Here is a 72,089-nt window from a genome sequence, read left to right as displayed (position 1 = left end):
TCTCCGACATGCTGCCTGTACAGACGCCAGCAGTTGTTTCCCTCACTCTGCTTAGATGCAGTCTCGAGTCCAAGTCCCCGTTGTCCCTCACTGCTGATCACTTCCCCATCTCTGCCACCCCTTCTCTGCCTGCAGGGCAGGCAGGCCCAACATGGACTCTCTTTGTATATTGAGGTGAGCTGTGGTGAAGCAGCCACTATCAGAGCTCTGGGATGCTTCTTATACGACACTTGAGCAGGCGCCAACAATGGCTATTGCCGCCCCATACAGGCTCTGCCCTGGGACCAGGTCACCTCTGCATCCCACAGCTGAGTTTTCTCCCTGGTTGTGGCAGCCCTCGATCCCATGCCACACTGCAACATAGAGTAAGCGAGGCTGGAGCATGCAACAAGGTGGTTGTGGGAAACCTGGCAGCCACTGGAGCAGTCCTCTAACTGTCCCCTCTGTCCTGCCCCAGGGGCATGCCAGTGCCCAAGCATTTGTGTGCATGCATGCTCCTTAGGAACAGACTCCAGGCTTCCCATAGTCCCCCTGTTAGTCCCATTGGTCCTCCAACCAGCCAAGGGGGCTCATCTCCCCTATGTAGGATACCAGGACTGGGGCTTCCAATCTGTGGCTCTCACCGCTCACTCCCCAAGGCGGGGTGTCTGTATATTCTCCCTGTGCCTCTGGGTCCATTTCCAGGGGTGCAGGTCCCAACCTGATTGCTTCTCTTCCCTTCCTACTCAATTCCATATGTATTTTTTCTTACAGCCTTGGTTGTACAGGAGTCCTTCTGCTAGTTTCCAGTTAGTTTTCAGGGAGAATTGTTCCATATGTAGATGTATTTTTGATGTGTTCATAGGGGGGATGTGAATTCCCCATCCTCCTACTCTACCACCTTGATCGATCTCCTTTTTAGCAAGTTTTGACCATCGATGTAGAATTACAATAGCTAGTAAGAATGAATAACAAATTTATAAAACCGCAGGCTCTCATTTTGAAAATAAGTGACTACTCTTCTCATCGCAATGAATGGTTGGAGGCTAAATGTCTTATATTTTGACATTATCTACTTGCAGTTTGCCACAATAATTTAGCTATCTATTAAATTGTGAAATATATTTGTGTATCCTAGGGTTTAATGGCGTGGCATGCAGTGATGGCAATAACTAATAAATAACAAGAAATAAGCAAATGAAGATGTTTGAGAGGAGGCACAGAGTGTATTAGAATTTCTATTAGGTTGTATTGATTTGTTATTATGTACCTGAAAAAAAGCTGTTAGTATTTCTGATATCTTTATTCCAATAGAAATATGATGCAAGTATTTTGTGCCATTTTCTATTCTGGAAAGTAAAAAAAAGTATCAGAGACAGATCTATTCCTTTCTCTATTAGCATAAAAAATCTAATATTTATATTTAGAGGCATGGAACTTGGAAAATTGTATAACTATTTTCCCACTATTCAGCCCAGTTCCATTATATCCACAGAACTCCTCCATATGTCATCCTTTGTTCCAACATAGAAGATAATGTGGGACATGATCTAACATTTCTCATCATGTCAGTTGTAACACAACTGAACATAAGCCCAAGCCAGCAAAGATAGGGGATTACATCTCATTTATTTTCTGGAACTGGATTTTGGAGAGACTCCTAAACCAGTAGGAGACAATATATATTGAATACTAAATTGAACTCACACTCCTGGGAAATTGAGGCTAATAGCTCAAGGTGATCAGTGAAAGGGGAAGATGCGCATAGGCACATCCTGGGCTGCTGGGGCGTTCCACAAGCAGGACATTTATCATTATTTGCTTAAGCAATATTTACAAATGCAGAGGGCCTGTCTTGCATAAAAATAGATTATACAGCCATTATGATTTATTATTCAAGGTCCTACAAAATGTCTGTCCCTGATATCCACTCTGCAGTTCTTTGTCAATCTGCCACAGAATTTTCGCCGTCTTGGATGCTTTTACTGTTCTTCTCTAGGTACCTATGTCACTCCAAATAGTATTGTTATCAGCCATTAAGGTAATTTAAGGCAGAGCAAAGATCCATGTATCTGATATGCTGCACCCTAATATTGTACCTTCATTTCTTATATACACTCATTGCATGTGGCTGTTTTTGGGTAAATTTATAGGAACTTAATTCAGACTTTTATTACTATAAATGACTGCACTGAACATATGAATCACAATAGCCTCACCAATAAATATGTCACAGTATGATGTAAGTTGCATCAGTCTTACCCCAATTCCTACAAACTTCATGCCTTATAAACAACATGAGGTCAAAAGTACTCAAGGGCTTCGTAGAATTCCTGAGACATGTTTCTGCCTCTGCTCATTCCTCTTTTCTCTCAACCCTTATTCCTCTTTCCCTTAATTGATCTGACTATGAAGGTGCCCCATGTCCTCAGAGCTCCAATTCTCTCAAACTCAGCTTTTCGTTCTCTTATTGCATTTGCACCTCCAGCAGTGCCGCAGGATGGCAAACGTTTCTGTATTCACAGAATTCTCTAGCCTGTAAGACCTTTGGCAAACCTCTCGGGTCACTTGTCAAGTGAGGAGATTTCTTACCTTTGGCAGAGATGCCCTGGAGCCTGAACTCTGGGTGGTCATCGTTAAGACTGTGGTGATGCCCAGTGCAACCCTGGCAGGGGCTGCATCCATGTTTATCCAAAAGGAGACCCAGGATAAAATGACTATCAACAGACTGGGGATGTACATCTGGATCAAATAATATCCCATCTGACGTTCCAGGTGAAACTTAACCTCGATGCAGGTAAACTTTCCTGGAAGTAGGAAAGTATGATTTAAAATCCAGTTTGAATTTATCTTTCCCACTACAACCTCCCATTTTTTTTAAAGAACATTACAGATGGATTTGAAAGATTACACAAAATGCTGACCTTACGTACCCTTTTCAACTCTTTTCCAACTCAGCCAGTCATGAAAATGACATTGTGAGAATGAGTGATCTAAAGAGTCACCGGACCAAAACCATGTGGCATATTTAATTTTCAAATCTGTGCTTGTTACAGCCTGATTATTTAGACAGAGCTCCAGAATTTTCTAGACTTCCCAGTGGAAAGAAAATATTCAGATTTTGTGGGAGTTATATTATATGTATATAGCATATAATATATAATCTACAGCATTTATGTATAGTGTATACTAGATGACATGTAATACATAACATATAATATGTAATATTTGAAAGTGTTCCTTCCCAAGTAGTAAAGTTCACATAGGACTCCTAAAGGATTTACATAATTGTTTACCTATCTTTGTGTTATCAACAGCAAGAGAAAAATATACATTTGTATGAGCCTTGCATATAATCTGGTCTTCGTAAAAATTTCATAAACCCCTGGATAGTTGCTTGAGGACATTTAGAATATTCCTGGAATCTGTTTACAGTGTTACATTGCCTTTAAAATACAGTGCATATAACGATATTAAAACTTACACTATTAAGAGACAGGTGTTCCTGCCCCTTGCCACTTTTCTTTCTCCTTAATTGGCTTGGAGTTAGAAACCCAGAAGGTAATTTGGCTTAGTCCACACAAATTATAAGAGGTAGGGTTGGGTTCTTCTTGGTTAGGAAGAACACCTTGGAATCAGGTTTTAGTTATTTCATAGGAAGCACTGTTGACTTCTGGAACAGCTATTCATGGACCATTCTACTCAGGAGTAACTCTTGGAGCAGTCACTGAACAAACCACCATGTCTCAGTTGCCTCTCCATGATCACCTTGGATGGTGTGAAAGACCAGAACATTCGTAGGAGAAGCCATCAACTTTCCTGGGCAGGCATACTCTTCCAGATAGCAACACATGCCCACTGGTTGCTACTATCTCAGATTCTCCCCGCCACTTGTGTCTGTCAGCACTACTGACAATACATGACTTTAGAGCCAGCTGAATTCCCGCCAGCTGATTTTCATGCAAACTGTCCAGGCCTGGAGAGTTCAGCAGCTGTATATCTGGGTGTGCAAAGACCTGTGCTAGTTTTCCTCTCTTCCTCTAAGGCAGAGAGTGCAAATTGACCTGAGGAGCCAATGTCAAGAGTAGATGCCAGGAATGGGCCAGAACTTGTCACTTCCTGCTATTTCCTTACAAGATCTCATATACCTTTCCTCAGACCTTTTTGACAGCAGCTGATCAGCAAGAGAACAGCAGAAGATTCCCAAACCTCTTTCCTTCTCTCTGTTTTGGAAGAATTATCTGTTGTGCTCACTGACCTATTCCAAAGGGTATGTGTATGTATGTATGTGTTGTTGGGTATCTTATGTGTTGAGAGGATTTTGAGCTAAGCTCAGGACAGTGCCTTGTAGCTCCATTTTCTTGATAAGTATGTGGCAATTAAGGTGATGGGATATATACCCCAAGCTGCAGATGGAGCCCACTTGGCTTTAGCAGCCGAAGGAAAACTTACCCGTGTTGTAGTGCTTTGTGCAATAGCCAAGTTCCTTTTCTTCTTTCAAAATAAACTGAGGCAGGGTCAATCCTTCAGCAACTTGAACTGGACCATCGCTTAACCACTCAAATATCAGGTCGTTCATCGTATACCCAACTAGAGTAAACAAATCATAGTGAAAAATTGAATGCATCTTTCCAGGAAACCTTGAAAGTCTAGCCATGTAAAGAAACAAGGAAATCATCTAAAGCAGACACGCTCAATCAATTTAAGAGCATTTTTAATACAAGAACTGCAATCATCATGACAACTACATGTCATTGGAGCCAAAGAAATTGAAGACAGCAAGCTATTGCTGAATGATTTTTTTCTGTGGAAGGAGAGAATGGAATCTATAAAGTCCATTTTCTTCTACCCTCTTGTTTCACTAAATCTTTCTGAAGGATGGACAAGTAAACAAACAATAATCCTTTGAAAATTGTCTTTGCTTGAAAGAGCTGTGTCTGTGGATCTCTAAGACAATGCAGTTCATGGCACCAATCTTAGTATTTCAAATGAGAAGCATTCTTTTTTTTAATGAGAATGAATTGTCACAGGCCTGCCTAAAATATTCCCATTGCAAACTTGGCCCCTCTCCTAGGGTTTATTAGCTTTGTTTTCAGAAAGTTTATGTTAAAGTCTTTATGATCAGTCCTCAGTTACTTTTAGCAAGCAGGGAAGGCAGGTAACCTAAGGGGAAGTTGTGGAACATGCAAATCAAGCATATTCGTTTGTGCTAGTGTCTTGCTAAATGGGCCCCCTCATCACAATGATTAATATGAAGTAAAACAGATACTCTCTTATATGAAGTCATAGTGTCACATGACTCTTGAACTGTCCAAAGTAAGATTGTTATCAGTTTAGTAAACCAAAGTTAGCTCTTAGTCTCCAAGCTCCTGCTAACTTGGTCCTCATTTCAAGTGCTTCTGGATCTTTTTTCACCCTAGAAATGAAGGCTGCTCTTTATTCAGGCATCATGTCTCTCCCCTCTTCCTTTGTTTGTGAGTTTCGAACGCTAAAATGAGAGTGAGGCGCATGAGGGTTATTATGTGCGGTTTTGGCTGGCCAATAACCTCAGCATGTTTATCAAGTTGATAGGTTCTTATTCTTGTTTACTGCAAGGCAGTGACTCACCAAAGCTACCCAGAAATCAATGGCAACGTTAATTGGAACCTACTTTCCTCTTTCTTTTTTTCATTCAAAGCCAAAAACTCAAAACAAGCAAGGAATCACAAAGAGGACAGTATACAAGCATTGACAGTCCACAGAGAGAATGGCCAACCCTGTCTCTTCCAGTCAATGCTGTATGTGGATTTCTTGGGTATCTCCAACAAATACTAGAAGCTCACCAAACACCCCACATTCTTGTCTTGGGAAACTTTTTACTGACCAACACAATCATAGTCCTTGTCAGTCTTCCTGAAACCCCAGCCTGGGGCAAACCGAAGAGGTAAAGATGTGGGGAAGGAGGAGGTAATTGAAGGTAGAAAAGTAGAAAAGTAAAGAGCAATTCCCACCCTTCACAGTGAAAGTTAGTGGCAAACACATCACTGCTTCTTTGATTTCATTACTCCTAGGTCTTGCAAGGACCAAGCATATTTACTAACTGGAGTTTTTAAGCCTTAGAAGAGCCTCAGATGACAGCTATAGTTGTTGTTCTACAGAGAAACTAAGTGTTGGGTTGAGGCAGGGGAAAGTTTGGAGCAGTAGCGAAGACACCAAGAAGGAAACCTTATATAAGAAAATGTTTTTCTCAACTTTCTTCTCAAGAAGAGGGGCGAGATGGAAAAAACGAACACATAAAGCCTATTATAAATCATAAATTCTCATTTTATCCCTGACAGCTTCTTAAAACAAAGATGTTTCATTATTTTGTTTATTCTCTAGGAAGTTTCAAGGGAAATCTACAGTGATTTTAAATGATCAGAAGGAAACCCTGTCACCGCCTATTTTTTTAAAATAATAGTTGATGTGTCTTTTTACATTTACTATTTTTTTAAACCAAGAAGCTTAAAGTATGTTCTTGCCCCTGCCTCATTAAATCTCCTAACATCCCTGGAGGTCAGTAGCGCTTATTATTCTCTGCCTTTTACAAACAGAGGAACTGGCAGAACAAGCTAGAAAAAATTTCATGTCTCTTGCCTGAAAATCCCATTACCTTGGAGGCATCAGCACCTTATGGTACATGTCAAAGATTTCAGTGGCATCGGGGCTAGGGGACATAAAGGGGACAGAGTCATTGCATTTCTCAATTTCCTTTGCCATGCCTTTGTGTATCTATTGCCCATCTAAGGGAGATGCCTCTTATTCCATACCATCTCCTGCCCCTCGTTTTTGCATCCTCTTCTGGCTAAGGCCCCTTTGTCTTGCTGTCAAATCAATTATCCCTTCCTGCCCAAATTCCTTTGGGGCGAAGGTCTATATGAGCATCAGATGGAAGGAAACACAATTTTCTGCCTAGAGAGTGATTCACTGTAGAGGTTAAATGACTCCTAATCTTAATTGTCCCAGGCAATAATCTTCATTTTGAAGAAAGCCATACTAAATCAGGCTTGCTTTTTTTGAGGAAGGGCTAGTTATTTGGCATTTTACTTTGAAAAATTATCTTCACTCTATTGGGTATAAGACAGGCCCACATACTGTTGCTTGTCCTTCCATTCAGACCTTGGGAGTTGTTAAGTAGGTAGAGAATGAGTCTTAGGGGTTTTTTTTCCCCCTTACTGACACCCTGAAGGAACCAGGTCATTGGTTAAAACAAGCAGGCAGTCATTTCAACAGTACTGACTTACAGCTCTCCAGCTGCATCGTGCAAGTCTGGACATCCATTGGAAAATTCTTCAAGTCCATGGGACAGGATAAGGTTAAGGTGAGCCTTAGCAAAGACAAAATAATTGAAAAGAAGTTTTTAATTTGTGAGGTCTGATTTTTGAGAAACAAACCAAAGACACATTTGGCATTAAGCAAAGTGATGTTGATTCAAATAATGAAATCTAGGCTGTCACTCTGGACATTGCCTTCTGATTTTCAAATGAACAGTGGTCACTGGTAAATTTTTTAAATATTATAGAATTTTGCTGTAACCCCTCACTCTCTATTTCCCATCTTCCAGTCTCTGACTCTCACCTCTGCAGTGGCACTGGTCTCAAGTTTATTCTAGAATCAAGAAGAACATTGAGAAATAGTGTGACAAGAACAGTGGGCTCTTACACACATTACTGTCCAAAGGATATGAAGTTTATTCTTCTTTAGAAATATATTTTGGACACTTGGGCTTTGCTTCAACGACAAGAAATGATGTGATAAGCATAATTGGCTGTGATAAGTATTGGTTCTCCTTCCATCAAATGGGCAAATACTTCACTATCTTTTCATTTGCTGACTACATGGATAGGTTAACAGTATATTGTAGTGTTCATTCTAGAATTTTGACAAATCTAGAGCAAATAATCCTGATCTAAAGAAAAACTATTTGAGGATGGTGGCTTGTACATAGTCTTCACCTCTCTGCACCCTGGAGGTGCTACTATGCTCCCCCTTCAACTTTTCCAAGCTCCAGCCAGCATTGACCAAGCCTTCTGTCAGACTATTGACTGAGCCACCATCTCTTTCCCACCATTTCCTTTCTTCAGTCCTCAAGGAGAGGATACATATCTCTTGTTCTTCAATTTTTCTATGTCTCCGAGATTCAAGGAAGTAAATTAAGATTGAGAATTAGCATATCTGTGTTCTCTTTCCAGTATTGCCTCAAACTGTCTCTGTCCCCTAATCAAGACCTTAAACTCAATAAACAGTCATCCTCATCAAATGATGGGGTAGGATAAATGATGCTTGTTACCATTTAGCCCTATTACTAGAATCCCTGTTATTCTGAAGTTCACTGCTCCAGATTCTGTTCATTTTCTCTCAAACCTTTTTTATATCCATAGACCCCTCTGACTTGCCCCGTGACCTAACTCTCTTGGGCTGTCATGCGCATTTTTGCCCTCCCCTCCTGCCTGTCTTCTCTTTTCTGTCTCAGCTTATTTTATACTTCCTATACAAACCAAGACAGAACAAAAAAGGAGTGGCATAGTTATTTTAAAGAAAGAAAATGTTTGAGATTCGAAGTGAGATTAGACAAAGAATCCATGCTGACAATCTTCAGAATCACTAAAATACAACAGTAATTGGGAAAAGCAAGACACGAAACCATGCAGTATAATCTCAATTATGTAAAAATGTTTTCAATATTGTAAGTAAACCCAACACTATCTTAAGAGTAGATATTTCTGGTTGGTGGGATGATTCATAAATTTTTTTTACTCTATTCATTCTGCATTATCTATATTGACAAGTGTAGACTTTTTGAAGATGTTAGTCTTTATGCAATTAAACGTGCCTTTCTTCAATCAACAGCTTAAAGATAAAATTATAACATTCTGTTTGATTCAGTAATGTTTTGCTATTATAATTATTATTATTAAAATTTTGCCATAAATATACAGCATTTCACCTTCATTGCTAAATAAATTAACCTAGTTTTTGTGGGCTATTCTAAGAATACAAATACCACATCTCTAAAGGAAAAACAGTAGTTTTGAGTTCTAAATAACTGACATAACATTTGAGACAGGAAAAATAATTTTTGTCAATTGTGGAGTTCATTTAGTGCCATAGATATATAGTTAAACATATTTAAATTTCTTCCCAGCATGAAGACTCTAATTTTTGAGATTTTATTTTATTGAAATCAATGCCATGAACTCTTTAAAGTAAGGGAAGAGTAAAAGGATCAAACTTAAAATCCCTAGTAATCAGAAAAATTTTTTTAATTTGATACTTTATCAAGGGGGAAAAAACCCCCAAAAGAATCTGTGGATCTAAAATTGTTATTAACACAGTAAGAATCTATTTATTCTTTCCTACTTTTTAAAGAGGAAATATTTTCATCAGACAAAAATATGTTCATCATACGAAAATAATCAGAGGGCATGTGCATAGTTTAAGTGAATCAACACCAGAAAACCTGGCAGATACTAACTACTATATATAGAACAGATAAACAACAAGGGCCTACTGTATAGCACAGGGAGCTATATTCAATACCTTGTAATAACCTATAAAGAAAAAGACTATATAAATATGTATAACTGAATCACTATGCGGTACACCAGAAACTAACACATTGCAGATCAGCTGTATCTTAACAAGAACAAAACAAACAAACAAACAAAAAGCCCAGAAAACCTGAAAATTTCATTTCATTATGATTTTAAAAACTTTACTTTTGAGAAATTAGAAGACAATAATAATGGGAATGAATACAGCTTAAAAACAGGCAGCAAAGAATTCAGCTGTACTTTGCTATTGGAAACAACTCAATTTTAATATTCTTAATCATAGGTTTGCTGAATGTGATTCTTTTGCAAAGTGAACTTCTCACATTTATTAGGAAAAAGAGGCGTCAGACATATTTCTGCCTTTGTGGCAGATCTAACAATGCTACCAGGACCCAGAATTCTCGGGGTCAAAACTATTAACAGCATAGAAAACTCCATGGAGAGAAATTCCCAGTGAGCATGAAACTTCCTCTGAATTTTGCCTCCGCTGAGAACTCAGTGGGTATTTCCTTTCTCCCTGTGTGGTTTTCTAATTTCCTCTCTAGGTGTGTTTTACAGTGGAACCCGGTGGGTGCCAGTCACCAGGAGGCAAGGGAACAGCTCCCCAGGTGCTAAATCATGTCATCGGCTGAACACGTGGGAAATGATTGTAAAGATCTCATCAGTCGCTTCAAGCGCCCCAGGGCCCATCATTTTTGATACCTGGTTGATCACACATCTGCAGGCCTCAAACTCAGACTTGCTCTTTACTTATTTTTTCCTTTTTCACTGACTTCTATATTAAACATAGTAAAAATATCCAAATCTGAAGTTACAGTGTGATAACTTTTTACATCTATACCTACCTTTGACCAAGCACCCAGATCCACACTGAGAATATTCCCATTACCCGAGAACATTCTTTTGTGCTCTCTTCTCAGTTCAGAACCTTCAAGGGTAACCACCACTGCTTTTTTTAAAGGTATTTTTTTGATTTAAAAATATGAGTTTGGGGGGAAAAACGAGCTTGATATTATTTTTTACAGAGATGCTGAAATTGCACCAAATAAGACTGACACATACAACATGACGCTACGATGTGAACAGTTTTTCTGTCTTTTACTCTGGCTCTCCATCTGTTTTTGGTGGGGTTCACAAAATTAAGTATTTTGATTGAATCTCAGACTTTTTACTGGCAAACACTGCCTACAGCATGTCAGATTTGCTCTCTTTCTCACAATCTAAAATATTAAGGCACCTGAAGGCAGTGAGCTAAGGTCGCCGCCCGTCTTCCATTTGATTTTTCTTAAAGAACTCATTTCCTGAAGCATTATCACACATCCCCCCACTGTCATTGTGACATGCATACATTCAGGGCGCCCCTGCTCCTGTGTGCACAAGGGAAGGAACAAAGTTCCCTTACAGAGGCCCTGCTGCTTTATTGAGAATAAGAAGGCTGAGCAAACATTTCGATTTTCAAGGCAAAAGAATGAGACAAAGCACAGGAAGTCAGTTTCTCAAAATCTCACTTCCCTTCCTTCCTACTCTCCTCTTCAGTTCTCCATAGGCATCAAGCCACTTCTTGGGGTGGTAGCTCACTTAAACTGATAGCTGCAGACATTGCCAGCTATTTCAGGTAATATTATAGTTTTTAAAATCAAATATAACTTCTATGGTATTTTAAAATTTTAATTTTCATACAGTTTTTGAAGGTTACACTCCATTTACAGTTATTGAAAAATATTGGCTGTATTCCCTGTGTTGTGCGATACATCCCTGTGGCCTGTCTTACACCCAACAGTTTGTACTTCTAGCTCCCCTAATCCTATCGTACCCCTCCCCACCTCTCCCCACCGGTAACCACTAGTTTGCTCTCTATATCTGTGAATGTGCTTGTTTTTTGTTATGTTCACCAGTTTGTTGTATTTTTTAGATTCCACATATAAGCAATAACATGCAGTATTTATCTTTCTCTGTCTGACTTATTTCAGTTAGCATAATGCCCTCCAAGTCCATTCATGTTCCTGCAAATGGCAAAATTTTCTTCTTTTCTGTGGCTGAGTAGTAGTCCATTGTGTGTGTGTGTGTGTGTGTGTGTGTATTACATCTTCTGTATCCATTCATCTGTTGATGAACATTTAGGTTGCTTCCATATCTTAGCAATTGTAAATAATGTTGCTATGATCATTGGTGTGCATGTATCTTTTAGAATTAGTGTTTTTGGCTTTTTTGGATATATACCCAGAAGTGGAATTGCTGGGTCATATGCTAGTTAATTTACTCATTTCTCCCCTAAGCAAGGGTCTTCCCTTATGCAAGAACCATGAAGGCAAGAATGTTCTCTATTTTACAGACCAAGATAATGCCTGGCTGGTACAGAGTAGGTATCCAATAAATCTTTGTTGAACAAATGAATGAATCAACATCCTAAAGCTCTATGAGAGAACTTAAAGCTTTTATTCTGCAGAAATGGGAAAAGACAAAGGATTTAGAAGAGAAAGAGGGTCATCAGAGCCCACGTGGTGTTGCCAAATTACATGACTGGCAAAAGAAGCCAGATAGCTTGCCTGGCCCTTTCTGTAAGTTGCTAGCATTTCTAGTGGGAACTAGAAATAAGGCAAATCAGGCTGAAAGAAACCCAGGAAGCCCTGCCCACCTGATCTCAAGCCTTGGTCGGGTAGCTGGGTCCACAGCCAGGACTGTTCTCATTTTGCTAGAAGGATGCAAATTAGTCATTTAACTCCTTGTTCATAAGGAACTCAGTATTAGAAATAGAAGTCCACTCGCAGTGAAAGATTCTTGAGGGGAAAAAAGCCATTTGAAGAGAAAACGAATTTTCAGATAGAACTACAAACTGTCATGAGTGATCTGTTTGCCGAAAGCAAAGGTTGCCAACCTCCTATTTGGGGAGCATTAATTCTAATGGTTAAGTAGTCTGTCATGTTTGGAAAAGAAGGGTAAGGGGATGCTTCTGTACTTTTCTGTGTTTTAGGAAAAGCAAGAGCATCTCAAGGATACTGCTGCTTTCCGTCTTTTAGGGACCATGCTTCACACACTTGGTGCAGCACGCTGCGGACTCTCAGCAGCCTGCCCGGATGTCAGAGGGGATGGGACCTATGGTGTCTTTTAGGATTAAAACAGTTAATAAGGAAGAATAAAAAATCAAGTGATGTTGATAGTATTAATAATCACTCTCTGAGCACCTGTGGTAGGTCAACCACTCTCATTATTTTACAGTCACAGGGACCATCGCAAGAGGCAGGCAACTTTCTCTCTGTTTTTGAGATGAGCAAATTGGGGCTCAGAGAGGTTAAACTATTTTCCCAAAGTCACAAAACCAGGAAGCAACCAAAGTTAGATTTGAACCCAACTTTAATTGATGTCAAAGTTTATTATTTTCCACTCTACCACGTCTCCTCTTTAGAAAAAGGATCTGTTGCTAATTTATCGTGCTCGTTCATCTATGAAGCCAGCAGAATAGGTGCTAGAGACCTTAGTTGCCTTGTACCTGCTCAGGGACACACCTTTCATGTTTTTCTGCAGGCATCTGGGCTTCCCATGACTTGCCCTTTTCAGAACTCTTCCAGCCTCCCCTGGCAGCCTCACAGAGTAGAAGCATCATTGACTGGGGATCCAGGGACCTGGGTGGTAGACCAGGCTTACAGAGAAAGAGCGATTTAACCTTAAGTAAATCTCTGAGCCTCTTTCCTCACTCACAACCCCATCCTGCTCAAAATGTCTATGATTCTGAACTGTAAGTGAAGGTGACCAACTTAAAAGATTTCTTCTTACAGGTGAATTTGCACTCTTGAATATAATGAAAGCTTTAAGTGCAAGGAGTAATGCTTCTTAAAATAGGAACTTTCTAGCAGTCTGGGGAAATAGGTGAGATATTTGTTTCCCGCATAGGGCTTTGCCATCCAGCATCCTAGAAGGCAGTCTAGTCTTTCTCCAAGAAGCTAAGGACAGCCTTCCAATAGTGTAGGTCTGTTGACTCTATCCTCTCAGGTGTACTGGGAAATGTCTGAACCACGTGACATTCTAATGCCGTGAAGATTTGATAGGATACATCATGTGTTGAACAAGATTGTTATCTTAACCCACCTAGACCTGAAGTAAAATTAGCCCGGGGCAAGTTAGAAGTCAAGTTAAACGTACATGATGAATCCAACCCACATGTCAGGAGAGGGAGGGAAGAGTTAGGGGTCTGTGGATTAAAAGACACCCCCTGGCTGGTTGTCTGACCAAGACAGCCTTTAGCACAGTGGGTTTCAGACTCAGGTGGGCACAGCGTCGTCTGAGGGGCTTGGTAGGGATGCAGAGTCTCAGGCTCTCTTGAAAAGCAGCTCAGGTGATACTGAGCCTGGTGCTGTGAAGCAGCTTACGGAGCTGTACTTCATGTCTCAAGGGATGACTTTGCTTACTGACCACGTGATAGACTACAAGGAGGAAATTTTGAAAGGGAACTAGGAGGGGATGGAGAAAGGGGTTCACAGTTTTTCAGTAGCACTGGCACTCTCTTTGGAAAACACTACTTTCTACTCGAAACTAGGGCAGGACAGTTAGGCCCGAGTAGGCCTTCAAGTGATTGTACTAGGGGGTTCATCACCAGCCTCAGTCATGATGGAGAGGCATGCTGGTGAGGTCAAGGAAGTGGGAAGGTTAATTCATTGGCAACCAAGAATATGGTGGATGTGGCTAGAAAGCTGCAGTAACTGCTAAGAGGAGTAGAAGGTGCCCCAGAGAGAACACCAAACCAGCATGCTTATTAATGCACGCGCACGCGCACGCGCACGCACGGAGGCGGAACTCTGTTCCGGGGGTAGCAGTGCGTCCGGGAGCTGCCTCTGGTCTCTGACTGGAACATCAGCCACTGAAAAGTTTCAAAGGAAGTTGGGGTGGTGACTGCAGCATGCACTGGATGAACCCCAACTAAAAATTTACAAAAGTTCATGGTACTGGTCAGGGAGGAGGACAGGGCACAGAGGAAGACCAGCTCCAGGTCGTCAGTGCTGGGGGATTAGTGTTAACTGAAACTCACCTAGGCGGTCATCTAGTACATCCATTCAGCAGTTTTTGGCAAACATGTATTGGGCATCATGCTTATCAGACACTTGAAATAACAGTTTCTCTCTTAAAGGAGATCGCAGTTTAATATTAGTATATATGTGTATGTGTGTGTATGTATATACATATACATATATATTCTTTTAATGATGTATATCCCAATCGTTGTGCATTCATCATTCAGCTTTTTGAAGTTGTTCCAATACTCATTTAAAGAATCCTTCCAGATTATGTAAATCAGACATGCCGGAACAAAATCAAGTGAAGGCTTTTAATTACTCCCTTGGGGCCTGGGTAGGTGCTGGTACTGATTGGGTAGAGCAGATAACCTACCCTTATAGACCTAGAACCTGAGAGGGCCCTTTGGGTCTGTCCAGGAAGTGTGACTTGCAATAATCATCTGATGATCCTGAATCAAAACCCACAAAAGGTACCCACAAAAGGATCTTTGTCCACAGAGAGCAAAAATAATTGGTCCAAGTTTGGCTAGGCAGGCAAGGAATCAAAAATTTTAAACTCATCTTCTCAAAGCTCTGTAATTAAATGGCTGCTTTGAACTCACTGATCATATAAAGCATAGACACAGTCCTGCCCACTCCAGCTCTAAGCTGTTCACCTGGTCCATGGGCAGGCACAGATGTGGCTGTGCCTGGGAAGGCTTTTTATAGAAGTGAAGGTTGAAAATTCATGGTGTGCAAGTTATTAGGAATTACGGAAAGATCCCAGTGCCTGCCCTTGCTCAGACCCCTTCCAACTCAGCTGCTGCATTTAATCAACTAACAGACATTTAGGTGAAGGCTCCCATGACCATTAAGGAGCAAATCTAGGGAGAGAAGAGTGTTTCCTGACTGTTAGTCATTTCCTCCTTTGTGTATATGAGTTGACAGATTGTCAGGTTCCCTCCCAATATCCCCAGGAGCAGACTGTGATACTGAGAGTATCAAATGGAAGGATGAAACTAGATGGAAAACTGGGCTCAGAACAGTGTAGCCGGGACACCAGAGAGAAATCAGTTTGTCAATATTGTCTAGGGCTGAAATGAAACCCTAGGCTGGTCATAGGCTGTACATGGCTGGACTCTATCCTCTTAGTTAATTCCATATAAGTATAAGACCTATTTTTCCACGTTGACCTTGGAATTTGGAGGAGATGAATGGCAACACTGCTGGCTCATCAGCTGTTCTACTCCTCTCCCCTGACTGAGATGCCAGTGACTGACGAGGAAGGTCCATGTTTACCAAACATTATAAAGGCATCACAGAAAATACCCATATGCATTGAGCAGTACTAGCTGGGAAGGACAAAAATACAATATCTGCTCCCATCTGTGCCTGGTCCCTTCAGAAAATGTTCACACATATGGTTGGCCCATGTTAATTAATTCCAAATGTGGATTGGATTCAACTTGGAGAGCAACTGATAAATCTGCAGCTACGACTTTTCCAAATGCTTTGATATTTCCTAAATGAAAATGTTTAGAAGGTGTTGAATGGGAGAGGGCTAAACTGCACACCATCAGAAAGATTTACCAAATTACCAAAGATTCAAATAACCAGTTCTGCCCACATTTTAGTTACACTTTAAATTTCAGGCATTTCACAGCTAGTATTTATGTATATACCCAAATAGTCACAAGAAGAAAAAGGTTATTAGCCTGCACGTTAAAATAATGAGAACTGACTTGTTCGTGATCATTGTGTTGTGTAAGTTCACAGCTATTTCGTGGCCGCATTGAAGTGAAGAAAGAGAGAAAAGCCCTGTCTAGCAATTTTTTTAATGTTTTATTTGGGATTATTTTACTTTTGGCAAAAGGGAAAAAGAACAAGTGCTTATGAACTGTAAATCTGGTTTTAAGAAAACCAAAGTAACTTTTTATCTGCGGACAGCTGAGAGCAAAAGTGTGTTATTTGGCTGGTATTTTGCTGCATTAAGACTTTTATTGTGGTAACTGGTGGAGAGTTGCTGGTCACTGTTTCTGTTGGCAGAGGTTGGAGAGAGAACAGGATCTTGGTCAGATGATAGGGTGGTCCATTCTTGATTAGATAACACTTTGAAACCAAACACAATTCCTTAGTTTATTCTTAACAAGCAGCTAAAGAGGGAGGCCCAAGGCATTACCTGAAAAATGATGCAGTTGTCACTTCTGTTATGAGCTATATGCCTCCCAAAGGAAGGAAACCCAAGGCACAGAGAGTACTCATCTGCTTGAGACTCAAGATGGAAGGTGAGTAGAGCCTGAGTGTAACAAGTATTGAATAAGGAAGAGTCCATGTGTACGGGTTAGGCAGAATGGGGAGATCTGTCTCCCCACTTTCCTCCTCTTTATCCTACAGCCAGCCGAGGTTGATGATGCCATTCATTGAGCATTTAGTATGAATCTAGAACTGAGAAAAACTGCAGAGCAAAGAAAGGTTAAATGACTTCTCACAGTCACGAAGATTGGATTTGAGCCCAAGTCTTCCTGAACTTCAGAACTGCCATCTGCCCCACCCCCATAACATTCTGTCTTTAATCCATTAGCTCACTTATTACTTTTTAGCTTTCATCTAACTGTTCAAATTTAGCAAAACATCGCTACTTAAATGAAACATCAAATAAAACATTTGTTGTATTGTCCTTTGAAAGGAATAGTCAATCCACTGTGGGATGGCCTTGCTCTGAGTGTGTGTCACATGTAGAACGTCACATAATTGTGTATGTCCGTAATTGTCTTTCACTGACTGTCCAGTGATAAATGTTGTATCAGATGTTGGTTTGTAATTTTAAATGCCACAAGCAGGAGTAGAGTTGTTGGAAAGACACCGCCGAGCTTTGAAGATGGACAATTTTTTCCCATTTGAAAATGGAGCACCTTTCCTTTGGATTACTAGCTATGAGAATGCACTCAAGTAATTCATGTGTCTCATAAGAGCCACGGTGATATTATGTGTGTTTATTTTGGGATTAATGCCATCCAGGGAGTCTTTCAAAGCAGCACAATGGACCAGGCAGAAACCCATGTGAGCAGAAGTTGAGTAGTCTGATCAGGACCTCTGAATTTCCCTGTGGCTTTCTGCCTCAAGAAAATTCAAGTAATAGCAGACTAACCCTTAAAGTCTGCTGGCTCAAATCTACCAACTGATTTCCTTCAGCCTACATATCCTTTTAATAATTATCCCAGCCAACCATCTTTGTATAATTGTCTAAAAGTATGTAAACCCATAATTCATGAACACATTCTAAAATAATATCTTGTGGGTACTCCTGCTGGTTGAATCAGAGGGTACAAATGATCTAATTTGCAATTGGGAAGTTTCTCCATAGAGAGTCCAGTATTAAGTATTTGTCACTGTGTAAACTGTATGTTGAATATAAGGCTGCCTCTTAAACAACAGGTATTTCAGCCTTCCCTACCCAACTCCAAAATCTGATTCCTCTCCTCAGGAGTTGGATATTCAGTTTGGGAGTAAAAGGTTCAAAGACCAAAAAGTTGTTTGAGATAGGCACCTTAAAATTCAGAATCTCCTCTTGTTGACTCCTAAGCCCTAAGGGACAGGAAGGACCCACTCTTGTTTCCTCATCCAGAAGGAATTTTGTAGTTTGGGAAGGAGGAAATCATTTTCAGACACTATAGACTTATGACAGAGCTAGAAGGAGCCTCAAACTTCACCTGATCTCCTGGTTCAATCTCATTTTATAGATTAGGAAACTGAGACTCAAAATGATTAAACTCATGGGGTTAGAGAGGCTGGTCAATGAGCCTGGAGGATACAGTAAATGATGGAAGGAAGTGTGGACTCCTGATGCCCTAAACCGCCTTCTCAGTATTCTGTTCTTTGCACCATTGCTTTCAGAGCAAACTCTGATGAATGTTAATGCAGTGGAAATTTACCTCCAAAAGGAGAAAAACCTACTGGTTGCTATTGCTAGTCCAATCAGGTAAACAGTCAAGGACCAGTGGTCATGCCAGCTGCCATGTATTTCACTGCACAATTCCCTCTTTCCTTCAAACAAGGGTAAGATCTTTACTCTGTTGTGTTTGAACCAGTTATTATGCCCTTGAGTGTATGTGTATTTCTGAACCCAATCAGGAGCTCAGCAGATTTCCAGCACTTTAAGAGAGTCTGCCGTGTACTGAACACACTTTTAGAATTTAATGCTTCTACCCTCAGGCGTGCCTTTTTTGAGGACCACTCTCCAAAAATGCCCCCTCGGCACCAAGTAGCTTAGCTCCTGCTGAATCCACCAGCGTTTGTGCATGCCGGCGCCTCCCACCCTCCCAACCTTGCTTGCCTCTAGGAAGAAGGGGATCATTGTGGTTTCCATGGCATTTCTCAGTACTTCTCTGAAGCCTCACTGCTTAATTCTGATGTGGGCGCTTATGTTACAGTCATTAATTACTGCATTAAGTCAAGTCACAAAACTAATGAGGATTTGGACACAGAGTTGGAAAATGAGAATGTAATTTTGCCTGGATTATAGGATATAAAGATAAACATGGTCCAAATATGCATAGAGAGAAGAAATCACAGCTTTTCACAGCTTCCTTCTAACAGAAAATACAGGCATATGTGTCTCATCAAAATTGGGAGTAAAATTGATCAGAATATCACCATTGGTAACGTTTAGGGAGGTCTTATTTCACTGTGCATTCTATTTTCAGCTCTGACATCTAAGTAAAGAATGTGCTTTTTTCCTATGCTATAAAAATCATTCTTTACTAAGATTAGAATCTTTTGAAGTTCTTGCATCAGGCCATAGGATGAGTCAAGGATGGGAGGCTATGTTAGAAAAGTTGGCCTTTTATGTGTGTGGATAGAGTTGGTCATTAGACAGGATTATTTGGGGAGCACTGTTGGATGTCCGTCTAGAAATTTATACTCCACCTACTCTCAGTGGTGCCTGTAATCTGTCATCAGAAGGAGAAGTCACGTCAATCCCCAAGAGTTCCCTATTAAACTGAAATACTGCTGGGATGGTGGAACACTGAATCACCAACACCTGGAATTATGAATGGAATCAAAAGGAATTAACAAGCAGATCACCCCTAATGACATAAAGGAATAAGTTTCAGATCAGAGCTAAGTTTGATCATGAGGGGTGCAGATATCTTGGTGATATGGAATGCTGTTGTAGAGGAACAATCCCATGTTAGTGATTTTTCGGAGAACTCTATGCACTTGGAGGACAGCATAGGGCCTCCAGGTACCTGGTCAGTCAAATAAGAAGACACTGAAGGCACACAATATTTCCTAAGCAACTTGGCGCTAGGCATACCCATTCTGGAGGCATGTAATAAACCATGAAGCAAAATTGTTAACAGTTGGAAGGTGATAGCTTCCTTAAGAAAGATGGGGTTTCTCAAAACAAACAAATAAAAAAGAGCTTAAATACCCTAATATACAAAATGTGCATACACTTTTAGGGGGAGTCCAGGCCCCCCCTGGAATTGTTACGTTGCCCTCAGGTTAAGAATCCCTGCTCTATAGGGTCACACTCAAGGAGTTGGTCCGGCCCATCCCTAATGTCCGGAGTTTGTAGGGAATCTATCCTGGTCAGTTTACTGTTTGTCTTAAAGGTTGGAACATAAAGCAGAGTCCCTCAATGACGAGAGATACCGAGGGTCCTAGAGTCTGGCAGTACCGCTTTGAGTCTATGTCCACATGACACAGAGTGCATTCTACTAAAGCTATTAGCCAAACCATCTCTTTTTTCACAGCTGAGGAAATAGAGGTTCAGAGAGAGAACAAATTGTCCTCAGGTCACACAGCTAGTTCTGAGGCCAGAGCCCCAAGCCCAAGGGTATTTTGACTCTAAACACCCTGTCTACTATGATATCTAAAGGAACCAAGATAACATTCAACATCATCAGTTTCAGAGTAGGGGCCCCAAACCGTCCAGCAAACTGAAAACTGCAAGATGAAGAACATCTTGACGCAGATTTTACACAGAATTAAGCCAGCAACGCAGTGTTGGTGACCAAACGTATGTCCACTAACTGGTGGGATGAAAATGTATGAACGCAAAAACAGTGAGGTAATCTCTCCATCCTTCTAAAATTGGTAGCCATTTGTGTATCATGTTAATAAATGTAGGAAAAAGCAACTGATTTAAAGTTGTAGCAAATGTGATTTAAGTTACAGAAGGAAGAATTTCTGCACATTGTTAGAGTGACTTTTATGGGATCCAAAGAGAGAATATAAAATCTCCTTCTCTGAAGGTCTTTAAAAATAGAATGAGTTCTCAACATGTTGCCCGCAGGTAGGAAGTTGACTTACTAACTTTTCATGGATCTTTTCAGCCCTTTGATCCCTGGGATAGTAAAATTTTTCAGAAAGTAGATATGCTATATAAGCTATATAAAACTATCAAGTGATCTTCCTATTGGAAAGTTAATTGTTGCATGTTGAATTTAAACAGTCTTTTTAGAAATTTGCAGAATTTGAAGATACTTTATATTCTCATCTTAAATCTTCCCTTCTTCCTCTAATAGTCCTTTGAAAATTGAGTCTCAAAATGGTTGATTGCAAAATGACATGTCTTTGGAATTGTATTTCTTTGTGTCTTTGGATTTGAGTTAGAGTAAATGAAGAATAATGTGGGGCAGGAGATGGTAGCCCTGAAGTAGAAGTCAAGAGCTTTGACTCTCTTTCTAGCTCTCCTATTTATGGGCTCTGTTATTTTAGCTTATTTAACTTCTGAAAGAAGTCACTTCCTCATCAGTAAAACAAGGGTGTTGGATTAGATATTTTGCAAGGTAATACCTTCAAATTAAAAATAGGGATTCTATGCGCCTATAAAAGTCAGAGTTCTGGCAGAGAATTCTCAGAAGCAGGGAAGAAAACAAATATTAGCAAAGACATTGTGGACATGTGATACCAGCTGCTCCTCTTTTAAAATACTCACCTTCTCTCTTTTCTTTCATATTGCACACCATATGCCATGATGCCCTGACTTCTACTACAATTCATTATACTCAACTCAATAAATATTGTTTGAACAATAATATGTATGATACTCAGCTGAAAATAAAAAAGGAATCACCTGAGATTCTGCCATGGTTAAAACTTGAGACTTCCGCCTTACTTGAGACTGCTTCCATTTCCATTCCTTCCCTCCTTAGTCAAACCTCCACACCCAGAGGGACCCCTGAGCTCTAAGGAGTACTTCCGGCCAGCCCTCTGAGTAATGAAGATTCTAGGTTCACACCACCACACCCAGCTCTGCAGCTACTGTGACCGATACTGGCAATTTTATGTTAGGATGATGGGACTGAACCAACCAATCAGAAAACACTTGAAAATAAGCCCCTTAAAAAATGATACTCAAGGCTCACCTCACTATTCCACTATGGATTCAGGCCTTTTTGAGTAACATGAATTTGGAATTTGACTGTCTCTGAATAGGGTGTGCAATGGAAGATGTGTGTCCTTGTTTACACTTTGGTCAAGGATGGTCAATACTTAATGGGATGGGTCAAGAAAAAACTTGAAAAGAGTAAAATCAACCATATCGGGGAAGTGAATATTAAAAAAATCATAGGAGAAATGGACAGAAATAGACTGGACACTTTTTCATCAAAAGAGACTATGTCCTGCATCACTGGATAGAAATTTTCTAACACTGAGCTAAGACCTTTGGTTCCTATTTTGAAGATTTGTTTGAATTTTACTAAAGTTCCCCAAGTGTATAAATCTGCAGGACACTGATGCATTTTTGGTTTACTGTTTCCCCTTTTTGAAGCCTTTGTCTTTTGAGAAACAGATCTGTTACATCTTGGGAAGTGTGATCTTGCTTGTTATGAAGTCAGTGGACTACACAGTACTCTGTGTTTTGTTTGGCCATCAAAGCCTTGGACTTTGGTTACTATGCAGAGTTGATTCTACCTCTGCTACTACAAAGCTAAGAAAGTATAGCATTGTTCCTGGATGAAATGCTATCATCCATTTGATTTAAGTTTTAGGAAGATTCAAATATAAAACATCACCATAGAAAATTACATTTTTTAATGTGGACCGGTGTTTAAGTAGCTATTAAAATGTGTCAGGGAGAGGCAATTCATGAGTTTATCTTTGGTACTTATGTTGTATCCCTTCCTTGTATCTTTTTTGGCTCTCTTTATCCTCTCTGATTTTTCCTCTCAGGCGTCCAACATGCTTGTTCTCACTATCCTTCTCAGGCATTAAACCTACTATCAGAAAGAAAATTTCGTATCAGCTCTTTATAGCTTAGTATGAATTTAGAACAGTGTATTCCCTCTCATGGGAATTTGTATTGTAAACCTGAGAGTAGAGGGAAAGTCCTTCTTAATGGAATGTCAGCAGGGACTTCCCAGCGCTTTTAAGACACTAGAAACTAGCCTGCTTGACTTTAAACTTGAGTTAAACCTGCCGCTGGGCATATATTAGCACCTATTACTTCTTACCATCTAGTTAAACTGAGTTCAGTGACTCAAGTGAACAGGAGTGTGGCTGCCAACCCCCAAATTCTAACAATGTTTGAGTCACAAAATTCACTTGCAAAGTTAGGGCCACTTTTTTTTCCCTGTTCCCTATTTATTTGTATTACTTAATTTATCTTACGTCTGTCTGCCTTGTTAGACTGGAGCCTCTCCAGGACAGAGACCACATTGTACTCAGCTCTGGATCTGTAGGCCCAGCACAGTGTCTGGCTCATTGAAAACCCTTCCAGGCAAATAATTAGATTCCTGTAGTTCAAATCTGCCAAGAGCCATGCTTCCCTACGATGGCATGCCTGGTTCTACTACACAAAGGCTCTTTCCCCTGATTTCATAGAATACGCACAGTGAAGGAAGAGTGTAAACCAGCCTGCCACAGGACAAACTTGGCCCAACCCCAAACAATTGTTAGGGTATTTCAGAGCCCATGATATCCAGAGATAGAAGGGTTGCCTCTGGCTCTAGGTCTGGGGGACTTTATATGCTTCGTGGTTCTAGAATGGAAGGGCCTTTATAGAACAGAAGGAAGAAAGCCTGGTTTTATTTCAGCAGTGCATGATGCCAGGTATTTACTAGAGCAAATGCCACCCAAGGCCCAGAGGGTTCGCTGGAGCAGCTGATACCCTGTGCTGCTTTTTATAACTCTCCTTCCCAGCGCCATGCTCCACATATGTCCCATTTCATCAGGTCACATCAGCTTAGGTTGTGCCCAGTACTGCATCTTACACCAAACGCATCACCATGTGGAATATTCTGTTTCCTTAAAAATTGTTATAAAAATAAAAGTAATGTTTCTAAAAATAAAGTGGGGGAAGTTTCCTGGTTCTTTGTGGAAGCGGTGACTTTGCCACTTTTTACAAATGAGCAGCCTCTTTCCTTCCCAAAAGACATTGGAGCTATTCGCCATCAGCAGGCTGTGAAATTACTAGGTTAAGAATGGAATATACAGTACAGACCTAAATTGTATATAGATTTGTGAAATGAGGTAGTGGTGGTGGTGAGTCTGCAAACTTGTGAAAATCATTTGCAAAGACACTAGCTGTCCACAGTTTTGTTTTTGTTTTTGTTTTGTTTTGTTTTGTTTTGTAATAAGATTGGAGAGAAAGGAGGAATTCTATAAAGGGTCTTTAAAAAGTCAGTATTCAATGTAGTCAGTATCTCTCATATATAATAAACTGTCTTGACCCTTTGGGAGGGATTATGAAAGATGCAAAATCCAAGAGCTTATTATTTAGAAAGAATGCTAACTTTAAAATACAAACAGCCATCATTTCATTTACTGACAACATGCTCTGTGTCAGGAACTGTGGCAGGTATTTTAATGTACTCTATACCAGGGATTGGCAAACTATGGCCGAAGTGCCAAATCTGGTCCACCACTTAGTTTTGTAAATAAGGTTTTATTGACACACAGACACACCTAATTGTTTGAGTGTTGTCTGTACTGTTTTGTGCTCCAATAGCAGAGCTGAGTAGTTGTGACAGACATGAGACAGTCTGACCTGGAAAGCTAAAATACTTACTGTCTGCCCTTTATGGAAAATTTTTGCTGACCTCTGCTGTATATAATTCATTCTTACAAGACCAGTCAGAGATAAATATGGTGTTTCCCATTTTCTAGTTAAGGTAACTGAAGGTTATAGGTTATGTAACTTAGTATGTGACAAAGCTTGGATTTAATTCTGGATTTATCTGATTCCAAAGATCTACGTTCTCATGCTATATCTGGGTACAGAAATTGCCAAAATACGAGGTAGGAAGAAGTAAGAGCCTTACAGATTCGCAAACTATTATTGGAGTTCAGAAAAGAGAGAGAGATTATTTTCAGCTTAGAGTGATAAAGATTCTGGAGAAGATGATATTTGAATACAAAAGTGAAAGTGCATCTGAGGAATTTTCTATCCCAGGCTCAAGCCCAAGAAAAGTTAACAGATCAAGGTCACATGTTTAGTTAGAAGCAGAGCTGGGATTAGAACCAGTGTCCCACTCACTGAGCTCAAAGTATGCTCAGTGACCAAGCTGAGCCACTGAATTTTTCTGTGTGTGTGGTTAAATGCAATAGAATGGCCTCATTATGTCAATTGAGAATTTGAATGTTATGTTCAATGGTAATTGAAATAAAGGGCCTTTACTTCCTTTATTGAACCAATCAAAAACATTTGTGCAGGTATTTATACGATACCACCAACTACCCAGCATCCTCTCAAATGTATTTCGATTGTGGAGAATTCCACTTCTTAGACCATGGGAACCCCTTGCACAGTCATCAACTTTAAGATTCAAATGATAAACAAAAGACCACTAAAGTTAAATATTCAGCTACATCTTGCCCTTCAGAATCAGACAGCTCTAAGCCAGGAGAAAAATGGTGAAGGGAACAGGTAGCAGACAAAGGAAGCTTACCTGATACTGTAGAGCACTTTGCCATTTTTGGAAATTCGAAGCAATTTGTTGTCAGTGGTGACATCATGGAAGTTGGCACCCTTCTCATTGGCAAAGAACAGATCTGGTTTCCAAATGGAGTCCAGCATTGATGGGTCCAAGTCCAGAGAATCATCAGGGTACTCGCTATATGCCAGCCGTGAATCATTCCACTGTTGTCTCAGAAAAATATTCACTCGGTAGTCCTACAGAAATGCCATGTGTAAGAGTTACTTATAACCCACTCTGGTATAAGAGTCCCTCTACATTTCCCCATCACTCTTCTCCCTGAGCTGGTGAATGCAGTACTGGTGTCCGAGTAAAGCAGGCTGTGTATATCTTGGTCAAAATAAACCCCTCTGTTAGGAGTGGGAACGGAGGCGAGAAAGAAGACTTAACCAAACCAGAACACTAATGGAAGACGTTGAGTTGGTTGAGTTTTTTGTTTGTTTGTTTGTTTAAATTAATCATTCAGGGAGGAAATAATACTAACTCAATCTGATTTTGCTGTAGAAGAACGTAACCACGAGTACAGAAATCAGACTGGAATGGCAGATTGTCAAATAAACCTGATTTATTTTCCAAATCAGAAATGACATGATCTCTATTTTCATTCTGCTCAGATGCTCTGGGCAGAAGAAAACCCACTCTATAATTCTGGTAGTGGAAATCTTATTATAAAACTCAGACATGATGGGGCAATATTTTTTAAATTCATCAACGTAAATATTAAGATGGTTCCTGTTGACAAGATCATTCCCTTGCAGTTACTTACTTTTGAAATTCTTAAATATGTTATCATTTCTCTGAATGGGTTGTATCTACAGTAGTCGACTTGATGCTGCATAAAAACAGAGTTTTTTTTTTTCTATGTTTTCCTAATCGGAGCACCTTTTGGTAAAGGTGTTCCTCCCTATGGGAGCCTCAGGTACACCCTATCATTCCCACTTGGCCTGGGAATTTTCTTCTGTGCTAATGAATCAGCTTGGGGCAGTAACTTCTTTTCAGAGATTTCTACTCACAGGTCTTTAGGTTCATGGAAACTGTTGCTTCGCTTGACAGAGTGGACCCCAATAGAGGCTTCCACAGTATTCTGTAGGCAAGTGGGACTATGGTTCAGAGCTAACAGTTGTCCACTTCTGCCACTTATGGTCATTTAGGGTGATATATACTCATCCCATCTGACTCTCTTTCCTTTACCTTTCTCACCTTCATTTGCTTTGTCTACACTTCTCTGTTGTGGTGCCTGAATTTTGGGTCATTGTTTAGTTTTCTCTAATGGTGATCACCCTGACCTGGTTTGCCTGAGAACTTCCCAGTTTAGCCTCTCAGTCCCAGGCAAAACTCAAATAGTTGGTTACTCTATAGGGTACAGTGGAGACCCCCGGAGGATGGTCAATTTTGGTTAATCTCTTTAGAGCCAAAAGAAAAACCATCACTAAGTTAAGATCAGGGTATATGGGAAAGGGCTTCAATCCAGTTCCTTCTGCTTGTTACCAAACTCTCCAGATTCCCGTGACTTCCTTCCAAATACAGCCATCCTGATGATCAGGCTAATAGAGTATTTTGGAGGTGGCAGTTCTTAGAAAGAGTGCTGAATGTAGGCCTAAAGAATGCTAATGAGCAAACAGTTACTAACTTATGAAAATCAGTCATCAAAACCCAGCTCGTTTGGAAAAGCTGAAATATTAAAAGAAATAACCGTAAATTTTGCACAACATAAGAACTTTCTGACTTAGAAAATTTTAAAGCTGACTTTTATTTGAAATTATACCAGGCTTGCACGGCAAATTCCCAGAACTAAGAGGGCGCTGAGGTGGGCCCAGACAGGCTTCTGCACCATCCTATTTGCTCCCTGGCTGTCCCATCACGTAATTTGCATTTTTGGAATTGTCCAAAGGGGCCAGACGGTTGTAACTGGAAAGAGATTATCAGTTCAGTGTTTCATTGGCAACAGGAGTTACCAGAAGCTTTGGAGTTTTGTGTGAGTAAAGAATAGGAATGTGTGATTTGTGGAAAATCAAAACAGGGGCTACTGAAAAATATACTAATCCAATTTTCATATAAATATGCCCTAAATGGATCAACTGTGAGATTTCCTGAGGAAAAATGCAATTTCTCCACTATGTGACTTCTACCCATTTTATTTCCCTGGGGGTGGGAACCAATTATCTTCAATAAAATTTTGTGTGTTGGGGGGAGGGGTCTATGAGCTTGTTTCAGTAGGAAGTAGGAAAGAAGAGGATGTCATCCCTTAGTCAATTCTGGAGGTAGAGAAACTCTAAGTACAGGAAGTAATGACAGCTGGAAATAACAGAGGTGAATGGGTTAAATTTCTTCGCCATTGGGAGGCCACTAAGGCCCCCGACCCAGAAATAAATCAGAATGGTAGAGGCCAGGAACAGCCAGATAGCGAGTATTGGGCAGCAGAATCACCAGGAGAACATCACTGCCATCCTCCCTTGAACCTGAGAATGATTTAAAGATGCACATTGAGAAACTCTAGAGAATATTACATTCATTACATACAATATGAAAACATTACCCTTTTAAGAAAATCTCAATATACATTTTCATCACTAATGTACATCTTTCCAAAAAGTCTTTCCCATGAGTATTCTTCTCCAGTGTTTCCTGATTTTCTAGTTTGAATTTTATATATAGAAAATAATTAAATAGATTTCTCCCAATATTAGTACTTTAAAAGACCACTGAATCATTGTAAAATGATTATAAGTCAATAAAAAATGTTATATTGTTTTAAAAAAGTAAATACAGAGTCAATGTAATATTAATAATAAAAATACATATGTACCAGAAAAAAAAATAGAACCATTAAATGTCTAACAGTTCATTTAAAATAAATTAATTAGCCTATTTGTAAGCAAGGACAAGTGGAAAAGTTAGAGAAGAAAATATATTCTGTGCTACAATGACAGGAATTTTATGAAATAAGACTTCTATTACAGCCTTTGGAAGTATTTATTCTCTATAATGTATAGGAGTTTAAATTTTCCTTAATTTTGTTTATGATGATATACATTATTCCAAAATAAATGGCAACCATATTAAAGAATAGAAAAGGACATCTAAGAATTTGGAGAAGTAGAAGCCAAAGTAAAGATTTTTGGGGGCTATGCCTTTGTAATTCTTTCAGTTCACTGTCATTTTCAGTGTAGGGTAAAAATTGGACATGTGTGGTTTATCTGTGCATCATCTCTGTTTACAGATAGGTTTATTCTTTCAAGATATTCCAAGCCACAGGAGATAGTTATATTGTTCATAGCCTTTCTTTGTCTTCATTTTTACTTCTAGGTTTAATGACATATTAAGGGAGAAATAATGCTTAAATGTAGACTGAATTTTCTTTTACACTGTCTTCTCTCTCCAGAGGCATATTCTACTTCAAATAAATGACATATTTCCTTGTATTAAAGTTTGTTTTCCTATGGTTGACTGTCTGGGTGCTGGATTAGATAATGGAAGCATTCACATTAAAAAATATGTATGTATATAAATATATATGTGTGTGTGTATATACCTATTTGCACCTTTTATTTTTTCAACAGCTATGTGTAAGTCATAGGATCTTTATTATATTCTTAACAAGGTAATATAAGTACCTATATTCCATATTATTATTTCACATCAAATTTAGAATTTCTAAAGTTTCCCTTTTTCTGGTACCTTCTAATGCTATGACCACACCACAAAGATTGTTTCCTTAACTTAATTCTCATGTTCTTGTAAGCATCTGAATAATATCCATTTAAATATTGACGCCTTAGATCCCAGAGTTGGCATCCTCTGACTTGTGGGCCAAATTTGGCCACAACCTGTGTTTATAAGTAAAGTTTTTTGGAGTACAGCCATACTTCTTTGCTTCCTATTGTTTATCGCTGCTTTTATGCCAAAAGGGCAGAATTCAGTAGTTGTGACAGAAACTATCTGGTCCTCACAGTCTTAAGTATTAACTGCCTTGCTTTTTACAGAAAAAGAAGTTTGCCAGTCCCTACCCTACATGACATGAGGATTTATTCTTTGATTTAAGCACGGTAGTTTCAAAGTATATGTATATATATATATATTTATATTTTTTTTAGTTTCACACAAAAGCCATAATTGAAGAAAATAAAAGATATTTTTAAAAAGCCAAATTACATTTGTCGTTACATCAAAAGCTAAGACAAAATTAAAAAAGCACAATACACATCACTCTTCTGATCATGCGATTCAATCTACGTCACACAGCAGAATAGACAGACCGTTGATACTACACTCAAGCGATGATTTCCAAATTTTCTCATAGGAAACATGACAAAGGGCACCTTAATAAGTGACCAGGAAGCACCTAAGCAGCCCACTTATTAAACACCTTCAGTAGCTCTTACAGACACAGGAAAACAAGGATAACCAGTTTCCATTTTCATCTCCTTAAATGTTTAGCTTTCTCTTGCAGGAATGAACATTGAAAAGGTGCACATTTACATTTTTGATTGAGGGTAAAATGCAATGAGATTTAATCAAAGCAACTTAGGGGGTCTAATTAATGCAATCAGCATTAGGTCGTGCAAATATTGTCATTGAATGCCATCGTGTAAAGCTGGTGATAGTGATTTGGGCGGCTGGAAGATTTGCCCCTCTGTTAACAGGATAAAACCAAGAGAGGAGAGACAAACTGACTGCCAAGTCCAGAGTTGGAGTATTCTTTCCGTGATCAGCTTTTCTTCTGAGTCATTTAATAACCCTATCAAAGCTATCTTATTTGGGGAAAATTCTTAATGCATTATGTCCTGTCAGAGCCCTAGAAGTGTCATTTCTGGACAGTGCTGTGTCAGAATAATATTAAAATGGGTAGTGGAGTTGCATTATGTCTGACTTGCCAGTTAAACACAATCCTAGAAACCTAAAAGAATTCATAAAAAGAGGGGAATGCTGTTTTTTACTTCTTGTGGCATTATTCTCATTATTTCACTTCTTGAGTGTTTCTAGGACATTAGCCACCATAGTACTTAGTCAAACTCAACTATATTTTATTTTGATCTCATCCAGTAATACCGCTGTATAATTTACATAGTCATGAAAATTAGAACCAGCCAATTGACTTAGGACTTAAGTGGTATGGGGACCAAGAAAATGTTTCACCCAAAATGTAATCTCACACCATAGCCTAGCACTGTAAGTCTGCTGATCTAATAAGCTGTGTCACAGGCAACTCCACCGCTATGACATTTATAAGGAACCTTGGTGAATTTTATAGCGTCTGAAGTTGTTTCATGTATGTGAAACATGTCTGCACATAGATTATGATGAGTTTTAGTTTTATGTTTATGAGTTTTTTTTCTTTGGAAAAGCCATGCATGTGATGTAATTGCTGTGGACTTGAAACAGCTTTCTATTGCCACCAAATTGTGTGTGTGTGTGTGTGTTTATTTTAAGGTCATCTTGGCATATATCTTAAATATAGCGTATCTGATGCTTGATTATGTTAAGACTTCCGTTAGATGAAAAATATCTCCCAAACTTTGAAATTTCTACTTCTCAAATATTAGAGGTGAAAATGTTAAAATATCCTTAACCATAGACCATACGTATTACTGATAATTTGACCTAAATCTAACCAAACATCAAGTGTTTCCAAAACTTCTGTGGCATGATGGATAAGAGATTATTGAATTTTAAGTAATGAACACTTGACTAATGACTTTCAAAGCTGAAGGAGTATAACTCATTGCTTTCTGAGGTGAAAGAACTTGGAATTTGGCACTCAGTAAATGTCCCACAAATATACAACAGTGCTCTTTGATCGCATATCCCGTTTCTTCACACGATGGTTTCAATGCTCAGTCCCACTCACCATTGTAGTTTCTGCTATTGACCCAAAGCTGTTGATAAATATGTTGCAGGTAACATTTACAGGAGGCCCTGCAAGTTGAACAATAAATAGAAAATTTGACAGGTTGTGTTTATGGCATAATCAAGTCACGTCATTCTCTTGCCAGTGGCATTGTAGCACTTACCATGGTGGTTTCTGTCACTGATCCAAAACTGTTGATAAAAATATTGCAAGTAACGTTTACTGGAGGACCTGCAGAACGCAATAAGAATGTTGCAATAGACATTGAAGCAAAAATACAGCTCCATCAACATCTGTGCAAATGACTAAGGATGGGAACAAAATTAAAATGATGATGACATTGCAAAAAAAGAAAAGTTTTACCCAGAGAGGTTCATAGTGATAACATTCCCACCGGTATTTCAAATAATGACAGTTAAGCATGATAACTTACCCTGAAGAGTTTTGGATTTGGAAAATATAAGCTGAAGGCTGTTAAGCTGAATTAATTGTCAGTGGTTGCTATCAAAATAGACTTTTGGATAGGTGGCTTTCTTTGACCTTAGGCTCATCAGCATTGTAGATGTCAACAGTGGGCGCCCATGGTGATGAAATAGCCTGGGTCATGAGTTCAAATGGAGCTGCATTTTGAACTGTGGATGGGTCAGGAACATCCATCTCCTTTGGTGTGATACCCTTTAAATCAGTAGGCCTAGTTTGATTCTCTTGATACCTCTGAATTTACCCCCTTCCTTCTTTATATTCTCTAACTGCCCCCCAATGAAAAATGATGCACAGAAATACAAAGTGAAAAAAAAATTAGCTCATTTTAAGAAATAAACATAGCAGTGTCACTTAATGTCCAGATTTTTGCCTCAATAAATATAGTGTAAAGCAAGGTTTATTAATCCTAGATGTGCTTTGAACAAAGAGTTGGCTTTTTCCTCCAGAGACCCAGGAGCTAACTCTCATTTCCTTTTGCTCTTTGTCCCTCATCCAAGCACTAACCAGGCCTGACTCTGCATAGCTTCAGAGATCAGGTAAAATCAGGTGTGTTCAGAGGTCGGGTGGGTATGGCCACAGACCCTTTGCCCTTTGACAATAGATAAATCACTTTCTTATGATTTTCAGTTTCACGTTTTGCTGGGTAATATGTTTATTGCCCTCATATAGTTTCCCCGTAATGCTTTCTGAGACAGGAACATACTGCCATGAACCACCTATCTACTCACTGCTTCTCCCCTCACCGTGGAAGTTCATCTGTCTTCACTCAACAGAGGCTCAGCAACCTGGCACAAGCTACACCCCCAGTTGGCTTTGTACCCAACAAGCCTGTAGGGTCTGAATGAGGAAGAGTTTGACTTGAGGCCTCCCTCAAAGGCTGGTATTAAACAGTTGTGGCAGCACTCGAGTGCCATGTTTTTACTTCTGCAAGTTCACATTAGGTTCTCAAAATGAGGAAAGGAAACTTGGGCTAAGCAGCTAATTTAAGTCCCCAGGCAAGGACTTTTGGTAAAAGAAAGAGCAAGGAGTTTTAGAAAAAGAAATGTGCTAAGCTGTTTTTCTTTTTAATATAGCTAACCTTTCTGGAGTTAATGAAAAAATAATTGTGTGTTTTTTTTAAAAAGGGGCTTGCAGGCGTGGAATCACAGGCACCACTATATTATCAAAACATTTTCAGCCTATATCTTTGAAAGATTCCAAGTTCATCCCCCTGTTATTCAGCATCTGCCAAGATGACTTCTCCATGGTCACTTCCTACTCTGCTTAATTTTATTTTTCTCTTGGTTACTCAGAGTGAAACCAAACAAAACTCTAAATGAGTCTCTTTCTTGGCCTTAGAATTCTATGCATAACAAATACATTTTTCTCCTAATAAGAAATAAGTTAGATAAGGTAGAGGCAAGTCATGAGAAATTGTGTCTGCTTTTTTCCTCTCTTCACAATAAAATATTTCCCTTTAGATGGTCCAATTCAGGATGGAAAACTTTAATGAATTTTTATATGCAAGGTAGAAAATGAATGATGTGGGGAAAGAAACAGGAAAAAGAGAAGTGTCATCTTAATGGGAGGAATCTGAAAATCCAGAAGTAGGTTGTCTTGTGCTGTGTGTTATCTGTCTGGCTTCCCCAACTGGCTTGGAAGAAATTAGAAGGCTGGGTCTTACCATCATATATTTGTTTTTATCCTTTCCAGTATTTTTTAAGTTACCACATATTAATACACTGTACTAAGCACATTAAAAATTATATTGTTTAATCCTCACAAAAAAACCCCTCATTTTACTGTTTCAGTAAATGTTTTCAGATGAGGAAACCAGGGGTTAGAGAGGTTAAATAACTTGCTTAAAGTCATGCAACAGTAGTTAGAAAAGCTGAGATTCAGTGTCTCATCATTCTGATTCCAAAAACGTGAAGTTTCAAGCACTTCGCTGCTCTGGATTCATTGCATAATATCCTCTTTTCCCCTGACCTGCCAACCATGGTATTTTCCATTGGTTTGCACGTTTCTGGGATAATTTCATCCTTTACATCTGATCGCTTCAATCTTGGGCATTGCCTCAAGGTTCATTTGCATTTGGATATAAAACCTTAGAAAGAAAAAAAAGTAAAACTTTTGATAAGGGATTAGCATGTGCATATAATAAGAGCTCACACATATGAAAACCTCACTGAGTATCAGTGAGTGCGTTATTTTCACTCTTCAGTAATTATGTGCTATCGTGTCCTCCATTTTATAGATGAGGAAACTGAAGCACAGAGATGATTAATTTCCCCAAGGTCAATGAGTTTGTGGGAGACAGAAATTGCCTAACTTTAGGGATACTTTTTTAAACTACAGGGATAAAATGCCTGAGGCCAATAGAATTATCCTGATGATATAAGTTACCTAAATGTGGGACTGTGCCTGCAAATTCTTTGGGTTGAATGATAGAATTGTTTTTCACTTTAAGAGTTATCCTGATATGTGCCAGAACAACCTTCCCTCTGTGTTTTAGCTCAATAATCTAAGGTGTTCTAATTAATAAGGACACATTCTTAGATGTGATCACCAGTGAATGAATGTGTGCTATAAACTGTAGAAGGAAAGAGTTAGCACTAGTTAACGTCATCTAATTAATCAGCAAAGGTTTTCCAAAGTGAATTGGATGAGAATTTGACTGGGAAGAAGAATTATGTAGACATCTAATCTCTCATATCACTATCTTCCCCTCTCTCCTTCCCTCCCTCTCTCCCTCCCTTCCTCCCTTCTTCCTTTCCTTCCTTGTCTCCTACTTCCAGTCTTTCCTCTCTCATTCCCTCTTTCCCTTTCTCTCTTGCTCCTCCTTCCTTTATTTTTTCCCTTATTCTTATGAGAAAGAGCAATCTTGCCATAACTCAAGTATGTGATTCACATATCAATGGAAATAAAAAACATATTTGAAATACTTGAAATGTATTTGGAAAAATGGCTCCCCTCCCTGACCCCCAGCACAAACTTATGACAAGCCCCATCCCATACTGATCCTCTTTGTTGCTATATATCATTCTCTCAGATTATCTTCTTTGAAGTAAGGCATTTGTTTTGGTAACCCAAGTAAAATTATAGTTATGCTACTTGACAAGGATAATATAGTTATTGATTATTGTCCATTAACATCTTCAGTTTTGGATCAGTTGATTAAATTGACTGTAAGAGGAAAATAGGATCACTGTGAATAGTGCATCCACCTGTTATATCCCCTGCTACTCAAACTGTCATTGGAAGGTCAGCAGAATCAGCACTACCTTGAGACCTTGTTGGTCCCTGAAACTCAGGCCCCATTCTTCACATCCTGCTGAAGCAGGCTGCTCTTTAACAAGGGGGATTTGTTCCTGCAGATCATTTTTAGTCCCTTTCAAGGTCAAGATCATTTCTTTGTTTCAGTCTTTCATGAGTGTTCCTTGAAATGTTAACTATAGTCCCTTAAAACTTCTAAGGTCAAACAAGTTTGGAAAACTCTGTTGCATAAGGTTAGGCAAATTTCTTTAATGAGTGTTTCCGCAAAGTTGTGCAACAATCACCACTATCTATAAAGAAGATGTGGTATATTTATACAATGGAATACTACTCAGCCATAAAAACTGACAACATAATGCCATTTGCAGCAACATGGATGCTCCTGGAGAATGTCATTCTAAGTGAAGTAAGACAGAAAGAAAAATACCATATGAGATCGCTCATATGTGGAATCTAAAAAACAAAAACAACAAAAACAAAAACAAAAAAACAAAACACAAATACAAAACAGAAATAGACTCATAGACATAGAATGCAAACTTGTGGTTGCCAAGGGGACGGAGGGTGGGAAGGGATAGATGGGATTTCAAAATTGTAGAATAGATAAACAAGATTCTACTGTATAGCACAGGGAAATATACACAAGATCTTATGGTAGCTCACAGAGAAAAACATGTGACAATGAATATATATATTATTCATGTATAACTGAAAAATTGTGCTCTACACTGGAATTTGACACAACATTGTAAAATGATTATAAATCAATAAAAAATGTTTAAAAAAATTTCCAAAACTTTTCCATGACTTTAAATAGAAACTTTGTAACTGTTAAGCAGCAACGCTCCATACTCCTCTCTCTCCAGCCCCTGGTAATTTCTAATCTACTTTGTGTCTCTATGAATTTGTCTATTCAAAATATTTCGTATAAGTAGAATTATATAATATTTGTCCTTTGTGTATAGCTTCTTTCACTCAGCGTCGTATTTTCAGGGTTCATCCGTGTTGTAGCATGTATCAGAACTTCTATTTTATGGCTCAGAAATAATCCATTATGTGTATGTGAGTGTGTGTGTATATGGATACACACACTACATACACACACTACATGCTGTTTATTTATGTTGATGGACACTTGGTTGTTGTCAAATTTTGGCTACTGTGAGTAATGCTGCATTGAAATATTTGAATTTGTGCTTTTAATTCTTTAGGATATACATAACTAGGAGTAAAACTGCTGGGTCATATGCTAATTCTATCTTTAACTTTTTAAGGAACTGCCATGCTGTTTTCCACATTGGCTGCACCATTCTACATCATCACAAGCAATATATAAGCCTCCCAGTTTTTCCACATCTTCAACAATGCTTACTTTCCATTTTTTGATAATAGCCATCCTAGTATGTATGAAGTGATTTTGAATTTCATTTCCTTAATGACATTGAACATATTTTCATGTGATTATTTGCTGTCTTCTTTGGAGAGAAGTTTGTAAGTTCTTTGCCCATTTTTGTATTGGGCAGGTTGTCTTTCTGTTGTTGAATTACAGGAGTTCTTTATATATTCTGGATATTAAACCCTTATCAGATATAATTTGTAAATATTTTTCCCATTCTGTAGGTTGTCTTTATTCTTTTCTGACACTGTCCTTTGATACACAAAAGTTTTTAGCTTTGATGAAGTCCAGCTTACCTATTTTTTACTTTTGTTGCTTGTGCCCTATGTCATCAAAAACAATCAGCTGCCAAATCCACGGTCATAAAGATTTACCCCTGTTTTCTTTTTAGGATTTTATGGTTTCAAGCCCTTATATTTAGGCTGTTGATTCATTTTGAGATCATTTTTGTATATGGTGTGAGATAGAGGTCCAACTTCATTCTTTTGCGTGTGGAAATCCAGGTGTCCCAGCCCTATTTGCTGAATATTGGTCTCTCCCTCATTGAACGGACTTGCTACCCCTGTCAAAATCAATTGGCCATAGACATATGGACTCTCAGTTCTATTCCATTGGTCAACATGTTTATGCTAATGTAAGTACCACACTGTTCTGATGACTGTAGCTTTGCTGTAAATTTTGAAATCAGGAATTGTGAGTCCTTCTAGTTTATTCTTCTCTTTCAAGATTGTTGACTATTCAGGGCCCCTTGCAATTTCATATGAACTTGAGTATTGGAGTGGATTGGATTTTTCACTTCTGTGGGGAAAAAAGTGTGTTGGAATTCTTATCAGAGTTACATTTGAATTATAAATTGCTTTGGGTAGTATTTACATCTTATTAAGTATTTCTACCCATGAACATAGTGTGTCTTTCTATTTATTTAGGTCTTCTTTAATTTCTTTCAGCCGTGTTTTGTGATTTTCAGTGTGTAAACCTTTCATCTTTTTGGTTTAATTTATTCCTAGGTATTTCATTCTTTTAGATTCTATTATAAATGGAATTGTTTTCTTCACTTCCTTTTCAGATTGTTCATTGCAGTTGTATAGAAACACAACTGATTTTTGTATATTGATTTTGTACCCTGCAGTTTTAGTGAATTAATTTATTAGGTCTAGTAGTTTCCTTTTGGATTATTTGGGGTTTTAAATATAAAAGACCATGTCATCTGCAAATGGAGATTAGTTTCACTTCTCTCTTTCAAATTTGGGTTCCTTTTATTTCTTTTTCTTAGCTAATTAATTGCTCTGGAAAAAACTGACAATAAAATGTTGAATTGCAGTGGTGAAAGCAGGCATCCTTGTCTTGTTCCTGATGTCACGGAGAAAGCTTTTAGTTTTTCACCATTTAGTATGCCTCCTGTAGATGGCATATGGTTGAATCATGTTGTTAGCTGTGAATTTTTCATAAATGCCCTTTATCATGTTGATTAGGATGTTCTGTCATGTATTGGGTGTTCTATCCATTATTGAAAATGGTATATGAAAGTCTCCAACTATTACTGTAGAAGTATTATTTCTTCCATCAATTCTATCAAGGTTTGCTTCATATATTTTGGAGCTCTGCAGTTTGGTGCATATATTTTTAGGATTGTTATACCATAGTGATGACTTGACCCTTTTATCAATATATATTGTCATTCTTTGTCTCTTTTAAGAAATTTTGACTTAAAATCTCCTTTACCTGATGTTAGTATAGCCATCTAAGCTCTCTTTTGGTTACTATTTGCATAGAATATCTTTTTTCATCCTTTCACAGGCAATCTACTTGTATCTTTGGATCTAAAGTGAGTGTCTTGTAGACAGCATACAGTTGGATTATAATTTATTTTAACCATTCCTCCTATCTATGTCTTTTGATTGAAGGGACTAGTCCATGTACATTTAAAGTAATTACTGATAAGGAATGACTTCTGCCATCTTTTATTTGATCTCTGTATATCTTACAGCTTTTTTGTTTCTCATTTCCTCTGTTACTACCCTTTTTGTGTTTAGTTGTTTTTTTTTGTAGTGAACCATTTTGATTCACTTTTATTTCAAAAAAGTATACTTTTTATATATTTTCTTTGTGGTTACTATGGGGATTACATTTAACATCCTAAATGTATAATAATCTAGTTTGAACTGACATCAACTTAACTTCTATAACATACAGAAACTCTACTCCTATACACTTACATCCTCCTCCCTTAATGTTTTGGTTGCCCCAAATTATATATGTCTATTTATTGTGTGCCCAATAGCATAGATTAACAACTTTTGAACGTATGTGTCTTTTAAATCCAGTAAGAGATAAAAAGTGGAGTTGCAAACCAAAAATATATTAATACTGTATTTATATTTGCCAGTGTATATACCTGTAGCAGAGATCTTTATTTTTTCATTAGGGTTTCAGTTACCGTCTAGCATCCTGAAGGACTCCCTTTATCATTTCCTGTAGGGCAGGTTTGGTTGTAATGAACTCTGTAAACTTTTATTTATCTGGGAATATCTTAATTTATCTTTCATTTGTGAAGGATAGTTTTACTGGATATAAATTGTCAGCTACAGTTTTTTTTTTTCATTTCAGCACTCTAAATATATCATCCCTTGCCTTCTGGCCTCCAAGGATTCTTCTGAGAGATTGGCTAATGACTTTATTGGACACATCATGTAAGTAATAAGTTGCTTTTGTCTTGCTGTTTTAAAAATTCTCTTGTTATCTTTGGCTTTCAGCAGTTTGATTATAAAATTTCTTGATGTGACTCTGTTTAGGTATTCCTACTTAGAATTTACTTAGGGTTTTAGATTTATAGATTTATATCTTCCATCAAATTTGAGAAGCCATTATTTCTTCAAATATTCTGTTCACATATTCAAAGACTCTTCTCGTCTTAGCGTTACTCTCAGGGTGTGTATAATGGTCCGTTTGATGGTGTTTCATTGGTTCTTTAGGCTCTGTTCAGTTTTCTTTATAGTTTTTCTTTTCTGCTTCTCAAACTCAGTAATTCAATTGGCCCTTCTTGAGGTTTACTAATTTTTTTCTTTTTTCTGCTCAAATCTACTCTTAAACTCTTCTCGTGAATTTTCCATTTCTTTTTTTTTTCTTTTTTTTTTTTTACTTTTCAGCTCCAGAACTTCAGTTAGGTTCTTTTTTATAATTTCTATCTCTATTGATATTCTCATTTTATTCATATATCACTTTCCTGATTTCCTTTTACTGTTAGTTCCTGTTTTCCTTTAAATCTTTAAGCATATGTAAGATGGTTGGTTTAAAGGCTTTGTCTAGTAAGTCCAATGGCTGGACATCCTCAGGAGTGATTTCCGTCAATTGATTTTTTACCTTTAAATAGAACATACTTTCCTGTTTCTATGTATGTTTTATGATTTTTTTTTGATAATTGGACATTTGACTATTGTAACTGGTAACTCTGGAAATTAGATCCTCCCCCTTTGCCTAGAGTTTGCTGGATAATTTGATTGTTGAAGGTTGTAGTAGGCCATCTGTTTAGTAGCTTTCCCACACTGTTTTTGCAAAGACTATATTCCTTCTCATATGTGGCCATTGTAGTCTCTGTTTCTCGGCTTGTGCTCATCTAGGGTTTCATCTAGAGATTTTCCCTTAATACCAAGGGCTAAAAAAATCAACCAACCAACCAGCCAAACAAAAAACACCTCTCCCAGTTTTTGCAGATTGTCTCTGTTCTTGAGCACTCCTTCAGTACTTAGCCAGTCCTGAACAGAACCTAGGAAACAGCCCAAGGTGAAATCTTAAGGTCTGCTTAGGTCCTTTCTGGGCATGCATCTTGCCCTTGCCCTGAGAATGCATGTGGCTTTCCAAATTTTCCTGCATGCAAGGCTGATTTTGAATTTCCTAATTTTCCTGAGAAATTCCCCTCAGCTTTTGCTCTCAGGCATGTTTCAACTGTAATCTTTAACCTCAGGCATCTGAAGGTTTTTAGTGTTTTTTTGCAGTGTTTTTGATCAATACCTACTTCTTTCCTATCCTGAGTTCCACCAGGTTAGATGGAACAAAGATGAGCACTGGTATGGGCTGAATTGTTCCCCCTAAAATTCATACATTTGTTATGCTAGCCCTAGCAAACTAATACAAGTGCTTTGCATCTGTCCTTGCATCTTTTAGCACACAGACAGGTTAGAATAGACAGACAAAATAATTTGTGAATAATGTTTGCTTTGCACCGTCCAGAACGAGGGACCAGGATTCCGCACTGCAAATGCAGGCTGCCACTGAATCAAAACCAAAATCACTGCTGGGGAGGGGATGGAGCAAGGACAAGTAAAAATATCACAAAATTTTCCTACCATTTTGAAGTTAGCTTTTTCTTGATTCAGTAGTTTCCTGGTTGCTGCAAACCTATGACTATTTTCCAGAGTCCAACAAAGTTAGTTCTGACAGTTTCTACTTACTTTTTGATGTTTCCATAGGGGAACGGGAGCTTGGAGTTGCCTACTCTACCATTTTGTTGATGTTGGCCTTTTCCTCCCCAAAACTTTAATACATTCATGTGAATTACGGTGCCTCTGAAGGAGAACATAGTATGTGTTCTTGTTTACTGAATTTATTTGACCATAGGAGATTTTTTGTTTCTTTGACATAGACCATCCTTTTCATGGAGCACATTTCAAAGATGGCCAGCATTCTTCGAGACATAGTTCTGAAAATGTTGATCTACATTAATTCATTTATTAATTCATTAACAAACTCTTGTTGAACAATAAATATATTAGATGATAATAGTATAACTATGAATAAGACTAAAGGCAATCATAGAGCGATTATAAAACCCCGTGATCTTGCCAAGAAGGGAATGTTTTACTGGGGGCTGCAGCATGGGTGCCTGGGATGAGGAGGTAATGGAAGAGGAGCAAAGAATCAGTAAAGATCAGCTTAAGCTTTCCCAGTTATTTGTCTAAGACTAAATTTATGTAATGATCCTGTAGTTTAGAGATGTAATTCACGGATGCAAGTGAGAAACTCTTGCTTGTAATCAAATTTGATAAATATATTAATTCCTGGATGAGTTCTCTTAAAAACTCAGTGGCCTACATGACAGGTCAGCAACATATTTTGTAAAGGACCAGATGGTAAATATTTTAGGCTTTGTGGGTCACAAGGTCTCTGTTACAGTTACTTACTTCTGTCTTTGTAGTGAAAGTAGCCATAGACAATATACAAATCAACAGGTGTGGCTGTGTTATATAAAACTTTATTTACAAAACAGGTGGTGGACTAGATATGGCCCATGGGTCAAGTTTGCTGGGACTCGCTCTGGACTCTTAGAGTTGGAGGTTGGAGAACAATAGAAATTGTTCTGGAATTCCATAATCATTCCATACATGGAAGTGAGGACTGGCCACGGACATGGAGGAGCATAGAGACTGTCTGTAGGGCTATCTATAGTGAGTTTGATATTGTGCTTTGTGGCACGAATGAAATCCACTTCAGCAGAAAGATTGGATGGCAAATGATGTCCTCTGGGCTAGCTGCACTGTAGTGGGCCCAGATGAAGGCCACTACATTCCAGTCAGACCACTGTGCTATCACGAGAGCTAGGAGGCAGTATTGATATAAAATGGGGCCAGGACACATAATGTGGGCAATGAATACTTAATATATTTGATTCAGTAATTATATTTAATATGACTCAGTCTTGCTCATAAAAATGAATCAGTGGTAAGAGCATTCTGTATCTTGCATATTTAAAACCTGGAACTGATTTTTATAACTTCTACCATAGTAATGAAAATGTTATCTATTATTCATAGTGATTATATTTAAATAAGCTTATATATATTTGTATTGACCAAAGCATTCTAAATTAACAACAAATACTATTTTTTAAAGCTTCATGGTGGATTCTATTTATAAATAATCACCGGAGACAAATACTGTATGGTGTCACTTATTTCTGGAATCTAAAAGAGCCAGACTCATAGAAATAGATTAGAGTGGCAGTTACCGGGGGCAGGGGGGTAGGGGAAATGGGAAGATGCTGGTCAAAGGGTGCACACTTACAGCTATAAAATGAGTAAGTTCTGGGGATGTAATGTACAGCATGGTGGTTATAGTTAACAATACTGTATCATATAGCTGAAAGTTGCTAAGTGAGTAAATCTTAAATGTTCTTACCATAAAAAAGAAATTGTAATCATATGACAGGGTAAAGGTGTTGGCTAATGCTCCATGGTAATAATTTTGCAACATATAAGTGGGTAGCTCAACACATTGTACACCTTTACCTTACACAGTGTTATATGTCAATTGTATCCCAATAAAGCTTGAAAAAATTTAAATGAGGGCTGTAGCAAAAATAAAAAAATAAGCATTGGGAAAGAGTAGAGGATCTTGTATAACACCAAAACAACTAGGCACTATTCATTAGCTTTGCCTCAGTTATGTTATTTTCCAACATCATTTTAAGGCAAAAGACTTGAGAGCAGGGGGCATTCTCTGAGTTCCAAGATGAAAATGTTATTTTTTTTCTCTTGTCACAAATAGACAAGAATACCATTTTCATTTTGCATCTTATTCCTTGTAAACAATTTAATGTGTCCTCAAGTATTACAATTGCTTTAGTGTGGGGCCCCTGGATGGGAATGGAATAGTAAATATATGTGCTCGATTTATATAGAAATTAAATTTCTTTTGGAATAAGAAGACTTTTATCTTGTAGAAAGATTCTTGCCACTAGCTCAAAAGATAAAGGTAGAAAATAAAGCACATAGAGGAATCAAAAGATGTATCGTTAAGGGTCACAGACTTGCTACTGGAACATGGGGAAGCACTGTTTCCCATGATGGCTGCCTATGTTGTTTGGTGCTTTGATGCCCATGAAAGAGAGAGTCTTGGAGGATGAGAGGATTGCAAAAGGAGGGAGTGGCTTTTCATGGTGGCACTCCCTTTGTGAGAGGTGATTTGAGGCATCTAATCTCAAAGAATGGAAAGAATGGAGACCTTTCCTTTTAACTCCATGATTGTAATTAGAAATGGTTACACAAACTAAGCCACTGCATTTTTAAAAATCTTCTTGAAAATTTACCACTAATGAATTATATACTGTTGATTCTTCTGCCCAATACATGACCAAAATGGTTTTATCAGTCCTACATTCAGTTTAGTTGCTGACATCCAGGTCTGTGCAGAGGGCAACCTATTTGGATAAGTGAAAAATTTGGGTACTTACTGATTCCCACAGCCTGATGAGATTCTTTAGCAAACCATTTGCTTTGGACCAGCCTTGTTGATAAAATGATAAAATTGCCAGACCAAGCAATTACTTAGCAACTAAGGTAGCTTGACTGTAGAGAACCAAATGGCAGATTCTGCGCATCCTCCTCACTAATGGCTACCCGTTATCAACTGCTCTCACACAAGGATGAGTGGATAGACAGATGTGCACACAGCTCAGATCCATGTCAGAAGGCCTTGAGAATGCTGGCAAGTTTCTGTCTTTGTGTACTGTGGATTTCTCCAGGATTTAAGAAGCAGGGGTAAGCCGGGGGCCATTATCTCTTATGGGATGATCACTTTTAAGAGAGAAAGTGGGTGCTGTTAACACTTACACAAGAATACCAGGCATAAACCAGTACTATCCCGAGAAAACCTAGACTGCTACATACTACTCAAAGATACAATTAAAGTATGGCAACTACCAGTCTGTCTTGTTTTTGCCACTAGCTCTTCTTATTATCACCTATGAACTTTAAAGATTACCAAAACCCTCTGGGCCTGTTAATTCTTCTGTAAAATGGGAATAATGATGCTTACCTTGATGGTAATTGTGAGAATTAGTAGTAACATATGGAAAGCCTATAACAGTTCAATAAATTGTAGATTATTTATAGTAATAGTATTACTATCATTTTCACAAGTTCATTGGATTGTCAAAATATAGCTGTGCTGGAGGTACATCAATAAACCCATTTTAATAAACAGTAAACTGAAATATTGAGACTACAGCTTCGATCTCCCAGCTTTTTCTCTGCTAATCTTTACCGGAAATGATGCCCATCTCATCCAATTTCCTTTCTCTTCTCTCCATAAACTTTTTTTTTTCTCAGCTCTGTAGAAATTTTTAGCAAGATCCAACTACCTTTAATAACTCTCTTGCTTCCAGAAATTATGTCTAAACAGTCATGTCTGAACAACCATGTAGCACTGTGGGTTTGAGATCATTGTTTTCTAGCTTCTTTGTTTAAAATAGGGTTTTTCAGCCTAAGAACGATTGGCATTTGGGGCCAGACCACGCTTTGTTGTGGGAGTTTGCCCTGAGCACTGTGGGGTGTTGGGCAGCATCCTTGGTCTCTACTTATTAGCTGCCAGTAGCACTCTGCCTCCCACGACCCCTGTTGTGACAACTAAAAATGTGTCCAGACATTGCCAAATGCTTCCTGCAGGACAAAATCACCCCCAGTTCAGAACTACCAAATTATAAAAAGCAGGTAAAAATGCAGGATTAGTGGAAAGGCTACTCAACAAGGATTATATGTTATGTTACAATGAAATGATCTTCAGAGTATTTATTCTTCTGCTTAGCCAAACAAATACTTGAATCATATTAAAATATCTTTGGTCATGTGACCTTCTCATAAGAAAGTCATCTCTCATGTATTTCAGCAAAGAATGTGGATTTTTAAAAAAATATTTAAACACACTTTGAGCAAAAGCATGGCAGTATTATGGAACTTATACTCCTTTGTTGGGTTTGTTCATCAAGAAATTAAATTTGATGCCTCTTGTAGGCATTCGCTGAGTTCTGCACATTTCCATCTTATAAATCTTCAGTGACTCACTAAATCAACAAACATTTATTGAATAGGCATTACGTGCCTGGTATATACTTGGTCTTCCACTAATTATCATTTACAATTAGATGGTGAATTGTGAGGCAAAATATAAGAAAATCAGGCATTAAGGACAAGCCAGAAACAATTTGCTGAAAAGCCCCTGAGTCATTCTGCAAGAAATGTCAGATGAAACAAAAAGTGTGTGCTCAACCAAGCATCACGGAGAGGGCATTTTTGTTAAGCTCCTTTCTCATATAAGTGATCTGCTGCTTTTTTGTTCTTTGCAGGATCATAGTGACCTTAAAGTGAGCAGTTTATGTTCTGGGAGATTTAGGGCACTTTGCTTGTGGTGACAAGGTTCATTTCCTATTTTAAAGATCTTAGAGACTAAATGGAAACCTTCATGTTGGAAATAGTTTGTAAGTGTAATCTACATATATTTCTTTTTTTAAAAAACATTTTTTATTGAGTTATAGTCATTTTACAATGTTGTGTCAAATTCCAGTGTAGAGCACAATTTTTCAGTTATACATGAACATACATATATTCATTGTCACATTTTTTTCTGCTGTGAGCTACCACAAGATCTTGTATATATTTCCCTGTATTATACAGTATAATCTTGTTTATCTATTCTGCATATGCTTGTCAGTATCTACAAATTTTGAAATCCCAGTCTGTCCCTTCCCACTACATATATTTCTACTTATGCTATAATAAAATGTCATCGGATGGAGAATTTCTGGAAAACATGGGATTCTCGCTATCTTGGGATTGAGGTAGATAATAAACAAAGGCCCATTTAACCTTAGAAGAAGACAATTTTAAATGCCATTTGGAATTAGTTTTGAAATGAAGAGATCTGCGAATTTCTCATGAATCCAAATGATACTTCCTTCATTTTAGGAAGTAACAAAAATTGAATTAAAGACGACTTGCTCTCATGTTAATTGAATCCTATACTACTTTGCAAAATGAACAGCAAGTTCATCAACTTGTTAGGTCTCGACAAATTGAAAATAGATCTGTTTTGCATTAATAAGTTTTAAAGAAGGAACTATGCTGTATTTGAGGTTATGATAATGAAATTGGTGGGTGCAGTCTACACGCGTGTACATCTATGTTCCCGTGTTCAAATCTTCTCATTCTTCAAATGATACCTACTCAGTGAATTTTCCCATGATTCTCCTCACTTGAATATCACTTTTCTTGGAACTTCCAGAGCCCCGTAACCCTTGCCTTGTTGTATTATAGTCATTTTTTCATATTTGTCTAATTCTTTCTTGTATGCTCTAGACAGGGTGTAGTTCAGATCTGATTCACTGTAGTGTCTCCCAAAGCAGTTTTTATAGTACTAAGCACATAGTAGGCATTCAATAAATGCTCAGTGAGTGCTGTTGATCAGAATGTAAGGCTTTTTGTGTAAGTAAATGCCAGTGGCATGCCAAGAAATCTGTGCATTTCCATTCTATTTCAGAGCAAATTTCAATATGAGGCACTTTAACCCCATCAGTTGGCCTCTGTCCCTTCAGCTTCAAAGGGTAGTTCATTCAAAAGGTCCTTCATTTAAATCAATTGTTTCATCTCAGCCTATGAAACCAAAAGTGAATTTTGTTTGCTCTCTTTCCAAAGCACTTAGCAGAATGAGAAAATATGACAAAAACTTGACGGTCACCAATGAGCAGCATTACAACACGGCCCTTTGAAACTACTATTGAGCCGCTTTGTTTGAGGTGGGGGTCGGGAAACTTCTTGACTGTTCCCCTCCCTCCTGACATCATCCCTCATCAGTGCAGCATGGAATAATGGAACAAAAGTCATAAACTTCAGAGCTGGAACTGGATTTAAAACCTGGCTGTGCTATGTACTGTGTAACCCTCTGTAGGCTAGTTAATCACTCTGGGCTCTCACTTCCTCATCTATAAAAGAAGAAATATCTTCACCTAATTCGCAGGTTCATTGGGAGGGCTGAATGTCATAGTGTGTGTGAAATGCCACCCATTTATTTTCTCTTCCCATCTCTTTCCCGTATCAAGGAAGGATCTTCTTCCCAAACTTGAGATTTCCCCCTTTATTTAACGATCAGATGTGCTTTTCTCAAGCACCATGTCTCTGCCCTACATTTTATTATGCTCACTTCTACTCACACTGTTAACAAAAATACCTGGGTTTTAAAAGTATAATCAGGCTCTAGAAAAAAAAAAAGGAGGTCTCCTTTTCGGAGAAAGAGAGTATTATTAAATATAACAGTCATGAGTCAATTGTGCTTCAAGGGAAAATTGTGCTTCAAGGGAAAACTATGGTTTGTCAATAGTACACCCTTCCATGTTATCTGACTCTAATTCTATGGCAGCTATTTTACAAGTCTTTCAATTGTATAACTGATAGCAATGTGAACTAGCTCTTGCTTAGAGATAGGCAAATCCGGACCCTATAGGCGTTCAAGTGACTTCCCTCCCCCACCGTGGAAGAGGCTGGTTTTGCCTCTACTTGCACATTCATGCCGATATTCTTCATCTATTAACGTGTCTGTTTCTTAGATTTTCTTTTGAACTGGCTATACCATCTGCCTGCTTCCCTCATCGGTTAATGAGTTAAATAAAATCTTTAACACGCATTCATTTTCTATCTGCATAAGAGTCATGATTTTATCTTTTTTTTGAAAATTATCTTTTAATATGAGTTTTTAAAAGGAGTTATTACCCTTCGGAATTGTTAGACTCAAGGCCCAGGCTGTGAACGCTTGAAAGATCTAAATCCTATTCGAGGCCATGACACTGCCAGGCCACCCAGCGCTTCCTGTTTCACAGTCAAAAGAGCTCTTTGAGCACCAGGTCTGCCAATGAATAGTAGCTAAGCTCTCCTGTCTCTCCTCTGTTCGTTTGTGGCTTCCACAAATGAGGGCTTGTTTCCTCATTAGGCATTCTGCACCACTTCTCGGAGGGTAGGAAGGTCACCATTGTACTGTTAGGATACAGAAGTTTTCTATGTCAGCACGACATCTAAAAATAGAAACCAGAGTCCCTGACATGCACCCTTGTCTGCTAACAACTAGGACAGCCGCTTTCCTCCTGCAGAGGGAAACCCTGACATCGCGGCGCTTGTTGTGTTTCCGTGTGCTTGGATTTGACCGACAGGCTCCGTGCACTTAGAGAGCACGGTACTTCCATCTCTCTCATCTCATGCGACACTAGCCATCTTTGTAACTCAGTTTCATTAAAAGGATATTTGTTGGACTTCTTCTGTATATTGAGTGCTTACTTAGTTTGGGTTACCCTCGAATCAAGGGCTCAGGTGAAAGTTGTTTATTAAGGAGGTGAATAATCTGCCATTTGGGAACTGGGGAAGAGATACAGGGTAGGGAAGGAAGCCAAGAAAAGGTGACTTAGCAAGTCCGTTATCCCCCCGAAGGCAAATGAAGCTTTAGCCCATAAGTCACTCCGGAAGACACACTCTTCTGAGCTATTCCGTCCAAGGGGAGAAGGAGCTGGGGTGTTTTATATCAACACCAGTCATTAGATGAGAATATTCTCAGGGGACATTAATTTATCTTCATTCTGGTCTGCCACAAGGGTAGGCAGAGTGGCTTGGGTCAGAGAAAGCCCTCAAGCAAAGCAATCCAAGTGCTGGCGTTTCAAAATCACATGGCGTATCAGTGTGGTAAGGGATTGGGGATATGGGTCGGGTGCCGACAGTGGTGCCTGTATGGTGCTGGGAATACCAAAATGTACCTCATCCTTGCATTCAACGAACTCGCAATTTGTCATGGCAGAAAGACATGACATTGCACCAACTGTAATGTAACGTAGTAGTAAGCCTAACATTTTAAGGGAACATAGCAGAGGAGGCAATGAATGGTGCATGGGAAAAGGGGAAAAGGAGAGGAGAGGAGGGCTTGATCCTTTGTAGGGAGGTTGATGTATTTCTTTGCGTACAGAGGCAGGGAGAGAGATGGCTCTATTTTATAAGAAGCACGTATCACTAGGCAAAGTGTAATCAGCAATTGAAGAGTGAACCTGTATTACTGATCTTTGTATAGCATATCCTCCTTGAAACTCGAAGGTCCCCAACCACTGCAGTTAGAGATTTTTTTCAAGTTGTGGAAACTTGCTCACGTGTGGGTTTTAATTTCGTATATGCCCACCTCCATCTCAGTGTGACAGGATCTCTGGTGCTGAGCTGAGTAGAGCTGTCCGTCCAAGAGTGAAGAAGCTAAGTGGCCTCTTCTCATTCACCGCAGTTGAGTTCATACTTGAAGCAGAGAACGCCGTTCTTCTGTTAGACGCCACTCCTTCCTGTGGGCTCATGACAGTGGGCAACAACCTCACCTTGGGACCTCAAGAGGCTTACAATTTGAAGACGAGAGACTTTGGATGGCTTGCTAAGGAAACAGAATGGAACTGGTGTTCATGATCCTTTTATTCTAGAGACAAGATTTGTTGAGGCTTTTAAAAGGCTCTAATTTTGTGTGTTGTAGCAAACACAATAGAGCAGCACTGTAGGAAAGGCAATCCTTTGAGGAGAAATGGCCCCATTCTCAAACTCTCAGGTAATGGGGGTAGTCTGTCCCTCAAGTGAAAAGGCAGGAGTCTTCCTGTGAGAGTCTTCTTTCTGAGGGCTAGCCTGCGCCAGTGCATACCGCTTCCCGCAGCCCCTGCCGGGCAGACTCGCCGCACGCATGTAACACTTAGCGTGTTACTCGGCACCTCCTGAGGCACGCTTTGTCCCTGTACTTCAGGTCCTTACTCATTTTCTGCCTCTTCCTTATACTTTAGCCATCTCATCAACTCCCCTTACTCAGAACTCCTAGTTTTCATGACATAATTCCACATGTAGCTGCAAGTTTATATAGACAAGAACTGGCTTGTGTTGCTTGGATTTGTGTTACATGTGTGATTTCATTTGTTCAGCAAGATGTCCCATTGCTAGAGGACGGAGGTGGTCTGTTACTGCTTTCAGTAAGTTCCCAAAGCCCCTATAACTTAGACACATCCCCAGTGTTTCTCCCAAATGCTTGCTGATTAATTTGTACCTTGCTACAAAGTAAACTTGACTTTGTATGTGAGCAGCAAGTACTTCCTCTGCTTAATAGAAGACCACGTACATTATTCCAGAGAGCCGTCTCAGTTCTTAAAGAATGCTGTCCCAGCAGGCAGCACTCAGAACCTGCCCTGCCCTGTTCCCTTTGCAGGTCTGGGCTCCTCGCGTATATTGCAAGGTGGTCATAAGGAGAATCAACTTGCAGACTTCAGGTCTCAGACTTAGCATTTTCTCCCACTACACCCAAATACTGAGATTATTAAATGAAAACATTCCCAGAGCCCAGATAGTAAACTGCACTAGAAAGTAGACTGTAGGACTAGAGAAAACGCCAGATGGAAGGGCATGCTTTTGGTATGCCAGCGTCAGCATTTTCCCGGAATATATTTAAATGCATCACAAATGTATACTGAAAAAAGATGTAAAATTGACTACAAAATGCTGTTAGTCAGAGACAAAATCACAGAATGTGTAACCCATGAAGGTACCAGTTGCTGTATCCCACCTCCTTTCCTCAGCCACTAGCTGCCTTCCCCCCACCCCTCCCAAAGATCTCAAGCTAGTTCCAGTACATTCTAAGCACAAAGCTTTTGGGTGATTGGAGAGAAATCAGCTTTGCTCATTTAATTATTCATCAAAACTTTATGGAGGATTAATCATATGCTTGAGTCTGAGGATGCAAATTTGAATAATAAACAGCAGTTTCTGAGGCCAAAATGCTCCAAAGACTCTTGAGGGCCTCCAGACTCCCAGCCCCTAGCGTGGCTCTGTAATTAAGAAACAGATACTAGGCTAACTCACGAACTTGGTGTCCAACAACACACATCTTCTACACCTTTATTGTCTTACTCTTGGCAACAGGGTGAAGCCAGTGCCAGACTGCCTGGGATTGAAAGCCAGCTCTGCACCCTTACTAGCCATGTACCATGAGCCACCACATAAGCTCTCTTTTCTCAGTTTCCTTATCTGTGAAATAGGGATAATAACAACATGCATGTATTTCTCTATGAGGTTATTGGGAGGATTAAGTGAATTAAAATGCAAAGTGCTTAGAAGAATGCTTGACACATGGTAAAGACTCCAGTAATATAAACTAATAATGTTGTTATTGTTAACTATTCCTGGGCTGTTCCAATTAAGGTGTTATGAACGATGTGGATGGATGCAGTGAGAAATAAAGGGTTGGTCAAGAAGGCAAATGATGGATAACTCAGACATTGAGCCCCCTTACTGCCCCTCCTCTTTTGTCTGAGTATGGCATAGAATACCTTCTGGCTCCATCTTCTGGGTCTTACATTTAAAATACATTTAAAAAAATCTCCCTACTGAATAAGCCTACTGAGAAGTAGATTTTTAGTAGAACACTTTGCTTTATGATGTCTTTAAATTTTACAAATGTTTCCTGAATGTCTGTCCGGATGGTAAAGAGGGCCTTTGAGACAAAATGTCAAGAGTCTGGTGCTCTTTTTCAGCTTCATCGTGACTGTATCAAGGACCAGCCCAGGCGGTGGCAGTGGCCCCTCTGTGGCAGATGGCAGAACACTTGTTCACCAGGAAAATAGAGGCCATTTTAATATAAAAACAAAAACAAAAAAAAAACCTCCCTCCCCTCAAACTCTGCAAACTAATATCTGATCTCCCCTTTTCTCCCTGGTACTCATCTTTGAAATGAGGGGGAGGGTATAACTCAGTGGTAGAGTGCTTGCCTAGCAAGCATGAGGTCCTGGGTTCAATCCCCAGTACTTCCTTAAAAAAAAAAAAGCCTAATTACCACCCCCCAAACACACCCAAAAAAACTATACATAAAACTGGAAGGAATGAAATGAGAAGTCTATGCACTCACTTTCCCCCATTTTCTCCAAACTCTCACTCTGCAGCCAGCTACAATCTGGGCTTTGGTCTCACTGCTCTAGAGAAATTACCCTCACTAAGGTCAAAAATGTCCCACTGACAAAATCCAATTGCCTATTTCCTTCGCTCCTCCTATTCAGCATCCCTGCTGCACTTTGCAAGTTTGATTTCCTCATCCACAAAGCTTTTGCTTCCCTTTAGCATCAGTGACTACATCTTTTCCTGGTTCTGTTCCAGATTTTCTGACCACTCCTTCATATTCTTTGTCGAGTCCTTCTCTTCCCGCCTTTTCCATCAATGCTCATGTTCATGGAAGTCTCATCCTCATTCCTCTTCTCTATTCATCCGACACATTTGCACCGAGTGATGTTAATTAATACTGTTGTGAACTGAAGACTCCCATTCCTGCATTTCTAGCCCTGACATCTCTTCTTGGCTCCAGAGTAACATTTTCCACAGCAGATTAGACATCTCTGTGTGGATTTGTGGTGGTCATCTCAAAAAAAAGCTCAGGGTTGAACTCATTATCTTCCTCAGCATCTTCTTCCTCTAATATCTCCTCTTTGAGTGAATGAAAACACCATCTGCTCAGTTGCCTAACCTGGAACCTTGAGTCAAACATTACTCTTTCTCTTGTGCCCTCCATATCTTGGCTAATGCAATTTGACTTTATCTTGTTAATTTAGCCTCTGCTTTCGAATCCCACAGCCTAAGCCTAAACCTTCAGCATTTCTCTTTTGTGGGTGATTGTCATGGCACCCTGATTCCCCACCTTTCTGGTATATCCTCTGAAAGGCATCTTGAATTATCTTCTTAGAAACCACTTCTAATCATGCCCTTTCTCTGGTTAAAAACTTTGATTGCCTTCCTGCTACCTATGGTTAGATCTTAATGCTCTAATAATCTCCTTAATGCTCTAGACCTGACTAACTTTATTCTGCAGCCTCATTTCCTATGATTTCCCTCCTTTTACTTCCTTTAGGTATACTCATTTTTGTTATCCCCAGACTGGCCAAATTCCTTCCAGACATTGAGTTCCCAGCCTGAAATTCTCTCATCTACTCATCTCTCAAGACCCAATTCAAGCATCACTTTTTTTTATGAAGCCTACAGTTACTTTTTTTTCTCTTCTGTAGATTGAGCTCTCACATATAAAGGGCTCCAGAGAAATATGAAACTTATCATTTGTAGTAGCTGCCTTAGTTGGGCCTCCCAGGCTTTGTAAAGATTTTTGGTCCATTGCCTCATAACCTGGGAGAATCCTGTATCTTGAGAATCACTTTTCCAGTTTTTGATGAAGATGGAAGATGAGACTCAAAAGGAGAATTCTAGAGGAGAATCAACCACAGGTTCACTGGCTGGAAGGAGTTAAGTGCTATAACCATGAATTAAATCTGATACTCTTTTAGCATTTGGAAATTACTGGTAATTCGGTATATCCAAAATTAACATTCAGGTGTACTGGTTTTATTTACTAAATATTTCAAGTGCTAAGTAGAAGAGTTGCCTCAGGCCAATGGATTCTATTTGGGTAACATTGGCGCCACCATACATGCCTGTTCAGTACTGGGCGTGGAAAAATAAAGCTTCTTATACATGGCATGTTGGTCCTGGAGTAGGGTAAAGTAGAAGGGGGTGGGGAGAAAAGTTGGACGTTAGAATGCTGGTAAGTCAGCATTTCTTTTAATTCTCCTCTACTTGGTGCCTCACACAGTGCCATATGCACAACAAATGTTTGATATATAGCTATATGTGAATGAATCCACTCACTCAACATTAAACGTTTATTAAGCTCCTACAAAGATAGGAAGTACAGAAAAACCCACGACTTAAAAGATAAATGAGAATCATCCTGTAATAGAAAGGAGGCAACACCTATGTTAAAAATAGATTCAATGAAGTATTATTGCAGATCGAGAATGAGTGTCGTTGGCATCACTCTCTAAATGATGACCCACATTTCTCTCCATCCTGAGCTTTACGTACCTGGAGGGCTAGTGTTAGCCTAGTGTTCTCTCCCCTAAATAACACAATGGTAAACAGAATTACAGCTGTTTTCCATTATGAGAAATGCAGGAGTCAAATGAGATTAACACATGGGAAAAGACTTCATGCGTTTTAGAAGAATCACAAATATTAGCAGATAATAATTTATTATTTTAGTTCAATTGCTCACATCCACCTTTGCATTAGTACAGATTCTGGGATTAAAGATTGGTATTGTAAATTTTTCTCTTTGGTTGATACACGTTTATTGGCTGCCTACCTACTGTCAGGTGTTGGAAGGATAGTGAAGAATGAGCTAAGCCCAATCTCTGGCCTCCTGGGACTGGTCTAGGAGGAAAAGAGACAGGAAAACAGCCAATCGCAAGAGAGATTATAGACTGAACATGTAGAAGAGGATGGACTTGGTGGTTTAAGAGGAGCTTTCTAGAGGAAATGATAATGATGCTGAAGTCTGTAGCATGGGTAGGAATTAGGCTGGTGAAAAGGCAGCATGGTGAAGGGAAATGAAAAGGCAAGGCACCTGAATAAAAGGTTTGAGGAACAGGAAACAGGGCATTGCGGCTGGAACAGAATGGAAGGTTATGGCTAGAGATGTGGAATGATGATGTTGAAGAGGACAATATTGATGCTCCCCCCAGGTTCCTGGGATCCCACTTAGCATTTTGTGCCTCTCACCTCAGTGTGCTTTTTTTAAAAACTGAAGTATAGTTGACATACTACAGTATATGAGTTATAAGGGTACAATATAGTGATCCACAATTTTTATAGATTACACTCCATTTAAAGTTATTATAAAATATTGGCTATAATCCTTGTGCTGTACACTATGTCCTTGTAGCTTATTTATTTTGTGCATAATAGTTTGTACCTCTTAATTCCCCTACCCCTTTCTTGCCCTTCCCCCCTTCCTTCTCCCCACTGGTAACCAGTAGTTTGTTCTCTAGACCTGTGAGTCTGCTTCTTTTTTGTTACAATCACTAGTTTGTTGCATTTTTTAAGATTCCACATGTAAATGAGATCATAGCATATTTGTCTTTCTTGGTCCGACTTGTTTTAGTTAGCATAACACCCTCCAAGTCCCTCCATGTTTCTGCAATTGGTAAAATTTCACACTTTTGCTTCCAGTAGCCAGAACTTGTGGTTTTGCACAGAGGACTGTCCTGGAGCTACTGAGCTCACTTGACCCACCGAGAAAAGAGAGAAGCATGTGGGAATTTACTCTCCCCACCCACCCACATACACCCGGAGCGCCATCCTTAGCCAATACGTGACAGAGGGGCTGTGAAAGGTCAGCTGCCTTGCCTCCAGTCAGGACAACTCGGGGAGTGTATCTTACGCTCCAGAGTTACCCTGTGCGATCAGATTGAACTTACCCGCTGTTGGACTTTGAGATCACACCCTTACTTCTCTACCCATCGTCTGATTTCATCACTTGCTTCCGTGTCTCCCTTGCTCATTTAGCCTTAATAAATCACTTGCACACAGCGTCTTCTCAGAAACCCAACCTCGGACAGATAGAGTCAGAAACCTAACCATGAAAACCACTGTAAACCATGTACAGGTGTATGGACTTTATCCGGAAGTGATGAGAAGACCCAGGAGAGTTTTAAGAGTCATGAGGGGCCTAGAAATTCAAGGATAGTAGTATTTTGATCTCTTTACTCCCTTGGGTGACAGCTCAGCTTGCTTTTCCTGTGAATTTAGATAAAGATATAGCCAATCAGGCAGCCCAGAGCAGCTGCACTATGAATTTTCTAAAAAAAGGATAGGAGTTTATTTCTGATCTTAGCTTTCCTTAAGGATCTATTTATTATCCTCTCTAGATTTCTTTGCCTTCTTTGCACCTGCCACATCCCCCCTCAGAAGTCAGTAACTTTTTTCAAAGGCGTTATTCTGCGATTTATGTGGCATAGTGCACGACGGCACTGATGGACACTTCTTGTTAATACCCTCAACTGCTTTGCTTTATCACTGATGGGGCTAGTTTATGCTGACATTTATATGGGAAGTTAGACACTAAGCGGATACCTGCTCACCTGAGATTTTGCATGTGCATAGTTTATTATGGCACGTATTATTAGCACCTACTTCCAGATTCGTGTATAACAATTATGCTCTTTCAATGTATGGAAGAGTAAGAAAGGCCACATGGTGAAGAACTCATAACTCAATCACGGGAGCTTCACATGTTAATCTGTGGTCACTGAGCTCCACAGAGATTCCTTGGCCCAAGCTATATTGCTGTTAATTGTACACTGACGTCTCTTAAACGAACTCAGTTGGGGTGAGTGAGTGCTGTGGAAGACTCTTCACTCAGGGGCTCCCACAAGCCCGGTTTCAAAAGTAGGCAGGAAACAAAAAATGTGCGTGCAATTATGCTATTTGCAGAGTCCGGTTGACAAGTAGAAATGTGGAATTTTTCCCTTGAGATAAGTGTATTCTCTTGCTGAGGAAATCCTTTCTTAAATGGGCTTTGGGATATTTGCCCCAAGTCACAAATTTGTACACTTTGCTGAAAGCCGTGCACGTTATAAACTTGGTCGGCATCAGGAGCTCTATGGAACAGGAAGCCGCCTGCTGAGTTTTAAGTGGGAATATTTGCTCAGAAGATTTGAATAAAGGATGAGCTTAAATGAGGCATATGTGCACAATAAACAAATGTGAATATTGGAAATGTAGGTGCTTGGGGGAAATAAGAGGAATACATATTCCAGATTGTGAGTGATTCCCCCTAGTTTTGCAGAGCTAGAGAAGACATGTCTGACAACATAGGGTTCATTTGGCAAGGACCGGGTCAAGCATGCCACTGGTCAGAGTGGTCACTCACTCCCAAAGGTGAAACAGGGATGTTCCAGAGAACAGAAATACTTCACAGTACAGCAGCCTTGTTGCTCAAAAGTTATGACCTCGAATTTTAGAGAGAACAAGCAGAGTGGCATTTTAACTCTAAAAAAAAATCCCCCTGAAAGAAATGAAAAATTTGGTGCCAGGGTTTCCTGTTCACAAGGCATGGCACTGGGCCTCTGTGACTTTTCCTTTCAAACAGAGTTGATCTCTTCTCAAATTTTTATATTTTAGGAAGACGCTACATACTTCATTTTAAAAGCAAATCTCAGAATGTTGGAGAAAATGTTATCCCCTTGTTCATATTCCATGACTTCTATAACTAAGGATTCAGCAGAGCCATCTCCCCATCCCCCAATATAAAGCCACTGTCTCCCTCCTAGAAATGAGAAAAGCAGCAGTGATACTGGAAGCAGGTGATAGCAAGGGATCTGAGTCAGGCACCCAGGCCATAGCAAAGGAAATCTGAAGACAGAGTAAGCAAACCGTGTGCATACGAAATCACTTCTTTATAGCTAATCTTCACTCACTTCCTCTTCAAGGTCCAGTATATCTAGGACTGCCAACCCTCAGTTACCAGAAAAGCTTAAAAATCAGTATTCCATTATCTGTGCATTGTACAGTGGAATATCACCAATGCTAATGCCATCTCTGTGGATACCTTGAAGCAATGTTTCAAATAAAGGACTAGTTTGATACAGAATGTGTAGTGGCTCCATCATCAGTGTGTCTTCAGCTACTGTATGAGATACATACAGTTGACCCTTGAACAACGTGGGTTTGAACTATGTGGGTCCACTAATAAGCCAGTTTGTTTTTCAATAAATACCTACCAGTACATACAGTTTTCTCAGTGGTTGATTGAATCGACCCATCAGAACTGTGAACACGAGAGGGCTGACTGTAAAGTTATACATGGATTTTCAGCTGCTGAGGGTAGGTGCCCCACCCCCGACACTGTTCAAGAGTCAACTGTCAATGATGTAAATCAGGAGCCATGAAGTCTAAGGTAGCTTTAATATTTCCCAACCCCCTACTCTGTGCTCTGTATTTTACTAAGACCCTTCAGTAAGAAACAGGAAGAAGAAAAATCATGCTTGCTTATCTGACAAACTCAGAGAAAGCATGAGGGAAGAACTAGTAATAAAGAAGTTTTATATATAGATAACTCTTTTCCCAAGACATTTAGTGGTATTTCAAAGACATTTCTCTTTCTGCATCCATCTTCATTGAAAACAAATTTCAGTAGTTTTTCTTGGGAATTTATATATCTCACTGTAGGAAACATCAATTTTGAGCAGAGAAACTTAGAATATATTTTAATACTAATAAATGAAGACCTTAACATTAAACCTTCACACATTATTTAAGATAAATATTGCATAATTTCAGTTTTCAAATGAAGTTTTCTTTAGTATGGATTAAAATTTTTTACAATTTCATTTTAAGGAAGTGATAGGAAAAAAATTCTCAACAAGCAGTTGAATGGAAATTATACAACCACAAGATTTATCCATCTTGGAAAAGTGCCTGAAAGAGAACATGGCAATTAAAAAAGAAGTTTTCCATCCAAGCATGAAATGTTGTCATATTCTGCTTAAAAAATATCTTCAGTTCAAGGTTAAAGGTCACTTGTTTAAGTCTATATTTGTCACTCAGCATTCAGGAATCATAAAGATTAAAACAGAAGGTAATTATCAGATCTGAGTATTTTGCTGTATTGACTCATATCTTTTCTTTTGTCTTCAATGTTTGTTTTTTCAAAATGCCACTGTTTGCTTATTTATTCATGTAAATGAAGCAGGAGATAAATAGCCTGCAATAATATTCTAACTTGTAGAGTAATTCTCTTGTGGCATCAGAATGCTAATATTGACCATGTATCAAAATGAAATCCACATTTACTGAATGCCGGGGCCTTCCCACTCTAAGGAATATTGTCTTTATAGGAGATCATTGTATTTTATGTATATTTAGTTTTCCCATCATCATCACTTCTTTTCATGGCAAATTTTTTTTTTAGATTTATGGATTTTACCAAGACCACATTTTCTGAAGTGTATTCCATAAAACACCAACTCCCCAGAATGTTAGTCATTTAAGGAATCTATGACCAGATAAGTATAGGAAAAGCCCCTGTGTAAAAAAAAAAGTTTTAAAAATATTTGTTTATTTGTATATTTTTACGGCAGGTTTTCTCAACATCATTTAAGATGACAATGAATATCGAGACTCTCTTAGAGGATGTTTTGCAGAATTTCTGTTTTTATTTCATACTTTAAACCTTATATCTGAGAACATTTCATGAGACTAGTGTTTTGAGAAACATCTTTGGCCAGATGCTGAACTAAAGAAACAGGGTAACTGCTTTTCCTAGAAGCAGCTTTTGTGCCTGAATTTGTTACCTCTGAACCAAAAGCAAGACAAAAATTGTGAATGATTTCTTCAGTAATCCCCTCATAAGTTTCCAGAGTCTTTCCAGAGAATAATGATCATCCTTGAAATATTGGGAGTTGAAATAAGGTATGAGCAACTGCAAAAGATTCTGGATAGAATTAATAATTCCTCAGAGACCAATTCTCTAGGAAGATTAGATGCATCCAAGCTCTTCTGTGGGTGAGTCAATAATTTACAAAAGGACATACCCAAAGATACTAACTTACACTATGAAGAGCAGGGACTGTCAAAGTTAGAAGTGACACAGAAACATCTTGGTCCAAGTCCTTTATTTTAGAGATAACAAGAATCAATCCCAGAGAGGTTCAACAGCTAAATGACTTGCTCTAGGTCACAGGTGGCAACACTGTAGTTAAAACCAGGCCTCATGAGTCTCAGTTTAGATGTCTTTTTCTCGTGTGTGATGTCTCCCCACTTTATTTGGTAAGGCAGTATTGACACAGTATTTGGGGGAAAATATATAAGGAAGATACGATTCTTCAGATACAGGAGCAAAAATTTCTCATTCTAGTCCTGTAGTTCTTAAACTGTAGGGAGTAATGAATTTGTTAAAGTGAATGTTCCAAGATCCCATCAGTGATTCTGGAGAGGCAGAGCTGGAGAAATGTGGGGCCCGAGTATGTGCCTTCTTAACAGGACTCTCGGTTGGCTCTGAAGCAAGAGTTCTGAAAAGCATGGTCTGAGAAAGCCATCTGTATGGTTGCTAATTTGGTTTAGCATTAAATCCTAAGTCCTTTGACTTGGCATACACTACACAGTGTTCAAGTACTAAAACCAGAGTTTATTCAAAGGAAAAAGTAGACTAGGAGAAATCCATTGTGAACACTGCAGTATATTTATAAATTATCCTGAATCACATCATCTAACTGGAGTTGTTACAGTGTGGTTTGCCAAATGTGTGTACCATTCGCTTTTTAGAGACTTTAAGGTTCAAAGCAAAATAAACAGACCTCTTGTTTTCTGAATACATTTGGGCAGGGGAGTACAAAGAATGCGATTTCTAAGAGAAAGCCTGATAAAAGAAATCTCAGCTACCTTGTTGGACATGAATTGGGTCTTTGAAATCAACATCTTGAAGTATTTAAATGTAAATAAATCAGAAGATAGATAGATTATATTATATTCTATGTACACTTGGGTTTTAAAAATGAAAGAAAAAGTATGTGGTAAAGTGGTTCTGAGCTTTCCCTAAAGTAGCAGTATTGCCACGATGAGGAGCTGGGTTTCAGGTGCAGTAATCAAACCAACCAAGCAGCTGGTCCTCAGATTCGCCATTTCCTCAAAACGTGCACTACTCTGCTCCCGGGCTTCATGCTCTTCCAACCCCCACCCAACCTTCGCTGCTTCTAACACTCCTTCTTCAGCTCTGTGTAGAACAGAAGAGCACGGAGGAGAGAATGTGTCTCAGAAATGTCCCAAAAGACTTGGCATCAAGTCTTGTGCTCAGATCTAAGCCCACAACACATCCCAGCATGGAGAGCCTGGAGGGGATTACTCTGGGGCAAGCGCAACAATATTAGCAAACAAATTAAATCAGATAGAAAGGAAACTGTGTTAATTATTTTCACATATTCCACATGGAGATCTCTCCCTCCTCCCTACCCCCACCCCAACACACACCCCAGTCCATTGGTTGCACCTCTTTCATTGTCTGTTTAGGAAACAGAGGTATCACGTTACATTATCTTCCTCTCTCTTCTCTGCTTTTGGAGGTATCATTTATCTATTGAGATAATATGTGCAAATGATACCCATTTCTTACTTCCCTGCTGTCTGAAAACTGATAAAGGAAGGCTTACTGAACTGATCATCAGTTTTGGGGCTGTCTGCTCAACCACCTGAAGGTTGAGGGGTGGCTTTGCTCACAAGGTGACTTTGTGCTGATTATCTTCCATTTTCTCCCCGGAAACACCCTCTTTTATGTTCTTTCCTGTTCCCTGAGAAGCTGACATTCTGGGTTTGCAACATTGAGCTCCTGTATCCTCCGATTTCTAGTTGGCTTTGGCCAATGAGAGGTTCCCACAAGAAAATGGACTGTAGGAGGAGAGGGAGGTCAGAATATTTCCCGGCTTCCTTCGTGCAAGGATAGCACAGATGGACCCCATTGCTCCATAGATCTCATCAGGTATCCTGTCTGTGGAGCCACTTTCTCTAGGTTCTGACAGCCCCTGCCTCCCTTGCATCTTCAGGCCTACAGTTGATAGTCCCAGAGTACTGCAGTCTGCCTTTAGGGACTGGTTTTTCCCCAGCCCTCCCACACCCTGTTGGAGCATGCCATTTCTTTCCTGCAAAGATCCTGGATGATACAGCATTAAACTTACAAATTATATTCCAGTTTTTACTGAAGTGAGAACTGACATTTAAAAGCTTAAGTATCTGTTTACCACTGTATACTTAGCAAGTAACATGGTGCCTAGCAATAGATATTGCTCACTACTTATTTATTAAAGGAATAAACAAAGGAACTGTGCACTTAGACTCACATATAAAGATGTAAAACCTTTATCTATTATTTTTTGTGCTCGCATATCTGTTCCCTTGCCACAAATTTATTCTATTGCTTTGACAGCACTCAGGCAAGTGTATCTTATTTCTCCCTCCAGAAAATATGACCCACCCCCCCATTAGAAAAAATAAGAAATAGAAAGCAAGACTTATCCAGTCCCATTCATGATAATTGCCTATTGAGGTTCCACATTTTGACTCAATCCAGGGTTTTATTTTTCCCTCTTGAATGGATATGTTAATAAAACAGATCCAACATTTGGTGTAGTCCTGTTCATAGGGGAATGGTGGGTGCATAAGCTGGGGCAGGAGTCAGAGAGAGTGTCCAGTTTCACTCTTGTACTTGCCCCGTGACCACACTTGGTTTGCTAGCCAGACTAGACTCCAAAAGGGAAATCTAAGGACTTCATTCTTACACATCTTTCACACCAGTTAGAGACCTATTCCTTGTGCTCGTGTCCTTCCTCTAGTGGACTTCACACTGCTGAAAGTGTCCGCAATCAGTCACAAGTGTTCAGAGTGGCCCTCTCAAGAAAAAAGTCGATGAGAAAATGCTGCAGTCAGGACAGCCTCTCAGGTGTTAACTCCAAGGAGAAGCCACAATGCTTCCAAAGACTTTGTTGTGAGGCTTAATCAGCTATATTTTCATTTTTAAGTTCCTTTTCCGAACGTGTCTTATCCAACACACCAAGAAAAATACCTAACACCACTAAGAACAAGCTAATAACTATTTTTCTCACTCTAAGCCTGATTGCCCCACTTGCCCCAACTGGCCACGTTATAATGTCCAGTCATTAAGTACTGAGATACCCTGATATCTATGCCATTATTTTTTAAAAAATAAAGTTTCAGAGTATCAGCAAAAGTGGACTGAATTGTTCTTCAGGGTGGGGAGTAACAGCAAGCACTTTAGAATTCAGGATAAAATGTTCAGTCTCTTTCAATAATGAAAATTAGGGATGTGAAGTCACCCAGAATCAACTAAGGAGCAATACATTCTCAAAAACTAAATTATGGGCTTCCATTTCCAGTGCTCTTAACCTGCCATGTTGTAGAGACTAAATGTTCTCTTTAAAATACGTATTCTAAAATAGGAAATCAGTTCAGCAGGTTTGTGCAGTGACCCTTGCAACTGCAGTTAAGTGGACAAGGAAATACATCAGAAATAAGTCATATGTCTTCCATTAAGTTTAGGGTCCTTCTTTCTAGGACCAAATGAAATTGATTCTATGTCTTTTACTTGGTTCATTTTTTAAAATGAGTCTAAGAAGATAATCAGGAAAGGGATTTGAATGGATAAAGATAATTCCTTCCCACAAATGTCTCCCTCTTTGTTTCATATTTACGGGTATGAAATACCCCTTCAAGTTGGAAATCTTCCCACTGAACTAATAAAAGGAGAACCAGCTGAGACACATGACATCTACATCCTGCTTACTGCGGTAGGACTCTAAGATGCTATAACTTCTTTGACTTGTTTTTTTTTTCCATTAAAAAAAATCAATTATAAGGACCCAGTCACCATGAAGGGTAAGCTTTGAGAATACGTAGTCGGGGTCAGTTATAAAAGAGAAATGGGAGACTAGTAATAATTCAAATTGTTTCTAGTAATTTTAGTAGTTGAAAGCAAATCATTCAGAAGTATTTCATTTGATGCCCAGAACAGCCCAAATGAGGTGGGCAAAGTCAGAAGAAAACCTGAGTCATGGAGAGGTGAAGACATCTTTTCTCAAAAGTAGCTGAACCAGGACATGAATCTGGGTTTTCTGGATCCAAGTGCAGGGCCCCTCCCACTTTACTACCACCATGGAATGGAAGACGTATTCCACTAAATGAACTTATCCTTTGGAATGCACTTTGCCAGAATGTGTTAGAGTGCTGTAGATGCCTCCTTCTTGATGTTACCTCAAATCCCTGAAATAAATTGTGACACAGCCAGTGGATTTTGGATGTTCAACAATCTGCATCAACATCATCCCTGAACAAAACTGTCATATATAGATTTCTCTTTGTTACACCCAGCCTTTCCCTTCAATAACCATTTTCCCCCTTTTATCTCCTATTGTCTTGTTCTAAAATGACTGTACCCTTTGAGGTGCCTGAAAGTTTTTGCTACTTTCTGCACTCAAGTCAAATACGTCTGAAAAAAAATTCTTCTGATACTTGCAAGCATTCTACTCCTTTTCTCAGAATCCATAGTAGTATCCGATGCCCACATCTACCAGGGTGATCAAAGAAATGATCAAGCTAGGGCTGCATTATCACCAACTGGGAGAATCACTCTTTCCAAGTGTCCCTGCTGGACATCTGTGCTCAAGTCACTGCCTGCAGGGCTTGGTAAGCACAATATGCAAGCTTCAGCTCCACTTGGCTACATATAAGAAAATTTCCAGGGGGAGAAACCTGAAGACCTCTAGTTTTTTGGGAAGTGGATCTGTTTCTTACTTATAGCTGAAACACCTTTTGAACTGATAACTCTGGAAAATAAAGGAAACCATATTGCATGCAAATGTAGGTTTTAATGTCACACATCACACTTTCAAATTTAGGTCTCCAGACATGGGAAAAAATCAGTGTGCAGGGCATGCGCAAAGAAGTGGAGTGAATAATTATCTCCTGGCATTATCTATTCCAGATCTTATCCCAAAATGAATGTTCTGGTGAAATGTATTTATTCACATTGAGATGAAACTTAGGATATAACTTTAAGTTAATTTTATTTTCAAAGAAAATTTCATTAAAATTGATAAAGGTTTTGTTTCAAAGAGAGAGAATCAGAACTAATGCATTTTGCCCAGGTTTGAGCATTTCATTTGGCTTCTTTAAAAGCTTAATGTTTAAAGTGGCATTTTCAAGATACAGTAATACTGACAAAGGAATATCTGATAGGATGATGGAATAACACTGTGATAAATCAACTGACAATGAGACAAATCACCCAAGTGGGAAAAGAAGCTTCTCTGTTGACATAGAATCAGCATTTACCATGGTTTCAGAAACAGGTGATTGTGAATGGGTAGAGCTTGTGTTTTTGTCTGAACTGGGGATTTTGAAAATTTGTGTTTTGACGAGATCTGACCCAAGTCTCTATGGATCTCATAGATAGAATGCAATTGACAACTCTGACTCATGACTTTGTTTATACACTTGTGCTTCAGCGCATCAGAAAAGCTATTTTTTCCCTATAGTTTCTAAGAATGGCTCTCAGTTACAGAGTCTAAGTCTGAATCATTTCTGGTTCCCTTTTCTAACTTACATCCATCTACCTTCTTGTATATATACCCATTATGACATCTTTCTGAGCCCACCAGGGTTATGGAGTAGACAGGAAATATTTTACTGACTGGAAAGTATGCAGGAAAAATTCCTTCCAATAAGAAAAATTATACATGTACATTTCTTTTCCCTTGCCAACACATGGCAGCAAGGAAAACAAAAGTGTGCTAATATTTAATAAGACTTCTAGAAAAGCCATTCCCTTTATCGCAACAGCCCATATTTGGCTCTTTTATTCTTGTGGTCAAAATTTGCCCTTTTGTCTTCTTATTAATCACCATTATTATTATTTTCAACATCATTGTCATCATCATCAGCATGCTTATTATTCTAATTTGTTTTTTGGCATTTACAGGGAGCCTATCACTATTTCAGATACAGTCACATTTCCTAATCACCCTTTGTTTCTACCTACTATATAAAAGTTCTCATTAATACATTGCTAATAAACTGCAGTAAGAACTGTAGTCTTCCTAGCCGCTTTGCTGTTACAAGTTTCCTATTATCTTTCTTTTATTTCTCTCCTCAGCTCAGCTAAAAATCATCTTTGCTAGCCACTATGACCACTGGATGGTCCCTCAAAAGTTCCCATCCCTTCCCAATATCTTGTAATAACCTATAATAAAATATCATCTGCAAAAAACCCCTAAATAACTGTGCTGTATGCCTGAAACTAACACAATATTGTAAATCAGCTATACTTCAATTTTAAAAAAATGTTCCCACCCTCAAGTTCTACTAAAATTGGAAAATTGGAATTTTGGAAGCAATAATCTTCATAACTGACCTGCATTTTCCTTTCTTTCTTGGTCCTTATTTCCTCATTCTGGAGAAAAGGATGACCTCTTTGTGTGTGTATATATATACACACACAATATATATATATTTTATATATTATAAATATATAAAGTAATGTATCTCCCTTCCCTTTCAGATTTAGTGTGGGAGTGGGTTGATAAAACATAAATATGGGAACATCAAGGAGGGAAAATCATTTTAGTCTGAAATAATAGGGAACGTTTTACATCCAGAAAAAGCCAAGATTCTCACAGTTAAGATAATTGTGGAGCTGTTAGGTAATTGATCTGATATAAATGGTCTATGGAATTAAAATTCATGAAAGAGTATCAGGGTTCATTGAAGTGGGGAGTTAAAGGGAGAGGGAGACAAAAGTCAGTAAAGTTCATTCATGTTAGAGTCTTAAATTACATTCACCCATTTCCCCTTTATAAGTCTTTAAAATGTACTGTACTCAGGTCTTTAAGTACTGGGTAGATCTGAAAAACATGGCCATGCTTTGCTATACTTGATATTCTCCTCATTTATTCATTCTTTAGAATTGTGAGAAATGTGATTTCCAAAGGGTGACATCCCCAGAAGAATCAGAAAGAAAGCTATGTGTGGAAATTATTGCTCTTCCTATGTTGTCACTTAAAGTAGCAATGGCAACATGGGTGTTTATTTTATTACTCTTTGCACTTTTCTTCCTTTTTAATTATTTCTATGAAATGATGAATAATGGCTACTATTAAACAAGATGCTCATAAACTTGAAACAATTTTCCATCTCTGGACCTTCTCTATGAAGCTTTCCATAAATAGCTTAATAGGAAATCATCTCTACTTTTGTTGGAAACCTGTAGTGTTTTATCTGTACTTCCTAATGTTAGTTAACTATTAACTACTTAATTATTTCTATCAAATATTATATACTATTATATAAGTATTTATGTAACATCTCTCTCCACTGAAATTTTTGGTGGTAGCACCCAGATCTGTTTCATCTCTCAAGTTTTCAAAGCATGTGGTAGTTAGTGTTTTGCATGTAGTTCAGACTCAAAAGTTATTGAATGAATGGCTCAGTGAATAAATGTGCAAGTGAACAGTCCCATTGAAAGCTGATTCTCGGCTTGTTACTCATAGGATTTTATTTCAAATATTGACTTCCAAAGCAATGACCACAGAATTAATATGAAATGGGATAAGCAGGAAAATGGTTTGCAGGAAAATCGACCTTTGAACTTAGTTCTATTGTCCCTTTTGGAAATACTCTATAAATCAAAAACATTTGGTTTGTCAAAATTCTGACATTTCTTTCTAAAATGTGCTCTTAGCTGGGTATATTCAGAGGTGCAGCATTTAAAGAAGAAATGAATTTAGAATTTAGTTTTCATGCTCATATTTGCCAATAATAAAAATTAATCAAAACTCAAGGAAAGCAATCCAATTAAATAGCTAATAAGCAAAACCAAAGTAATGCATGAATTATGACATAACACCTAGAATATTACAGGTTTATCCTTTTTTAAAATATCATAAACACTTCACAATATATGATTTTAAATTAAATTATGAGATAAAACGTACTTATTTAAAATATGTATTTAAAAATTAAAACATCAAAAACAATTCAATTAGTCATAATTGGTTCTTTCCTATTACAATATTTTTCTGATTCAGAATAAAAATAAATCAAATAGATAAAAAGTAGTTTCTACAGACTATTAATTACACTTTTGTAGTGTTAAACAAATAAAAGCACCAAACTTTCTGGTTTGTTTCTAATCCAGCATGTTTGACATGTGCACTTTACAATTCTATGATCTTCTTTGTTAATTTCAGATAAATAATTCCAAATAAACTATCAGAATATTTAAGCAAGAAGAAACCAAAAATTTGTAATATATTCAATTAGAGCCTTTTCTCACAATATTTGAAAATGAGAGAGGCCTGAAAATTTATAAAATGGCATGTTGTATATTGAGATTTAAACTTCATTTTGGGAGTAGATATTTAAAGCCCAAACCAAAGATTTTGGTGTAACCATTCATACAAATCCAGTCAATCATTTGCTCTTGTATTCATTACTAGTCACACTCCCACTTAAGATAACATAGGGAATGTGGCAATAATCTCAGACATTAGTTTTCTTTGTGGAACATAAACAAATGAGGAAAGTTTTTCAAAGTGGCAAGCAACCTTTAAAATTTAAGCTATCAAATCAACTAGTTCAAAAGAATGCCAAAATGAAATGAATACTGTGCCTGCTGTTTCCATTTTATAGTAAAGAGCCCTGAAAACTTTTTTTTCAGAGTATTCAAACATCTAGATTTCCCACAAGCTTAATTAATGTAAGTTTAAGTGGAACCTACCTTTAAAATTTGGCCTGATTCTTGCATCATATCCTGATGTCCTTCCCATTAATTTGTCCAAGAAATCTGAAGGAGATAGGGTCTGTGAAGGTTGTTTTCCAGACCGGGAGTCATGGTCTTTGCAGAAAGCCGCCCTAAACACATCATTAACTCTTTTAGCAACAATTCGATTCTTATCACCTGAGAACTAATGCTCACAGAGTGTTTTGAATCATGTTTTGGAAATATGTTTGATATGTTAGTAAGAAGAAAAAGAAAATTTTAAACTCTTTGGTCAACTTCTGAACTTGTACATGGTCTAAAATTAACTTTGAGTGATGAGAGGTATAAATCCTGAGTCATATCTCCTATGTTACCAAACTTTGCCATAAGATGTTTAAGATGATACAACATGCATAGCTTTAGGTTGTAGATTTTATGGATATGTAGTTAAAGCTATTTCTTTCTAGAGTCATCAGAGAAATGAAGATTATAATTTCTAAAATTTATGTGATTGTCTTAAAATTATTTCCCCATGACTTTCAAAATAATCTTCCAACATTTCAGTCCTTAATATAAGTCCTCTACTTTTTATAAGAAATATATAAGATGGGCAGAACAAAGTAAACCATGAACCAATTATCCCATTACTTACTATCTCACCTGCTAGATTCTGTTCCAGCTATCAGCTATTAATAATTTTCAATGTATTGTCTAAAAGAAAATTTTCACTTGGAAATTTAACTTCATTCCAAAATAGGTCAACAATGAGCATGGCTGTACATCTCTTACTTTATCAGTTGTTATTTATATATTAGCAATTGAGTTGTTGACTGTCCAATAAAGTATTCATGAAAAAAGAACTTCTAAATCATTTTGTCTTTTGCATTATCAAAGCCACTAAATGATAATTGGAAAATTTCTCAGATTTTCATTTTCCCTAAAGGGCTTATAAAAAAGAGTATTTGGTTTGTAATGAAATGAATTCTTTCATAATACATAGTGGTTCACTGAACGTTGATTTCTTCCTTAAAATATATTTTTTACAAGCTTTGTTTTCAATAGTTTAACAAATAATCTTGTTAATTCTTAGCACTAATAAAATACTACATTCTTGCCAGTTTTTCAAAGAAGTAATATAAACTGTAAGTGCAAAAGATGATATAAACATTTGGGAAGAGTTAAAAATTGTTACAGTCACCTAGAAATACTCACATTCCCATATGCAGATTCATCTGATTAATCAAGTATTATTTGATTATGATGGTGGTGATGGTGGTGATGAAGATGATGATGATGATTCTAATAAAACCCAGCCTACAGTTTTTCTTAATCATAGTAGGAGGTGTGAACCTGAAAGGAACATAGTGGGTTTTCCCAGTACTCATAGCAGTATTGCTATATGTTCCATTTCTCTTGGTTCTGTGAAAAAATACCATAAAATTTGGTGAAAATTAAATGAAGAGTCCTACACTTTGTTGTATAAACATCTCCTATCTCTATCCTGTCTTAGAACCTCTTAGCCATTAGAATGGCTGTTTCACTTACGGGTAATAATCTGATATTTTGAGATATCAATTGATTAGACAGTTTGAAATTAAGTAGAAAATGCAAGCATGCAAATAATGATTTCTCACTTATTTTAATTATGCATAGTCCATTTCTCATGCATGCAGAAATACAAAGATGGCATATTCAGTTTTGATAGTCAATCAGTTTCCAAATATATTGAACAGTAGAATAGTGGTAAAATGAGATTTTAAATGTTTTTGATGTTTCAAGAAATTTCTTGAATTGTAGTTCTCATAGTATGTATCCAGTTGCTGAAATACAATAGAAGTCCCAAGTTGGCTAAGAATTTGGGTTCTTTTATATTTTATATGAAATGAGCGTGCTCCTGGCAAATTAATTCAATCACTTCCACCATATGAAAAAAATTGCATTCAATAACCCCTTTAAATGACTTACAGAAGAATTTTAAGGCAAAAAGAAATCATCATTATATAGAAATGTAAAGAGAATGCAACTCATCAGAGTATCTTAATATCACATTGGCTGTGAAAATGTGTTGAAATGCATAGAGTGGGGTTATGCATCATAAAACTTGCCTTTGTGAAAATTTACCACCTTCCCACCATAATTAAGCTTTTTCAAAGAACAAAAGAAATCTAACTCTCCTTTATAAAATTAAAATAATATGGTCCAGGGCATAGAAAAATAGATAAAAATTGCATGACACATTCTCTTTCAAACAGTTTTCATGTGGAAAATATCGGCATGCAAAGTCGTTTCACCTACCTGAAGTGGTTTGTCTCTAAGAAAAATGCAAACAAGGCTGTCAAAATGTTCACTAGCTGCCGGTTCATTCCTGTATCTGTGATGCTTGTGGAAAATATTCCCGAAATGATTCCAGAAAGAAGCTAGGACAAAGTATCTATTTATTGTCCAGACTCGAAATCTGGCAGGAATCTAGTTTCCTTGAAAATCAAAAAGAGATTTGGGTTTGTACAGTTTGCTGAGAAAAAACAAAAAGTGCCAGTACTAGGCATCATGGTCAGGTCAAACCGGGGCTTAGGACCATCAGTTAACCCAGGAAAGACAAAGCCTTAGAACTGATGGATCCCCCAGCTGCTTTTCCTGAATAATAAAAATGCTGCTACCTTAATCGCATCACCATGCAAAGGGGGCTGGTGACAATGCCATGCTGGAAGTCGGGTTGCTGTGGCTTTTGTTTTATGTCCTTTCTATTTAGCAAATCTCTTTTCTCTAGAAAATGTTCTCTTTTTAAAAGGAGTTGTAAATGAAGAAGAAAGGACTCTGCGCGCTGGAGTGGGTAGGGAGAAGAGGGCAAAATTGCTGAGATCCTGTGCTGGAATGAGGGCTACGGAAAGAGACGGAGACGTGATCTTACCCAGCCTATAAATTTCAGCACTCGGACAGCTCCTAGCTCTGAAGTGCGCATGTTTCCTTTTTCAGTCGCTTGGGGCGGGGGTCGGGGAGAGGCATTCCAGAGGGGACATGCCTGCCATTCAAAGGCAAAGAGTGACCGGCTGTTCAGCGAAGGGGTGCTGAAGGGGGTGCGATGATGACCAAGGAAGAGCAAAGGTCAGGGTAGACGGAAAGGGTGAAGGAGGCTAGGGTCTGAGCTTCTGGAAATGCGAGTCTGTCGGTGGGTGGGCGGGACGGGAGTTTGAAGCAGAAAAGAGAAGGGAATAAGGTCTAGGCGTGGGAAAAGAAAATTTGGGGAAGCAGAGAACAGCATCTAGAGTACCGAAATTATAATAGGGGAGTGGGTAGTCTACTCCTTGTCAGTGGAACCTGGAGGCAAAAAGAGGAATCCTCTGCTGAAGGGGAGGGGACATTTCTCTGGCATAGAGAAGCCCATATGCAGAAAATGGCACATGAAAACTGATAATTTAATTTAGAAGCCGTTTATACCTTCCTCACCCCTTGAGTGTTTTCGTTTGATTTTAGCTGCCTGTTCTCAAAGGATCTCTCTACCTCTTTACTAGGGAAAGCCCCTTCGCTGAGCTTTCATCAGTGACTCGAAATCCTTGGGCATCCTCTTCAAGTCACGAATTTGTAGAGGAGGAAAAATACATTGGGCCAGCAGGGGGCAGTAGCAATCTTTTCCTGCCCTGGTTAAAGGTTAGAGTAGAGCTCCGAGTAAGAGCTGGAGCAAGGAAGGGTGAGACTGCAGGTTGA

This window comes from Vicugna pacos, chromosome X, assembly GCF_048564905.1.
Source record: "Vicugna pacos chromosome X, VicPac4, whole genome shotgun sequence".
Taxonomy (NCBI): Eukaryota; Metazoa; Chordata; class Mammalia; order Artiodactyla; family Camelidae; genus Vicugna; species Vicugna pacos.
Note: the sequence above shows the minus strand (reverse complement) of the source record.